This window comes from Pseudochaenichthys georgianus, chromosome 14 (genome assembly GCF_902827115.2).
Source record: "Pseudochaenichthys georgianus chromosome 14, fPseGeo1.2, whole genome shotgun sequence".
Classification (NCBI taxonomy): Eukaryota; Metazoa; Chordata; class Actinopteri; order Perciformes; family Channichthyidae; genus Pseudochaenichthys; species Pseudochaenichthys georgianus.
This window is the reverse complement of record NC_047516.1, coordinates 4,944,853-5,016,941: the sequence shown is the minus strand read 5'-3', so window position 1 is coordinate 5,016,941 and position 72,089 is coordinate 4,944,853. Positions and strand designations below refer to the sequence as shown.

General features: G+C 41.3%; 3 protein-coding genes and 1 long non-coding RNA gene across 6 annotated transcripts in view; all 4 read right to left on the bottom strand.

Annotated features, from left to right (window-relative positions):
* Window positions 1-786, bottom strand: part of doc2b (double C2-like domains, beta) — a 190,928-nt gene extending 190,142 nt beyond the window's left edge. The window contains exon 1 of the mRNA XM_071205513.1: window positions 189-786. Coding sequence (XP_071061614.1) covers window positions 189-786 — 598 coding nt within the window. The remainder of the gene's footprint in view (window positions 1-188) is intronic.
* Window positions 787-31,022: 30,236 nt separating this feature from the next.
* LOC139435083 (uncharacterized) lies at window positions 31,023-32,146 on the bottom strand. The gene is made up of 2 exons (XR_011644357.1): window positions 31,620-32,146; window positions 31,023-31,335 (listed from the first exon to the last, which is right to left on the bottom strand). It is a non-coding gene; the product is annotated as an uncharacterized lncRNA (long non-coding RNA).
* Window positions 32,147-33,276: 1,130 nt separating this feature from the next.
* On the bottom strand, window positions 33,277-54,328 carry tmem248 (transmembrane protein 248). 2 transcript variants are annotated; one of them, XM_034098854.1, is made up of 7 exons: window positions 53,918-54,328; window positions 46,847-47,005; window positions 43,968-44,256; window positions 41,156-41,306; window positions 39,462-39,645; window positions 38,098-38,279; window positions 33,277-35,935 (listed from the first exon to the last, which is right to left on the bottom strand). In XM_034098854.1, the coding sequence occupies exons 1-7, from the start codon at window positions 53,918-53,920 to the stop codon at window positions 35,878-35,880; spliced, it is 1,026 nt and encodes a 341-aa protein (XP_033954745.1). In that variant the 5' UTR covers window positions 53,921-54,328; the 3' UTR covers window positions 33,277-35,877. The 2 variants fall into 2 exon arrangements, with proteins under 2 accessions (XP_033954745.1, XP_033954746.1); XM_034098855.1 differs by having other exon boundaries at window positions 38,136-38,279.
* Window positions 54,329-59,465: 5,137 nt separating this feature from the next.
* Window positions 59,466-61,136, bottom strand: LOC117457982 (tripartite motif-containing protein 16-like). 2 transcript variants are annotated; one of them, XM_034098212.2, is made up of 2 exons: window positions 60,167-61,130; window positions 59,466-60,031 (listed from the first exon to the last, which is right to left on the bottom strand). In XM_034098212.2, the coding sequence occupies exons 1-2, from the start codon at window positions 61,128-61,130 to the stop codon at window positions 59,466-59,468; spliced, it is 1,530 nt and encodes a 509-aa protein (XP_033954103.1). The 2 variants fall into 2 exon arrangements, with proteins under 2 accessions (XP_033954103.1, XP_033954104.1); XM_034098213.2 differs by having other exon boundaries at window positions 59,466-61,136.
* Window positions 61,137-72,089: the final 10,953 nt, after the last annotated feature.

Genomic DNA, 72,089 nt, shown 5'->3' with positions numbered 1-72,089 from the left:
AAAAACTAACCAATTTAATAAAAATCACAGTTGCATTACACACAATGCACTGTTTTTTGAGAACACAAATTCGTAACTAATGTAATTTTTACATTCTGACCAAAAATAAAAATAATAATGAATACAAATAAAATAAAAGAAGCCTCCCGTGAGTTACTACAAGCTATAAAGTAGATTGGTGGAGTCACGCATTCTGGTGAGATCAGGTTGAGTCCACTGTATCTTCGGGCTCTGCCTCTTCATCTGGGAGCTTGGTGAGGAACGTCTCAGCTGTTCAACTTCTCGCTGAAGAGCTGCGCTCTTGTCTTTCTCAAACTGCAGCTCTTTTGAGAGCTTAGCTTGAGTGATAATATGCGCCACTTTGAGCTCCTCAAAATCCTCCTGAAGAACCGTCTTCTTCTTCTCCCGGAGACATTTGCTCTCGATAGCTGCAATCCTGGAGCTGCTGACGTCGTCTTGGTTACAGCTCCTCTTCAGCCTCTCCAGCTCTTTATGCATAGACCTAGTTCTCTTGGCGTGCATCAGCTTGAGGGATTTCTCCTGACCTAACTGCAATGTAGTCTGGCCCAGTTCTTCCTGTGCCTCCTTCTCCCTTTTGAGGATCTCTTGGTTGAAGCACTTCTGACAAGCCAGCTCTCGTTTAGCCTCCTCCAGTGCTCTGCTGAGCCGGGAGTTAGCATCAGAACTGTTAGCAGGCTTGTGCTCGAGCATATTGCTCTGCTCTCTTTGTGAGTCCTGCACGGTGTGGGGGTCCAGGGCCATCTTATGGGCTCTCCCTCGCTCCATCTTTAGCAGGTAGAATATTTCCTAGCTTTCTGTGTCGAGGAAGTCTGTCACTGGTGTGTCTCTGCTCAAGATGTGTCAGGTCGCTCTGAAGGAAAGTTGTTTGTGCTGGCTCAGAGCCTGGGTCCTATTTGCTAACTATTTTGGAATGACCTGTGACCTCATGGTGATGTCACGAGCAGATAAAAGCACTTGGAGCACCTGATGTCATCGGAGCTCTGCCAACATCCTACAATGACATGATGGCATGTTTGGAACTCACCATGACAACCGAGCCATGGGACTCAATTCCCAGAATCCTCCATGGGTATCCGCTATCACCTCCTGAAAAAGGAGAATCAACCGCAACCAAAATTAATTAACAGTTTTAAGAGTAAATTAAGAAATGTTTCCAATATTCTGGGTCTAAAAGAAACTGGTTAATTCAGGTTTCTAACTCTATGTTTTCAAGACATACAACTGCGTTTTGGACGTTATACACACTGCACTGATGTAGTACTTTATATGTATTATTCTTTATGTGTTATGTACTGCATTCAATTTAAATTTTCTCATGATATAAATAGGTTATGTGTCATGTTATATTTCTCGTATATATGGTACATGGAAAAAAGTCACATTTAAAACATGGCACAAAATGTCAACTAAAAACTACAGCTACTTTTGACCAAGAGGTAGTCATTCAGTGTTCTTTGGTGGACCAGTGCAATATAGACACTGTATCTAAATCAAAGATGTTTTATTTATAGGTTATTTTGTGGTACATTTTAAATTATATTTGCAAGATGTGACGACTCCTCCACACCACGTGGGGAGCTGTTTCTGTGTGTTCTTTGTTTGTGTGCTTAGGTTCGCAGGTTCAGGGGTTGATGAGCTACACCTGGAATTGAACAGGATATAGGAGGAGCCCAGCCGGTTCTTAGGAGGACTCCTCTGGTCCAGGGCTGAAGTCGAATAGTCCATTTAGCTTAGGAACCTTCCTAAAGGAGTGAAATGACCCGGAAGTCCCTCAGTGGCAGCCATGATAAGTGCCGTTCGAATTCTCTAGAATGATGAGAATGATAGGAAAGGAGGTTTCAAACTTCCTTTATAACCTCCTTTAGCTTAGGAACCACTGGACCTCCCTAACCGACAGGAGAAGCGAAAATGCTGCCCCACAATGCCTTGCAGCCGCAGCATTTGCCGTCACTCAACAGTGGGCCGTTCACGGAAACAACCGATTATGACCGAGAAATTATATCATGAAAGTTACGGTGCTTATTAAGCATTTTAAAACATAGGTGGTAAGTTGCCAAAGTGCTTTGTTTTGAACGTTCATCAGTATTATAATCAAAGAGAGAAATATGAACGTTAGTTTTCACTGAAATTATCAAATAAAGTCAACATTTCAGTCTTCACTGAGCTGTGTGGGGTTTGTTCAACTTTTAAAAGATGTTTGAATGGTGATATACACAGTGATAGATGGTAAGGACTAACGTTTATAATAAATACATCTGTATTGATTTTAAGATCTTTAGTTCATACAATCATACGTATTGGGATCATTTGTATTAATGTGGACCGGAGGGAGAGGGTGACGAGCAGAAGTTTCACTTTCCTTTTTTATTTCAATTCCAACTTTGGTCATGAAGAATATGTTTCTCTGTTGTCCACGTTCATAAAGCAAAGCAGCAGCATCAGAGCCCGGAGCAGAGTCTCTAGATGAGTTTACAGTAGTCCCTCGTTCTTAATAAACATCCATGTTGTAGTCCGCTGTATAGAAAACTGTGGTTTCCATGGTTTCCCCACAGCAGCAGACGCACACAATGACGTCCGCTGGCGCATCATAAACACGTCAGATAGTGAAAGTGCATTCGGATTTTCTAAAGTACCGCAGTCTCTTCTCCTAAGTCCTTTTGAATTCTCCTATCCACTATCCCTTAACCCCGTGACGTTTCACTCAGAGGTCAAGGAATAGGAGATAGGGTTAGAACTTAGGAGCTGATTTTTAAACTATCCGACTTCAGCCCAGAGCTATTTAATAGAAGAGTTATGACACCGGAAGTCCAAAAACGGTTATCGTCACGTGGTTCATGGAGACGAGGATCGTTCCCCGGAAGTTCATGGCGGGCAATGTGAATGCATTGATAACAGGAGATAGAACTACGATTTTTGGCAATTATTAGTGAATAAAGGTTTTGATTTGCAATATGTATACAACAAATCGATATGTGTATGTATTTACATCAATATGTTTTCAAAAATAAAATCGAATTTGCTAATATTAAGTGATAATATTAGGATTAGTGTGAACAACTAGTTTACATGTTACTAACAGTGCCTTGGTTAAAGAGCCTGTTGCTGTTTATTTATAGCTTTGAATTCTTTAAAACCAATATTATCTTCTTAAACTTGTATGGTAGTCAGGAGGATCACTTTCTAATGTTTATTGATACATTTAGAGGGAGGGGATCTAAAATAATGCTTTAAAATTCAGATTAGATTAATTTCTACCATTTTCTTAAATTCATGGTAGTTTCAGTAATCCCCTGGTAACTGAGGACACAAGTTATCTAAATGACTAATGTCGTCTTTATGGCTTTCAGAAAGGACAGGAGACCGATATGATGATGATGATGATGATGATGATGATGATGATGATGATGATGATGATGATGATGATGATGATGATGATGATGATGATGATGATGATGATGATGTTAAATGTGTTGCTTTAGGAACATCCATTGCAAATACATGGAATTCAATAAACACTGAATAGCATATCATGCAGTTTGTCTGTGCCTTTTCCTCCGTGTTGTCCTGGTTTGCTGTGCTGCCTCCTAGTCGCCACCATGGTTTGCTGTACTGCCTGGGGATGCTCAAATCACTCAGAGAAAGGAGTACGAATGTACGGCTTCCCCACTGACACAGAGCGGAGGAAAAAATGGCTGGCTCAAGTCAGCAGGAGCAATTTCACGACCAACAGCAAAACAATATGTGATTTATATACAAACACTGTATTTGCACTTTTTCACAAAACGAAAACCACACCATTGGGAAAGCTTAATGTTTTGTTTAATACAAAAAAACAGGGAAAGGCTTGAAAAACACAGAGTTGAGACTCAGGGTGCAGGGTGAGGGTCTCAGTGCAGGTATTCAGGCTCCATTGAATCCCCCTCTGGTTCTTGTGCTGAAAGAGGGAGAGACAGACAGGAGAAAGTGTTATTCACACCTATATAGCACACCTATTGCCTTGGGGAGATAACGTGCTTACTTATATAAAACAGTAGTATTAAACGTACCTTGTGTTTTCACTCTCCCTTAAGTCCCTCTCCCTTTGCCATCAATCCAGAATCAGCTGAGCTGCAACATTATACAGACGGGTAATAATCAACAGAATCACAAGGACACAATATGGCTCTGCTAAAAACACTCACTCTTACACGCACCAAAGTTATATTTATCTAATATTTAACTGGAACGGAATTTACAATTAAAAGGCTGTTCAACGTGTGTTGCTAACTTGCTTCGGTATGCTAGCTTGATCTGTTATCTGTAAACGTTCCCTAAATCTACTAATTTAGGGATAATCCACTGACATCCTTTAATACACATGATAATTTGAATCAGATGTACTGATAATACCCGCAATATAAATCTTTAAACTTCTTCTTACCTTTAAAAGTCCGTCACGAACGGTGTATTATGCTACAACTCCACAGCTCTGCCAGCCTTGGCGCTAACTTCCGGGGAACGATTGAGAGGCTCCACGATCCGCCATTGCTGTAAAAAAGTGGTCCATTGGAGTGAACGGAGATGTCGTAACTCTTCTATTAAATAGCTCTGCTCTGGTCACTCTCTCCGTGCCAGCTTCGGGGACCTGAGGATGGTCCTGCGTCTTCATTTGTTTATATCATTTGTTTATAAGAAAATAAACAAATTGTTATTTCCTTACCTTTCGTCTCGCCTCCCTGCTTTTTGTTTGCAGCCCAGGAGCGGGTTGTAACAAAGAACATTCAGTTCAGTTTGCTGCCATGAATTGTGTGCTTGCTTGGATTTCAAGTGTACATGTGTGTTTGGTAGAACGTGTGTGCTACATGTGTATGTGTGGGACATTACATTACATTACATGTCAGACGCTTTTCTCCAAAGCGACTTACATACTCAATACAGTGGACAATCCCCACAGGAGCAATTTGGGGGGAAGAGTCTCAGGGACGCAACGACATGCTGACTGCAGTGGGGTTTGAACCTGTGACCCCCTGATCCAAACACCAAGCCACTGCGCCACACGCCTCATGCTGGTGTTGAAGGGTTTTTGTCGCCGCATGACCGTAATGGATGTAGAAAGAGACTTCCCAGATGGCAGAGGAGGGGATGACCAACACCAGAGAAAATATAGCCTTTGTTCCTTTTGACCTTGTCTCTGGTGTCGTGCATTGTCCTCTCCCTTTAGTGCAGTGTTAGAACGCTTGGTAACCAGGTAGTTTATTGATACTCAAAGAGTAGTTAAGGTACATGCTCTTCTACACAGGATTTTCAATTATAAATACATTATTGATATCTTGAGTAGTCAAGTTGAACAACAACAAAATCAAACGTAGCAACGGTCTGGTTTTTAAAAAGCTCTAGCATGAAATGTAAGACTTTAGAAAACGTATGTACTGTAAACTTCAATGTACCCACGTTGCAGAGGTCTGTGGGCCCTCCAACAAAGCTGAGCACAAAAACCATAGGACATAGCATTTATTATTTTCTTGCTTATGCCTGAGACGCAGAATATTCACTCCGCACTCGCCTCCCACAGCGGGGAACAGGCCTGGCTCTGAGGTTGTAAATAAAACGCTTGGCTGATGTTTCCAAAGAAGCAAACAAAGGGAGACAGGGAGACCCAGAGCGAGTCATGTCCATAAAACAGTGAAAGACTGTAAGAGGTGATGGCAGCCGTTTCGAGACGAGACGCTCTGAGATTCCTAACCATCTCCCGGCTGGAACACCCACCATACTTTGCAAAGAAGGGAGGGCAGGAGGACTTTCAGGTATTCACTAACACTGTAAAGCCCCGGACACACCAAGCCGATGTTGGCCGTCGATGGATGTCAGGCCGACGATGAGAGTCCTGTCGCCCTACTCAGATTGGTGTGTCTCGCACCGTCGTGTCTTTTCGGCCGTGCCGACACCTTTATGGCCGAAGACCTACCGATTCGACAAGCCGAAGGCTGTCGGTCAAATAAATCACTCTGATTGGCTGTTCAGCTAGCGAATCAGTGCATGAGAAGCGAAACGGAAGTGAGGGACCCAAACAAACGATTAAGAAGGCAAATGTGAGATTTCATTTAACTCCAGCTCTCGACTCAGGTTCGGGAAAGCCCCGTGAGCTTCTCGCTGTAGAGAGAAAATGGAACGCACATGCTATTTGTTGTTTGTTTATATCGCACAGTCTGTTCTTCTTCTCTCGGTTATCACGCAGTCTGTGGCTGTTTCTCAATCTCGAAGATTCTGGCTTCCAAGCCAATATTTCAAGGATACTACGTCATCGAGTGCCGCCGAAGGACTGTTCCAATCTCCAGCATGCTTGGAATTCCACCGAGGCCGCGTCCTTGGTTTGGGGGAAATTTCGAGGCTGCACATGGGTAGACTTCGCGTCCTTAAAATCCCCACAATGCTTTGCGCACGGACCAATTTCAAAAACCCTTGCGGAGAATGGCTGAACCGACGCAGCACACATTTAAATGTAAGTATGTAGTGGCGTAGAACATGTGTTGGTAAATATGTTACTTTGTTATTTGTTTGTCACCAAAAATGTGTTCCGTGAAAGTAAAGCAAGTTCATAATTAGATAGACATCGTGAGGTATTTATTTTCGGTACAGTTTATGTTGAAACCGTTAGAGAGAGTGGCCCACTTGTTAGCCTGTTCCATTCTTCTTCGTTTACCGAAGCCGTGGCTTGGAAGTATACTTGCTTCATTTCTGAAGGAAGTGACTTGGAAGTACGCGACTACCAAGCCAGCATCCTCGCGATTGAGAAACACCCCTTCTTCCGGTTGTTGCCTCTTTTGAATGACGAATACACACTACCGCCACCTGCTGGTAAGGAGAGTTATTGCCACTCATGCATGTGCAGTTCGTACGTGCTACTTGGCTGAAGTCTTTGCGGTGTGTTCCAGCGCGACTGTTGGCCAAGACGTATGTTAGGAGGTCTGATCAGTGATACTGCCTAATATTGCCAATGCTACGTGTAAGGGCTAACATATAAAACCGTATACATTGATTTGGAGCATATTCGATAAAAGTGTTAAGATGAAACGGACAAGAAATAGTTAATAAACTATCCCATACAAATTCAAAGGCTTTATTGTCAAATGCACAGCTACGGCGTAGTTATGGCAATGAACATCTTGAGTCACAGGCTCCTCCAAGAATGCAACATAGATATACACAAGACATCAAACTAATTAAAATAGTGCAAGAAGAAACAGAGTAGAACATAACTTAATGCAAGAGAATGTTGCAAGACTAATGCAAGAGAGGTTAACTATATACAAGTAAAACAGAATGAGATGAATGGATGAATGGTATGAAGTGGAGAACTAGAAGGTGCTTAATTAAAAGTTGATTAAAAACTATAACGAGACACATAACTACCATACAATGTGGCGTGTGCTGATATTAAAAATGTACATAATGGAGTTAAATGAAGCGTACAAATTCAGAGTAAAGCCTCGGACTGCAAATCAACCACTTAGCAGAGTGTGTGTGTGTGTGTGTGTGTGTGTGTGTGTGTGTGTGTGTGTGTGTGTGTGTGTGTGTGTGTGTGTGTGTGTGTGTGTGTGTGTGTGTGTGTGTGTGTGTGTGTGTGTGTGTGTGTGTGTGTGTGTGTGTGTGTGTGTGTGTGTGTGTGTGTGTGTGTGTGTGTGTGTGTGTGTGTGTGTGTGTGTGTGTGTGTGTGTGTGTGTGTGTGTGTGTGTGTGTGTGTGTGTGTGTGTGTGTGTGTGTGTGTGTGTGTGTGTGTGTGTGTGAGTTAGACTCTGACGTCACTGTCGAGCCGTTAGTGGCCGACTCCGCCTACTAAGGGCTTCACGGCAACTCTGCAGAATCCTATGGGTGACTTCACGGACCCTACGTCCATTTATATATACAGTCTATGGTCCTACCCCCTCCCCCCCCCCCTTAGGTCACAGCTCCTCCAACAGTGCTACGCAATAAAACAGATACACAGAAAAAATAGTGAAATAGTGCAATAAGAGTCTATATACAAGTGATTGGAATATGATATATTAGATAAATAATTTCTAAGTAGCAGCCAGATGAATGTTATTTCTATATTCAGGTGTTTAATAATCGTATAGCCTGTGGGATGAAGCTGTCTCTGTGTCTGGTGGTTTTAGTCCGGATGCTGCGGTACCGCCTGCCAGACTGCAGCAGACAGAACAGTTTGTGGCTGGGGTGATGGGGTCTTTTATAATCCTGAGGGCTTTCTTTAAGGTTAACCTGGTATTTTTACTCCACTACATTTATTTTAGTTACTTTACAGATTTGGATTAATGATGTGAAATAAAAACAACCTTAAATCAGACTTTAGTTACACCTGAATGAAATTCAGTGAAGGTGATTGTCAAGTGCCAACAATCAGGAGAGATATTTGATAGTTGGTGCTTGAGAAGACTACATATTTATCTGCAGATCCGTTTAAAGCATATTCATTACTCGTTATTCTCTAATAGTTCATTAAAGACTGTATATAATTGCTATTTTGCACATCCCTTTCAAGATTTCAAGATTGTCTAAGGTTTATTGACATATCATATACACAACAGTGTAGTTATGCAATGAATGAAAAACTTGGGTCACAGGTTCCTCAACAGTGCATTACAAGACATCTATCAATGTGTGTATACTTCCACCATTACACTGTCGTATTCTGCACATTTCTTTAAATAAAGCCTTATTAGTTAGCACATCATCCTATCAGGCACTAAACTGTTTTACTCTAGATATCATTTGAGTATCTTCTTGATATTTTCTATTCTATATTTATATAATTGACCTTCTACTTTCCCACTATTTTGTATGTACTCTTAATATTTAAATGTTTTCATAAAATATAACACATTCAAAAGTGCGTTACAAAAATGAAAGACATTAAGAAAAAGGCATTTTAAACAGTCATTAAAAAGCAACACAATCTTCCTGCATTGCAATTACTCTAAACGTGTAATAACGTGCTTTAACCAGTAGGTGGTTTGGGTTAAAAAGCATAGGTTAAAAGGCTGTCAAGTTTACAGTGTTAACAAAATAAAATATACTGCTGTTTCCGGTTTAGTTTACGACGAATATTATTTTGTTATGGTTTTGATATTTGTAACACAAAAGCGATGGAAAAAACCCATAGCAACCAAAAAAAGATGGTCTTAACATGACCCAGTCGTCTAGTAGTTAATAAAAAACAATAATATCAAAACAAAATATTACTACTAACTTTATTGTGAAATTAAAACAGAAAGGAATTGATATAACAGAATTAAAAACTAACTAATGTAATAAAAATCACAGTTGCATTACACACAATGCACTGTTTTTTGAGAACACAAATTCGTAACTAATGTAATTTTTACATTCTGACCAAAAATAAAAATAATTATGAATACAAATAAAATAAAAGAAGCCTCCCGTGAGTTACTACAAGCTATAAAGTAGATTGGTGGAGTCACGCATTCTGGTGAGATCAGGTTGAGTCCACTGTATCTTCGGGCTCTGCCTCTTCATCTGGGAGCTTGGTGAGGAACGTCTCAGCTGTTCAACTTCTCGCTGAAGAGCTGCGCTCTTGTCTTTCTCAAACTGCAGCTCTTTTGAGAGCTTAGCTTGAGTGATAATATGCGCCACTTTGAGCTCCTCAAAATCCTCCTGAAGAACCGTCTTCTTCTTCTCCCGGAGACATTTGCTCTCGATAGCTGCAATCCTGGAGCTGCTGACGTCGTCTTGGTTACAGCTCCTCTTCAGCCTCTCCAGCTCTTTATGCATAGACCTAGTTCTCTTGGCGTGCATCAGCTTGAGGGATTTCTCCTGACCTAACTGCAATGTAGTCCTGGCCCAGTTCTTCCTGTGCCTCCTTCTCCCTTTTGAGGATCTCTTGGTTGAAGCACTTCTGACAAGCCAGCTCTCGTTTAGGCCTCCTCCAGTGCTCTGCTGAGCCGGTAGTTAGCATCAGAACTGTTAGCAGGCTTGTGCTCGAGCATATTGCTCTGCTCTCTTTGTGAGTCCTGCACGGTGTGGGGGTCCAGGGCCATCTTATGGGCTCTCCCTCGCTCCATCTTTAGCAGGTTAGAATATTTCCTAGCTTTCTGTGTCGAGGAAGTCTGTCACTGGTGTGTCTCTGCTCAAGATGTGTCAGGTCGCTCTGAAGGAAAGTTGTTTGTGCTGGCTCAGAGCCTGGGTCCTATTTGCTAACTATTTTGGAATGACCTGTGACCTCATGGTGATGTCACGAGCAGATAAAAGCACTTGGAGCACCTGATGTCATCGGAGCACTGCCAACATCCTACAATGACATGATGGCATGTTTGGAACTCACCATGACAACCGAGCCATGGGACTCAATTCCCAGAATCCTCCATGGGTATCCGCTATCACCTCCTGAAAAAGGAGAATCAACCGCAACCAAAATTAATTAACAGTTTTAAGAGTAAATTAAGAAATGTTTCCAATATTCTGGGTCTAAAAGAAACTGGTTAATTCAGGTTTCTAACTCTATGTTTCAAGACATACAACTGTGTTTTGGACGTTATACACACTGCACTGATGTAGTACTTTATATGTATTATTCTTTATGCGTTATGTACTGCATTCAATTTAAATGTTCTCATGATATAAATAGGTTATGTGTCATGTTATATTTCTCGTATATATGGTACATGAAAAAAAGTCACATTTAAAACATGGCACAAAATGTCAACTAAAAACTACAGCTACTTTTGAACAAGAGGTAGTCATTCAGTGTTCTTTGGTGGACCAGTGCAATATAGACACTGTATCTAAATCAAAGATGTTTTATTTATAGGTTATTTTGTGGTACATTTTAAATTATATTTGCAAGAACATTCAGTTCAGTTTGCTGCCATGAATTGTGTGTTTGCTTGGATTTCAAGTGTACATGTGTGTTTGGTAGAACGTGTGTGCTACATGTGTATGTGTGGGATATTACATTACATTACATGTCACTTGTTAGATGCTTTTCTCCAAAGCGACTTACATACTCAATACAGTGGGCAATCCCCACAGGAGCAATTTGGGGGGAAGAGTCTCAGGGCAACACACTCTCACTCCCTAAGCGTCCAATAGCGACGTTTGGTCAGTGTCCGTGGCGTCCAATTGTGACGATCCTAGGCTCCTTCAGCGTCATAAAGGGACGCAAATAGCTTTCAACTGATTGCAATGTATTCCCATCTGCGTCGGGATTTGACGCTCATGGAAGCACGGCATTCGTTTATGTCGGCTGCCCTTAAAGGTAATGTGAGCGTCCATTCCCAGGAGTAAAGGATGGCAGAAGACACTACACTACCCAGAATCCCCAGCTATCGTTTGGACTACACCATGTGCTCTTGACAAACCCTGTGATAGTCCTCAAGCTCTGTGATTGGAGAGTGTGCTCCGAGGGTTAAGCCGATTCTCGAACAGCACTTGAAATGGGATGGAACCACGGCAGACTGTCCAAAACTGGATTTGAACGGGTCCACCGCGTCCCCCTCCCCCACCCCGTCCCCAGAACTACACATGCTGGCTATTCTGTTTCGCAACATGTTCTCTCTGGCACGTCTCTACTGGGGAGTTGTAGTTTTAAAAGACGTTTTCGTATTTCCCATAATAAGAAGTTGCCAGTATTAAACTGTGTACATCCCTGGAGGTTTAGGGGACAGGAAACACTCACATTTAAAACATATAATTAATAAATGGGTGAAAATTGCTTGTGCCCAATATGGGCAGTATTAATATATATATACCCACATGCCAGCTAAGGTCAGAAGAGCTTTATTTAACAGCTGGTCTTATGTGTGTGACCCCTGTGATAACATTACATTACATTAATTGATAAGCCTGAAACATGCACTTGTCAAGGTTCAGAGGCACATTTTGCAAATATGGCAGTAGCCATCGATCAGCTTAAGATAAGATATACTTTATTGATCCCAAGTTGGAACATTTGCGTTACATCAGCATGTGTAACAGTTAAATATGCAGTTGTGTTTATTTGAAAATCATTTAGTATAATCACATAAATTCTGTGTTTTATATTCAACAATTCTGTGTTCTTTATTTATTGATTGTTCAATACCTGACAAGGCCGGAGATGAAATATCTACATCTTATAAGATAATACATTATGTATAATATCAGTTAAAATAAGTGCTTCAACATAGTTAACATTGCTGGAGGTATGCACACATATTGATAGATGTCTTGTAATGCACTGTTGAGGAACCTGCAACCCAAGTTTTTCATTCAGTGCAGAACTACACCACAGTTGTGTAGGCCTATATGATGTCAATAAACCTTAGAAAATCATGAAATCTTGAAAGGGATGTGCAAACTAGTCATTACATACAGTCTTTAATTAACAATTAGTAGAGAATAACGAGTAATGAATATACTTTATAGGGATCGTATGGAAGCCCATTTCCGCCACTTGAAAAAAATAAAATCCCCATGAAAAGTCATAATTATGAGATAAAAAAGTCGAAATAATGAGATAAAAAGTCATAATTATGAGATAAGAAAGTCGAATAATGAGATAGAAAGTCATAATTATGAGATAAGAAGTCGAAATAATGAGATAAAAAGTCATAATTATGAGATAAGAAGTGCGCATGCGCTGCAGTGGCGCTGTCTTTAAAGGTCCCTTCATCACCCTGCTGCTCTCCACCATGCAAACAGCATCTATCTAGTCCTAAATAAGGTAACTATTACAGGTGACTTTTGTAAATGTTAGATGTTACATATAGCCTATATTGCAGCTAAACTACAACAATGCAGTTCATAGCTTTGACATTACCCGTTATGAACTATAATATATATGCCTATAGTTTTGTGGTAACGCGCCACTAATGACAATAGTGTAGGCATACTGCTGCTGTGAGTTGCTCTAACTCTAACCCGTGAACGTTACCACACAACTATAGGCATATATATTATATATATATTATATTCATAACAGGTAATGTCAAAGCTATAAACTGCATTGTTGTAGTTTAGCTGCAATATAGGCTATATGTAACATCTAACATTTACAAAAGTCACCTGTAATAGTTACCTTATTTAGGACTAGATGCCGTTTGCATGGTGGAGAGCAGCAAGGTGATGAAGGGACCTTTAAAGACAGCGCCACTGCAGCGCATGCGCACTTCTTATCTCATAATTATGACTTTTTAGCTCATAATTATGACTTTTTATCTCATAATTTCGACTTTCTTATCTCATTATTATGACTTTTTATCTCATTATTTCGACTTTTTTATCTCATAATTATGACTTTTTATCTCATTATTTCGACTTTTTTATCTCATAATTATGACTTTTTATCTCATTATTTCGACTTTTTTATCTCATAATTATGACTTTTTATCTCATAATTTCGACTTTCTTATCTCATAATTATGACTTTTTATCTCATTATTTCGACTTTCTTATCTCATTATTATGACTTTTTATCTCATTATAATGACTTTTTATCTCATTATTTCGACTTTTTTATCTCATTATTATGACTTTTTATCTCATTATTTCGACTTTTTTATCTCATTATTATGACTTTTTATCTCATTATAATGACTTTTTATCTCATTATTTCGACTTTTTTATCTCATTATTATGACTTTTTATCTCATTATTTCGACTTTTTTATCTCATAATTATGACTTTTTATCTCATTATTTCGACTTTTTTATCTCATAATTATGACTTTTTATCTCATAATTTCGACTTTCTTATCTCATAATTATGACTTTTTATCTCATTATTTCGACTTTTTTATCTCATAATTATGACTTTTTATCTCATTATTTCGACTTTTTTATCTCATAATTATGACTTTTTATCTCATAATTTCGACTTTCTTATCTCATAATTATGACTTTTTATCTCATTATTTCGACTTTCTTATCTCATTATTATGACTTTTTATCTCATTATAATGACTTTTTATCTCATTATTTCGACTTTTTTATCTCATAATTATGACTTTTTATCTCATTATTTCGACTTTTTTATCTCATAATTATGACTTTTTAGCTCATTATAATGACTTTCTTATCTCATTATTATGACTTTTTATCTCATTATAATGACTTTTTATCTCATTATTTCGACTTTCTTATCTCATAATTATGACTTTTTATCTCATTATTTCGACTTTTTTATCTCATAATTATGACTTTTCATGGGGATTTTATTTTTTTCAAGTGGCGGAAATGGGCTTCCATAGGATCGTATTAATATCTAATAATAAAAATATTGAAATTCAATAACATGCTTTAACCACCAGGTGTCCCTTGATATCAGCTGTGCACCTTTATGGTGTAAATACAGCCTATCTACCAATTGGATCAAATATAAAAGTGAGCCGAATTAGTGTTGATACTGCAAGGAGACGTATTGTGTGAAAAGAAATGTAAGATGTTGTTTAATGGCTGATATATTTATGATCCACGTCACGTTTTCAGTTCCTCATGTTTGTCTTCTCATCAGGGCTCTATAAATACAGAACTACGGCAGATATGTAATATGTAATGCAGCCGAACCGTGTATTACAATGCCGTTATGTGATGACTTTCAAAGAGAAAAGCAAGCACACTCGGAATAAGGTATTATTATTATTTTGGTCTGTTTCCGGTATTTATTAATGACGATGTGCTCTGAGATGTGAGACTGGAATTGCACAGGGGGGAAATAACGTAGGCTATCTTTAGATGCGGATTTTGTTAAACTAATATGTTTAGGCTGTGGACCAACACTATACATTGACGGGGAAGGGGGTAGCAATAAAGATAACACCATTAAACAGTTACACAACATAACAGAAATAATATCGATAGCAGCGTCCCTAGCAACCACCTTGGTAACAATGAAAACGTTGCGATTTCCTGAAGTAATCTTCGTAATAACGAGCAAACTAAAGATCATGTACATCCACTGCACACATAATCTGAAATAACAACTCATATTTCTCGCATCAAATGACATCAAAACGCATTTTAATGGCCAAACTAATTTTAAACTAGGCATTTTCCACGAGAATAAAACGAATTTCGGCCATGTTTTCTTTTTCTGCAGGGAGAAATTTGAAGATCATGTGACATAGACGCCAGCCATCGGAATGAATGGTGAAAAAAACGGGGTTTGTCAAACAGAGCACATGGTGTAGGCCAAACGATAGCTGGGGATTCTGGGTAGTGTAGTGTCTTCTGCCATCCTTTACTCAGAAAACATATTTGTTTCTCCGAATCGAAGGGGAAAAATACAAAAGCATTGCACACAATTTAAACCAATCAATGTTGTGTAATTAACAAGGATAATCTGGTGTTTTTTAGTCGATGAGTAGTGCAGATATCACTGTAAAATCAATCGACAGTAAGAGGAGTACTTACTTCCGGGTGTAAAATTCTCCGTTATCCAATGGGAATGGATGCTCACAAGGAGAAATAGTGCAATAAGAGTCTATATACAAGTGATTGGAATATGATATATTAGATAAATAATTTCTAAGTAGCAGCCAGATGAATGTTATTTCTATATTCAGGTGTTTAATAATCGTATAGCCTGTGGGATGAAGCTGTCTCTGTGTCTGGTGGTTTTAGTCCGGATGCTGCGGTACCGCCTGCCAGACTGCAGCAGACAGAACAGTTTGTGGCTGGGGTGATGGGGTCTTTTATAATCCTGAGGGCTTTCTTTAAGGTTAACCTGGTATTTTTACTCCACTACATTTATTTTAGTTACTTTACAGATTTGGATTAATGATGTGAAATATAAACAACCTTAAATCAGACTTTAGTTACACCTGAATGAAATTCAGTGAAGGTGATTGTCAAGTGCCAACAATCAGGCGAGATATTTGATAGTTGGTGCTTGAGAAGACTACATATTTATCTGCAGATCCGTTTAAAGCATATTCATTACTCGTTATTCTCTAATAGTTCATTAAAGACTGTATATAATTGCTATTTTGCACATCCCTTTCAAGATTTCAAGATTGTCTAAGGTTTATTGACATATCATATACACAACAGTGTAGTTATGCAATGAATGAAAAACGTGGGTCACAGGTTCCTCAACAGTGCATTACAAGACATCTATCAATGTGTGTATACTTCCACCATTACACTGTCGTATTCTGCACATTTCTTTAATTAAAGCCTTATTAGTTAGCACATCATCCTATCAGGCACTAAACTGTTTTACTCTAGATATCATTTGAGTATCTTCTTGATATTTTCTATTCTATATTTATATAATTGACCTTCTACTTTCCCACTATTTTGTATGTACTCTTAATATTTAAATGTTTTCATAAAATATAACACATTCAAAAGTGCGTTACAAAAATGAAAGACATTAAGAAAAAGGCATTTTAAACAGTCATTAAAAAGCAACACAATCTTCCTGCATTGCAATTACTCTAAACGTGTAATAACGTGCTTTAACCAGTAGGTGGTTTGGGTTAAAAGCATAGGTTAAAAGGCTGTCAAGTTTACAGTGTTAACAAAATAAAATATACTGCTGTTTCCGGTTTAGTTTACGACGAATATTATTTTGTTATGGTTTTGATATTTGTAACACAAAAGCGATGGAAAAAACCCATAGCAACAAAAAAAAGATGGTCTTAACATGACCCAGCGGTCTAGAAGTTAATAAAAAACAATAATATCAAAACAAAATATTACTACTAACTTTATTGTGAAATTAAAACAGAAAGGAATTGATATAACAGAATTAAAAACTAACTAATGTAATAAAAATCACAGTTGCATTACACACAATGCACTGTTTTTTGAGAACACAAATTCGTAACTAATGTAATTTTTACATTCTGACCAAAAATAAAAATAATTATGAATACAAATAAAATAAAAGAAGCCTCCCGTGAGTTACTACAAGCTATAAAGTAGATTGGTGGAGTCACGCATTCTGGTGAGATCAGGTTGAGTCCACTGTATCTTCGGGCTCTGCCTCTTCATCTGGGAGCTTGGTGAGGAACGTCTCAGCTGTTCAACTTCTCGCTGAAGAGCTGCGCTCTTGTCTTTCTCAAACTGCAGCTCTTTTGAGAGCTTAGCTTGAGTGATAATATGCGCCACTTTGAGCTCCTCAAAATCCTCCTGAAGAACCGTCTTCTTCTTCTCCCGGAGACATTTGCTCTCGATAGCTGCAATCCTGGAGCTGCTGACGTCGTCTTGGTTACAGCTCCTCTTCAGCCTCTCCAGCTCTTTATGCATAGACCTACTTCTCTTGGCGTGCATCAGCTTGAGGGATTTCTCCTGACCTAACTGCAATGTAGTCTGGCCCAGTTCTTCCTGTGCCTCCTTCTCCCTTTTGAGGATCTCTTGGTTGAAGCACTTCTGACAAGCCAGCTCTCGTTTAGCCTCCTCCAGTGCTCTGCTGAGCCGGGAGTTAGCATCAGAACTGTTAGCAGGCTTGTGCTCGAGCATATTGCTCTGCTCTCTTTGTGAGTCCTGCACGGTGTGGGGGTCCAGGGCCATCTTATGGGCTCTCCCTCGCTCCATCTTTAGCAGGTAGAATATTTCCTAGCTTTCTGTGTCGAGGAAGTCTGTCACTGGTGTGTCTCTGCTCAAGATGTGTCAGGTCGCTCTGAAGGAAAGTTGTTTGTGCTGGCTCAGAGCCTGGGTCCTATTTGCTAACTATTTTGGAATGACCTGTGACCTCATGGTGATGTCACGAGCAGATAAAAGCACTTGGAGCACCTGATGTCATCGGAGCTCTGCCAACATCCTACAATGACATGATGGCATGTTTGGAACTCACCATGACAACCGAGCCATGGGACTCAATTCCCAGAATCCTCCATGGGTATCCGCTATCACCTCCTGAAAAAGGAGAATCAACCGCAACCAAAATTAATTAACAGTTTTAAGAGTAAATTAAGAAATGTTTCCAATATTCTGGGTCTAAAAGAAACTGGTTAATTCAGGTTTCTAACTCTATGTTTTCAAGACATACAACTGTGTTTTGGACGTTATACACACTGCACTGATGTAGTACTTTATATGTATTATTCTTTATGTGTTATGTACTGCATTCAATTTAAATTTTCTCATGATATAAATAGGTTATGTGTCATGTTATATTTCTCGTATATATGGTACATGAAAAAAAGTCACATTTAAAACATGGCACAAAATGTCAACTAAAAACTACAGCTACTTTTGAACAAGAGGTAGTCATTCAGTGTTCTTTGGTGGACCAGTGCAATATAGACACTGTATCTAAATCAAAGATGTTTTATTTATAGGTTATTTTGTGGTACATTTTAAATTATATTTGCAAGAACATTCAGTTCAGTTTGCTGCCATGAATTGTGTGTTTGCTTGGATTTCAAGTGTACATGTGTGTTTGGTAGAACGTGTGTGCTACATGTGTATGTGTGGGATATTACATTACATTACATGTCACTTGTTAGACGCTTTTCTCCAAAGCGACTTACATACTCGATACAGTGGACAATCCCCACAGGAGCAATTTGGGGGGAAGAGTCTCAGGGACGCAACGACATGCTGACTGCAGTGGGGTTTGAACCTGTGACCCCCTGATCCAAACACCAAGCCACTGCGCCACACGCCTCATGCTGGTGTTGAAGGGTTTTTATCGCCGCATGACCGTAATGGATGTAGAAAGAGACTTCCCAGATGGCAGAGGAGGGGATGACCAACACCAGAGAAAATATAGCCTTTGTTCCTTTTGACCTTGTCTCTGGTGTCGTGCATTGTCCTCTCCCTTTAGTGCAGTGTTAGAACGCTTGGTAACCAGGTAGTTTATTGATACTCAAAGAGTAGTTAAGGTACATGCTCTTCTACACAGGATTTTCAATTATAAATACATTATTGATACCTTGAGTAGTCAAGTTGAACAACAACAAAATCAAACGTAGCAACGGTCTGGTTTTTAAAAAGCTCTAGCATGAAATGTAAGACTTTAGAAAACGTATGTACTGTAAACTTCAATGTACCCACGTTGCAGAGGTCTGTGGGCCCTCCAACAAAGCTGAGCACAAAAACCATAGGACATAGCATTTATTATTTTCTTGAAATCTGCGAGCTTATGCCTGAGACGCAGAATATTCCTTTAATACACCTTTATGGCCGAAGACCTACCGATTCGACAAGCCGAAGGCTGTCGGTCAAATAAATCACTCTGATTGGCTGTTCAGCTAGCGAATCAGTGCATGAGAAGCGAAACGGAAGTGAGGGACACAAACAAACGATTAAGAAGGCAAATGTGAGATTTCATTTAACTCCAGCTCTCGACTCAGGTTCGGGAAAGCCCCGTGAGCTTCTCGCTGTAGAGAGAAAATGGAACGCACACGCTATTTGTTGTTTGTTTATATCACACAGTCTGTTCTTCTTCTCTCGGTTATCACGCAGTCTGTGGCTGTTTCTCAATCTCGAAGATTCTGGCTTCCAAGCCAATATTTCAAGGATACTACGTCATCGAGTGCCGCCGAAGGACTGTTCCAATCTCCAGCATGCTTGGAATTCCACCAAGGCCGCGTCCTTGGTTTGGGGGAAATTTCGAGGCTGCACATGGGTAGACTTCGCGTCCTTAAAATCCCCACAATGCTTTGCGCACGGACCAATATCATAAACCCTTGCGGAGAATGGCTGAACCGACGCAGCACACATTTAAATGTAAGTATGTAGTGGCGTAGACAACACATCCTCACTCCCAGGTCGGCCTATGTTGACGTTATGTCAAGTCCCCTGCCGGCTTTTTCCAACGCAAGGGGGGGGGCCTTAGCGTCCATTTTCAACGCGAGGGGGGGGGGCCTTAGCGTCCATTTTCAACGCAAGGGGGGGGCCCTTAGCGTCCATTTTCAGCTTTCCGGGATGTCCATGTGCTTCTATGGACGCTCATGGAAGCACGGCATTCGTTTGTGTCAACTGCCCTTAAAGGCAATGAAGACACTACACTACCCAGAATCCCCAGCTATCGTTTGGACTACACCATGTGCTCTGTTTGACAAACCCCGTGATAGTCCTCAAGCTCTGTGATTGGAGAGTGTGCTCCGAGGGTTACCGAGCCTCGAACAGCACTTGAAATGGGATGGAACCACGGCAGACTGTTCAAAACTGGATTTGAACGGGTCCACCGCGTCCCCCCCCCTCCCCCACCCCGTCCCCAGAACTACACATGCTGGCTATTCTGTTTCGCAACATCTACTGGGAGTTGTAGTTTTAAAAGACGTTTTCGTATTTCCCATAATAAGAAGTTGCCAGTATTAAACTGTGTACATCCCTGGAGGTTTAGGGGACAGGAAACACTCACATTTAAAACATATAATTAATAAATGGGTGAAAATTGCTGGTGCCCATAATGGGCAGTATTAATATATATACCCACACGCCAGCTAAGGTCAGAAGAGCTTTATTTAACAGCTGGACTTATGTTTGTGACCCCTCCTGTTGTTAATTGATAACATTACATTACATTACATTAATTGATAAGCCTGAAACATGCACTTGTCAAGGTTCATAGGCACATTTTGCAAATATGGCAGTAGCCATCGATCAGCTTAAGATAAGATATACTTTATTGATCCCAAGTTGGAACATTTGCGTTACATCAGCATGTGTAACAGTTAAATCTGCAGTGGTGTTTATTTGAAAATCATTTAGTATAATCACACAAATTCTGTGTTTTATATTTAACAATTCTGTGTTCTTTATTTATTGATTGTTCAATACCTGACAAGGCCGGAGATGAAATATCTACATACATCTTATAAGAGCATAATACATTATGTATAATATCAGTTAAAATAAGTGCTTCAACATAGTTAACATTGCTGGAGGTATGCACAAATATTGATAGATGTCTTGTAATGCACTGTTGAGGAACCTGCGACCCAAGTTTTTCATTCAGTGCAGAACTACACCATAGTTGTGTAGGCCTATATGATCTGTCAATAAACCTTAGAAAATCTTGAAATCTTGAACGGGATGTGCAAAATAGTCATTATATACAGTCTTTAATTAACTATTAGTAGAGAATAACGAGTAATGAATATACTTTATAGGGATCCTATTAATATCTAATAATAAAAATAATGAAATTCAATAACATGCTTTAACCACCAGGTGTCTCTTTATATCATCTGTGCACCTTTATGGTGTAAATACAGCCTATCTACCAATTGGATCAAATATAAAAGTGAGCCGAATTAGTGTTGATACGGCAAAGAGACGTATTGTGTGAAAAGAAATGTAAGATGTTGTTTAATGGCTGATATATTTATGATCCACGTCACGTTTTCAGTTCCTCATGTTTGTCTTCTCATCAGGGCTCTATAAATACAGAACTACGGCAGATATGTAATATTTAATGCAGCCGAACCGTGTATTACAATGCCGTTATGTGATGACTTTCAAAGAGAAAAGCAAGCACACTCGGAATAAGGTATTATTTTATTTTCTTTAAACGTTTTCGATCTGTTTCCGGTATTTGTTAATGACGATGTGCTGTGAGATGTGAGACTGGAATTGCACAGGGGGAAATAACGTATCTTTAGATGCGGATTTTGTTAACTAATATGTTTGCGCTGTGGACCAACACTATACATTGACGGGGAAGGGGGTAGCAATAAAGATAACACCATTAAACAGTTACACAACATAACAGAAATAATATCGATAGCAGCGTCCCTAGCAACCACCTTGGTAACAATGAAAACGTTGGACGCAATTTCCTGAAGTAATCTTCGTAATAACTAGCAAACTAAAGATCATGTACATCCACTGCACACATAATCTGAAATAACAACTCATATTTCTCGCATCAAATGACATCAAAACGCATTTTAATAGCCAAACTAACTTTAAAATAGGCATTTTACACCCAGAATAAAACGAAGTTCGGCCATGTTTTCTTTTTCTGCAGGGAGAAATGATAGCTGGGGATTCTGGGTAGTGTAGTGTCTTCTGCCATCATTTACTCCGAAAAAAGATTTGTTTCTCCGAATCGAAGGGAAAAAATACAAAAGCATTGCACACAATTTAAACCAATCAATGTTGTGTAATTAACAAGGATAATCTGGTGTTTTTTAGTCGATGAGTAGTGCAGATATCACTGTAAAATCAATCGACAGTAAGGAGAATAGACTACTTACTTCCGGGTGTAAGATTCTCCGTTATCCAATGGGAATGGACGCTCGTAATACAATACAGGGGACATGATCAATATCTTTTAAATAACGTTAACTAAAGGGAACAATCTATTGGACACAGCTGAAGCTCTGGCCTTCCTTAAAAACTAACCAATTTAATAAAAATCACAGTTGCATTACACACAATGCACTGTTTTTTGAGAACACAAATTCGTAACTAATGTAATTTTTACATTCGGACAAAAAATAATAATAATTATGAATACAAATAAAATAAAAGAAGCCTCCCGTGAGTTACTACAAGCTATAAAGTAGATTTAAAAAACGTTGTATAGAATAAAAGCTCACTGCGGGACGTTGTAGAAATGCGTGTGTGCACCACGACAAGGGAGCCTCATTCACTTTACATTGGGGTTGTTTGCGTGGTGCCGACACGCAAATGTAACAAAGTTCGTGACTCCACCACGCATTGTGGTGTTAAGAAGTCGTGGTGGAGTCACGCATTCTGGTGAGATCAGGTTGAGTGGACTGCTACTACAATCCTGGACGATATGGAAGAAGACATGTTTTTCTGAAGAATGACTCAAAAATAAAGAGTCAATAAAGCATACATAAAAAGAACATGTTTTTCTGTAGTTAAATTGTCCTTGACAACAAATCCACATTGTTGAGGTCTACTAAATAGATTTATATTGTTCAATGTTCCAAACTCACATTGGTTTCTCAAACAGCATCTCTGATAGTAGGCCTACTGTATGTGTATTCACTCTCTGTCCTAAACGGTTTGTTGGAGCTCCTGCCCCTCCCTGTGAGCCCACTGTGCTCTGATTGGTCAGCTCGCCCACTCTGTTCTGATGAGTCCACCGCCATTACAGCAGAACATCAGTGATTATGTGTTAACTTACAATGGCGTTTGTTAGCAACCAGGAAATGACACCAGTAATGACAAACAGATGAGAATGCTGCGTGGGGTCTGGGTGCCGTGTTGGCGGGACGTTGCGCGGCACGCTGCTCCGCCCTTTGAGGCTCGAGGAGCGGACAGTGTGAGCTGGGTTACTGGTGTTGTTTCCTGGTTGCTGCGTGGGGTCTGCGAGACAGCGAGACACAGAGGAACTCAGCCTGAGCACACACACACAGTACACTTACGGCCCGTCTACACTACAGCGTCGACAGCGTCGAAAGCTCCAATCTGCCCATTCACTTTCAATGGGGTGACGTCACGTAGCCGCGCTTTTTCGCCGAACTGAATTGTGGGTAGCAGAGCGGTCCGTCTCAGGCGTCTCAGGCGACAGAAGTTGAATGTTCAACTTCTGTCGCCTGAGACGCCGGAGTAGCCAGCGCCAGCCAATCAAATCCCGTTTCCCAAAATCTGACAGCTGAAGCCGTAGCCAATCAAACCGCGTCTAAGCTGGGAGAGATATCCCGCCGTTCATTTCTATATTTCAAAAAAAGATGGAGGAGAAACTAACTATCGCCGTAGCGAATCACCCGGTTTTGTATGACCAGACCCTCTTCACCTACCGGGATACAAACCGGAGGAACCAGGCATGGAGGGAGGTGGCAGAGACAGTGGGTGAAACTGGTAGGTTTTCGCCTGTTTGGGGAGTTTATATATATATTGCTCGCATACAATCCCCGGGGTTTTTTGCTCTGTATGTCGGGGGCGGGAGATTCATGTGATTGGTTGTTGGTCGTGTTGCTTGAATAAAATCCCCAAGCTCCAGACACGCCCAGCTCCAAGCTATTTTTGAAGCTGTAGTGTGGACGCTCCGTCACAGCCTGAGAAAAGATAAGGCTGATTGAGTGTGTGTGTGTGTGTATGAGGAGCTCCACTGATTGGTACATTTGGTCGTCGTTACGTCACAGTGAGCAGGAAGAAACAAATGGAAAAAGAGAAATGTCCAACGAGGCGTTCTGGGGCAGCATATTGTTTGTAGATGTATGTGCATTAATTAATAAGGCAACTCAGGCTGTGTCTCAACGCCGTGTATTCACATTAAGCAGGCAATCATACAACTGAGGTATATTCACGTGAGGCCGATATATATATAACACAGGCACAATACGTCCACAGGGTGGAGCTGCAACCTAGCCTAAACCACCCTGTAACATCTCCCTTCCTTTTGTTAAGTAACAACACAGGATCAATACTGCCATTAAACTGTTGACCTTCAATCAGAACATTAATCAAATGATTTCAACAACAAATAGTGCACATAGCAGAGACACTTCAATAATAGCCGGATCCGAACACATCAGCAATAAACTCAGAACAATCAATCACATTTGTTTTACAATCTCTTTTACAATCTCTCTACTTTTTTTCAATCTTTATCTTCCATGTGTGTTGGAGTGCGCACAGTCCAAGTGTGTGTGTGTGTGTGTGTGTGTGTGTGTGTGTGTGTGTGTGTGTGTGTGTGTGTGTGTGTGTGTGTGTGTGTGTGTGTGTGTGTGTGTGTGTGTGTGTGTGTGTGTGTGTGTGTGTGTGTGTGTGTGTGTGTGTGTGTGTGTGTGTGTGTGTGTGTGTGTGTGCGTGACCTAGAGGTCAAGTCTGTCAGGAGGTCTAATCAGCCGTCCGCTCCGGGAGATGGCCCGGCCCTGTAACTCACGGCCGATACGTGGTCCCCTCCACACTGACCAGATAGGACCGGAGTCCCAACTGCTGAAGGCACACACCTCTCCTCCATCTGCCCGTCCTGTCTCCTGGGAGTGGCTTCATCCGTATGGGCTGGCCGACGTTCAGCTCCGGCAGATCCTTGGCTGATCTGTCATATGTCAGCTTTGCTGCTTGATGTTTCATTTTCAGCTTGTCAGAAACACCCATGACGACCTGAGGCACCAGTAGCTGGTCGGCCACAGGGAGAAGGGTTCTCAGTCTCCGCGACATAAGCCGCTGTGCTGGGCTGCAATGCATACCCTCAGTGGGCGTATTTCTCCAATGCAATATGGCCCTCCAGGGGTCCTCTTTGGCACGGTCTGCCCTTCTGCACAGGCTCTTTACAATTTTCACTGCTGACTCCGCTTTGCCGTTAGCTTTTGGGTGCCTCGGTGAGGACATGACATGCTCAAAACCCCACTCTCTCGCAAACGCCCGGAACTCTCCACCGGCAAACTGGCCTCCACCATCCGAAATGGCCCTGTCTGGGACACCATAGCGTTCAAACTGTGCCTTGCATCTACGGATCGTGGTGTCCGCTGATAGGTCAGGGAGGAGGTCGATCTCCCAAAAGTCAGAATAATGGTCCACCACGAGCAAGAAGTTCTGTGCTGCGTAGCTGTACAGATCCATGCTTACTAGCTGCCAGGGACGTGTGGGGAGCGGGTGTGACATCATAGTCTCTTTCTGTTGTTCGTGTGCATACTCATTGCACACAGAGCACTTTTGCACATAATCCTTGACTTCCCCTTGCATACCGGGCCAGTAAAGTGTATCACGGGCCTGCCTGTAGCACGCCTCGCCCCCCACGTGGTTGTAGTGGATCCGTCTCAGCATTTCCGGGCGCATAGCTTTTGGAATGATGACGCGCTGACTCCTGAACAGCACGCCATCCTGGGCACTTATCTCATCTCTGATGGCCCAGTAGTCCCTGACGGCTACAGGGGTCTCCTCTTTGTGTCCTGGCCATCCCTCCAGCACGACAGACTTAAGTGTTTGAAGACACACATCCTCCTCAGTGTGTGTCCGAATCTGTGCCAGGCGTTGGCTGCTGACATTTAAATAGTCTGCCTGCTGAATGGCCGCCGTGTCACCCTGCTCCTGCTGCATGCTGCAGACCATCTCACGTTGGTACAGTGTGTCTGTTCTCTGTGGCGGGGTGGTGGCTCTGCTGAGCGTGTCACTTATGTACATCTCAGGGCCTGGCTTGTATACCACCGCAAGGCAGTAGTTCTGAAGTGTGAGGAGCATGCTCTGAAGGCGCTTTGGCGCACTGAGGAGGGGCTTGGTGAAGATGGACACCAGCGGGCGGTGGTCGGTCTCTGCAGTCACATCACCCCTCCCATATAGGTAGTAGTGGAAGCGTTGGCAGGCGAATACGATGCTCAGGCACTCCTTTTCAATCTGTGCGTAATTTTGCTCTGTTTGGGTCAATGCCCGGGAGGCGAATGCGACAGGCTGTCCCCCTTGAAGCAAGCAGCAGCCCAGACCCGCCTGACTGGAGTCGCTCTGTACGGTGACTGGCTTGCGGACGTCATAGTACCTTAGGACTGGCACCGCCGTGACCAGTGCCTTGATTTCCTTCATGGCGGCATCATGTTTGGGCAGCCAGTGCCACATCACATCCTTGTCCAGCAGTCTCCTCAGCGGCTCACATACCGCTGACAAGCGTGGCATGAATCTGGACAGATAGTTCACAAATCCGACACACCGCTGGACCCCTTTTGCATCTGTGGGGTTTGGCATGTCCAGAACCGCCCTGACTTTTTCAGGGTCAGCCTTGAGGCCCTCCGCGGACAGTATGTGGCCGTGGAAGCGGACCTCCTTCACTCGGAACTGCAGCTTTTTCAGGCCCAGTCTCAGTTTTACTTCCCTGCATCTGTCCATCAGAGCGATGAGGTTTGTGTCATGGTCGCGATTGGCCTGATCCTCTGTGTCCCCACAGCCGACTATAAGGATGTCATCGGCTATGGGCTCAATCCCTGTCAAGCCGGCCAGCAGCTCATGCTGCTTCCTTTGATACAGCTCTGGGGCAACTGACACACCGAAAGGGAGTTTCAGCCAGCGTTTCCTACCCCACGGTGTCCAGAATGTTGTCATCAGGCTGCTTTCTTCATCCAAGCGGCACTGCAGGAATGCATCACGTGCATCCACCAGGGTGAATATACGTGCCTTTGGCAGCTTATACAACACGTCATCTAAAGTGGGCATAAGGTAGTGGGACCGTTTCAGAGCACGGTTGAGAGCCTTCGGGTCAATGCATAGTCTCAATTTGTCTGGCTTTTTCACTATGACTAGTTTGCTAATCCAGTCCGTAGGTTGAGTGACTGTGGTCAAGTGTCCCTCCTCTTCATATCGATCAAGCTGAGCCTTAACAGCTGCCTTGAGGGCCACTGGAACATTCCTGGGAGCACACTGCACCGGTGCCACAGTGCTGTCCAGCTCAAAGTGAATATCACCGGGCAGAGACTCAACAGGGCTGGTGAACACGTCGTGGTAGGTGCTGACCAGACACTCCTTGGTCAGGTCTCCCTTCCTGCAGTGCTCCACCTTATTCAGCTCCTCAGGAATGGTGAAGCGTATCAGACCAAGTCTCTCACATGTCTCACCCGAAAGCAAGGGCCTCTGGCCAGTATGCACAATCTCAAAGTCCAGTCTGTGCGTCTTACCCCTAATGACGCATTGTGTGCTGTACACCCCTAGTGAGCTCATCCACTCACTGTTGTATAGTTTTAATCTGGTGAGACTCTTCAGAAGAGGCGTTCTAGGCGCCAGTGTTGTCTTGTCCTTGATGCTCATCACATTGCAAGTGGCTCCAGAGTCGAGCTGGCACCTCTGAACCCCACTTTGCAGTGGCAGGTTGACAAACCACTTTTTACCTCGAGTGTTCACAGCCCCCACGCTCTCTGCTGTGTACACGTCTCTCTCATCGCTGTCCTCCAGTTCCCCTGGCAACGGGTCATCCACAGCATTCAACTGACGTGCCTGCTGGCCTCTTTTCATGCATACTTTTGCAAAATGGTTAGCAGCGCCACACGAGCGGCACGATTTACCAAAAGCAGGGCACAGGTCCCGCCCACGCTTGTGCCGTGTGCCACAGTACTTGCATTCACCAGCGTCTCTCATGCTCTGTGGTTGTGCAGATGTGTTGGTGGACTCGGATGGCCTGCTGCCAGACCTCCGTCCATATCGCTGTCCTTGTGTGGCATTAATGCTGTCCCCAGGTCCAGAGCTGCCCAGTGACATGGTTTTTAACTTGCTGTCCATGACCTCGGCTGCACGGCAAATTTTAATGGCCTCGTCCAATTTAAGGTCATTTTCCCTTAGTAAGCGACGTCTAGCACCCTCGTCAGTTATCCCGAGAACAAGCCTGTCCCTTATGAGTTCATCTTTTATAGCTCCATATTCACAAGAGGCAGCCTTTTCCCTCAGCCTGGTAGCAAACGCATCCAAGAGCTCTCCATCCTCTTGTTTAAGGTTGCCAAAAACGTACCTCTCAAAGATTACGTTCTTTGCGAGTGTGAAGTATTGCTCCAGTGCCACCAGTATAGCACCCGCATCTTTTTGTTGGTCCGCGGTGAGTCCCAGGTTGTGTTTGTAAACATGTCGGCAGTCGTTCCCCATAGAGAGGCGAAGTCACGCCCATCTACTTCCGGCCCATGGGACCCCGGAAGCGAAAAATTAACATTGAATTCAATGGAGAGAGAACACGTATCTTTTGATCCCGTTTGAATTGTGCCACGAACTACACATATGATGTTTCTCAATCTTAAACAATAAGTTCCATGTCAAAAAAGTCACATTTTGTCGTAAAACTGTTGAAATATAAGACTATGAAAAATACGCGACTACAAAGACTACAAATCCCAAATCCCATTCTGGCTCGCGTAAGTGATGTCACAGGCGATAATTCTCCAAGTGGTTGCGACTCGTAATTAAAGCGAAGAAGAAGATCTCATAACCGATTTATTCCCTCCAATAAATAAGAGATTGCTAAAAATAAATGCACTTTTACAAGATGCATGTGTGCTTTGTACCAGGTTGTAATCACATAAGTGATCAAACCACTTGCTCGTTCTATCGATTGCCGTCTGATGAAAGGACCAGGAGTCGCCGGATTCAGACATATCAGGTAATACACATGTTGTGCATGGAACATATAGTCAAGTTAGCTACCTAGCTAGTAGCGACGAGTAGCGAGCACGTTAGTTAGCATTACATTACTTAGCCTTGTCATTTTTAGTAGCCTTACCATGAAGTTATTATTTTATTACATGAAGTAAGAGAAAGAGTAGATGGTAAGTATTTCGTGAAACATTTGAAGAGTAGCCTATACTGCGCCATCCACCGGGTGCTAGGGAAGCAGTCAGGGAGAGTCGAAGGCAGGCAGGGAGCTTTGCATGACATTCTTCTGGACGTGTTTCATTGTGATGACAGTAAGGGTGAGTCAATCTGTTTGTTGGAAAGACAGTAGTTGAGTGATTACTGAGAGAACATTATTAAAAGAGATAATTATTCAAAGTGTTGTTACTTTAAAGTGTTGTTACTGACCTTTTTCTCTTTTATTTCCTTTCCCTCACCTGTAACTGCTGAGACCCTGAGGAACATGCACACTGACCTGCCCTGGCAACCTGATTTCCACTGTACGTAATAGTATTTGGTTATGGTATATTATTTATATACATCAAAGGCACAATGCACCCCCCAGAGACACACATGTATTGAGTGTGATATTTTGCATAGGTCAAGTGAAATCATCTTTACACACTAGGAAACTGTAGGAGCGGCAACTTGTTTTGAAATTGTATTTTTAATATCCGAAAATGAAGTTGATCTGTTTTCTTTATTCTTCTCTCTTCCCAGCTCCATCCATCACCGTGCTCTGTTCCTGCAGGTCCTGCTTGCTAATCAATGCTCATATGTTTTCACACAATTACAAATAAAGTCAATGCATTGTATGACATGAAGTTGTGCTTCATTCGGAGTCAATAATACATCCATTCTGCCTTCAACTGCACAATGACTGTGGACTGCACCGACATCCATGTAGCTGCCCCCCCAGTAAGATGAACCAAGCAAAGAGGGTCACCATCATGCCCAAGGACATCCAGCTGCATCCGCGGAGAGAGGGCTTAGACTGACCTGAGACCAGCACACCCAAACACAACGGCTCTTTTAAGAGCCACCTACAGTTTCAAAGAGTTGCAATCCTACGTTATTATAATGATTAAACTGGTTCATGTGTCACTTAGTTTACTGAACCGTGATGAATGAAAGAAATGAGTGAGGTAGTGGTTTACTGAAGTTACAAAGACATTAATATATGAGTGACAGGTCAGTGTAAACACAAGCTTCTGTCAATTATGGATCATTCAAACTATATACAAATAATATGTAATAAAGTTCTAAAACAAGTATTCGGTATATTCCTTGATAGCTTTTGGAGAAGGTTGTTTTTAAGTTTACTAAAAATCTATCGTTTCAACTGTTTCACTTTATAAAAAGGAACAGGTGAGTAGAGCATTATTGAGTTTCTTATTCTGTCAGTAAATTATCCAAATGAAATGTTTATCATTATTTTAGTCAACCCTAAACAAATTGATTGTACCTTTTTAATAATGACCTTACATGGTCGGCAAAGTTAAATTAACTTCAATCAAATCTGTTCTGAGAAAAAACTAATAAATGTTTAAAGATAGGAACTTGCCATCCCACTGAAGAACAGTCCGTAGAGATTTAAAGGCGTAGTTGTAGTTCAGTCCAACGTTTCATTTGGATTCATTTCTCCAACAGTCAACTATTTTCATAAAGAATATATATATTTTTCAAAGTCAACTTTATTGTCAATCTTACTCAGTTTGTGTTTATAGACAGAGAGATCAAAAAGACGTTTCCAACAATCCCAAATACGAAAAATTAAATTATACAATTTACAGATATGTAATGTATACAAATATATATATATCCTATATACACCATCATGTATAATGATGGTGTATGATGTAGAAGGAAGTGTGGTAGATAACAAGTAAATATAGAGTTACATACAGATCCATGTTACAGCAAAAGATGGAATAACTAAGAAGCACGCAGTATAATAATAATTACATGCAACAATGAAATAACTGCTCAGCGTCTCCACCACAATCCCAATCTGCTGTGTCCTGTTTTCCTCCCCTCTGCATAACACCCCATCACACATACGGAACACAACGCAGAGTCTGAGGGTGTTAAGAGTATGTTTATTTAAATGTCCTCCTCTCTACTGGCCAACACAGGGAGCATATGCTGGGTGTAGAATTGTTCCAGGAGGAGGAGATTTCCATGCCATGCAGGGTCTTTGGGGATGGGGATGATGATCGCCTCCTTCGTGGTCCACACAACAAAGTAGCAGACTCCGGTCTGTGATGTGCAGCTGCCCTTGGACCTGGTGCCAGTATGGGTGATATATGACCCACCCTCCTCACGGAGACAGAAGGATGGTAACTGGGCTGCCTCCGCGATGGTCATGTTCATGTCACCAAAATCCTTGAATCTACACACAGCAAATAAACTCAAATGACACAACGAGATGTAAAAGGAGATCACACATACAGTATAGACTATATAAAACTGTCCGCTTCAATCTGAAGAGCAACTAAAACAAAACACGGGAGTGTACCTTGTTCTTGTGAACACTAATGTTATCCACAGCATACACAGAGACCACGAAGTTCTTAAGGAGAAAACTAGTTACTAAAACAAAACACGTTAGTGTACCTTGTTAGCTAATGTTAGCTAGCTGACATTAACGTTACACATTGCACTCATATTACTCACCGAAACCTTGTAAAGCCGGTCCCGCTGCTCTTACAGAACCGACTAACTCCCCTTTCGTGTATGTACAGCTCTCAACGTGTCCAGACTTGTAGTCACCTCGTTTTATACTTTTATTCTCATTCTGAAAGAAACAGGTGAAACGTGCTAACGTGACGGCCGTCTTTGTGATGGTGACGCGTATTGTGCGAGACGAGAGACCTGTAGTTCACTCAGCGGTTTCACACAAAAAAATGTGTAACTTCACAGTTTTACGACACATTTTAATTTTTTTGACTTGCAAAATATTCTTTTAAATTGACAAACATCATATGTGTCATTCGTGGCACAATTCAAACGGGATCAAAAGATAACCTTTCTCTCTCCATTGACTTCAATGTATAATTTTACGCTTCCGGGGTCCCATGGAGGCTCCCGGAAAGGGAGGGACTTCGCCTCTCTATTAGCCTCCTGAGCGCAGCTGCTTGTACCGGATTTACTTTCTCGCTGAGCCCAGTCGCAAGCAGATAATCCTCAAATTCTGCTCGAAAGCTCACCCAGTTGCCGTGGATGTCCCCCGCCATCTTCATAGGCTCCGGAGGTGGGATGCTGGATGCCATTGTTCCAACGTGACGCTAATGCTAACAGGCTAACTGAAACTGCTAAACCTCACCAAAACAAATAAACGCACTCTGTTTCAGCGACGGACAGTAGCATGCAATCCACAGCTGGGTCCTATTTGAGCTTCTGACACCATGTTTGTAGATGTATGTGCATTAATGAATAAGGCAACTCAGGCTGTGTCTCAACGCCGTGTATTCACATTAAGCAGGCAATCATACAACTGAGGTATATTCACGTGAGGCAGATACATATATAACACAGGCACAATACGTCCACAGGGTGGAGCTGCAACCTAGCCTAAACCACCCTGTAACACATATAGGCCTACGGGTCTTTTCTGTGTTAGAGTTTTACTCGCTACAGGGTGTACTTTGAGGGTCTGTGACTCTGCATAAAAACCTTCATAACACACAAGGGGACGGGTGATAACCGGAAAAGCATGTCATGGGACCTTTAAGTACATTTCCCCCCCCCCCCATTTTATTGACATTTTTACACCTTTTTGCCTCCTTGTTGTGTCTCATTTTGGTAACTTATGACTGTTTGCGGTTATTACAAGTATCATTATGGTAATTGAATTACTCTTTCGTCTTACTTTGAGGTCATTTTGAATCTCATCCTCGTGGTTCGTGTCTCTTGGAGTGACATTCTTGTATAACAAAGCCCCTGGCCTGTTCCGTGTATTAATACTTACTTTACTCACCAAATGATTCACACATATCATATTTAATCAACTCTTAATGGTTGACTGTGTGCGATTCTTCGTACTTGCTGGCAAGATAAGGTCCCTTGTCTGTATATGTGTTGAAGCAGTGTTAAAAAAGTGTGCCATGTTTAATAAAGGCGTGTGTAGTGCATTAATAAACAGTATTTTACCACCAGTGTTGCTCAGTAACTCCTACATTAACAGCTCGTCCACGAAACGTCCAGCTTTTTAATATTTCCACTACCTTTTACTCCCGGCTAAATGACATCAATTAATTTCCTCTGGCAGGTCATTAATCTCGCTGTCGAGACACCGGTGTGCGCTGGAGAAAAAGGAGGGTCGGGGACAAAGTGATGTTGAACTTTAGAGACAGTTTATTTAAACTTTAATTTACAGCAGTTCCACTGGAGAGGAAAAAGGGGGTTTGATGAGTTCTACGGGTTGTACAGGGATGCAGCTCGGAGTGCAGAAGGCACACAGTCGGCTTGATACTCGCCTGTAAGCGCTGCAAAAACATTACAAAAAAGATGGAATGACGGCGTTAAAATTGTGTTTTTTGCTGAGATGATGCCTCCCGTTTGTACTCCAGTGAACTTGATGATATCGTGGTTTAAAAACGACAAGCTCCTTCTCCGTTAATGTGCACTTAACAAGCGTGTGTTTGGATTTATTTCCCGTAAAGCTGGTGTGTTTTACAATATGTGAAACTTAAATTAAACTTTACAATGTTAAGGCATTTTAGCAATTATTGAGATGCAAGTCTAAACAAAAACCAAACAAGAAAAAAGAATAGGAAGCAATATTAGTTGTGATGGTTTGGCAATAATATGGCATTCTTCATTTTCTCACCGCACACACATTTCACACATCTTCCGAACGTCCAATAAACTGCCAGATCTTCCCAAAAAAACCATGGAAACGGGAGACTCAAAATATCATCAGGATTAAGGAAGACTTGTGCTAGCATCAATCGATATGGAAAAAAACCCACACTCATTCTGAATAAAGATCAAACGGTAAATGTACAAAGTGTCGATAACATGTGACAAGAGATTAATTTCTGCCACAAAGAAATTGAAAACACAATTCAAGTAAAGCCTTATAAACTGAAATCAAATACAAATCATTGCTTTTAAATCACTTGGAATTGTTGCATCTTAGATTATAAAAAAGTACATTCAACAGGTACCAATTATGGAACAAAGTGATAACAGAGGTAAGTGACAAGAATCAGTCTTTGATATTGAAGAAAAATCAAACAAAACCAATATTAAAGGCGGATTTAGACGATTTCAAATTATCTGGATTTACTTTTTGACTTTAGGAAGTAAGGGATTTCACGTCTTTTCTAACCAATTATTAATATCTGTGTCCACAGCACAGTTTAGTGCTTCTTACTGATAAATAGTGTGTTTTTGTTGCAAATCTAACGTTATTATTAGAATAATGATTGTTAAAGTCACTAACACTCTTAAAAATAGAATAAATGTAAGTAAATTAATTTAATCCTTAACGCTAAAGTCAATTTAACAACAATTTTAGCTGGAAATAAAAAAGGGGCTAAATATACACTTAAAACAATAATAATATTACACTTTAAAGTTTTTTTTAATACCAGATCACAATCTACATCCGCCTTTATCTGTCTTAACATTTCCCAAACTCACTTCCACTCATTCACACCCCATAGCGGGTGATTTTATTTATTTATTTTTTAATCATAAATATATTATCATAGTAACACAAATGTAATTATATTCTAATATATTATCAAACTGAACTCAAACAAGGTTTATATAGTTCAATATCCGACTGTTTACATGTGACCTTGGACAAAAAACAAGTGGCGCAAAATGTGCAAGAAATCATGAACAATGAATGATGATTTGCTTAAAAATAAAAGCACCAGTAACTCCATCATAACGTAGAATAACTCGATTGATTTGACATTTAAAACGACAATAATCACAAGTCTGATTTCCACCCACAGGCTCATCGAACTGGAGGAAGAAGCAAAGAGAGGAGGAAGAAAGCCGGAGAGTGTCCGCTGCGGGTAAGGCGAGAAAATGTATCCGAGACTTTGTTTAACATCGAATCCAGGCGGCAAATTAAAGACGAGAGGCAGGTGGGCGATGAAGCCGCAGAGGAGAGGAAGGAAAAGGCAGAAAATCATACTTTAAGAGACAATATCTACTTGTCTCCAAAACAGTTTCACAACACAGACCACAGGAAGTGCCAGAACTCATTGACTGCCTTTAAAATGGACTAAACTGGGAGAATGGGACTCATTACCTGTACTTTAAGTGTTGCATTTAAACACTTAAATCCACTCGTATTGACGTAGCAGACACACAGGGACACACGTGGTTCATTTGGGGAGGAAATGTAACGATTTAGAGTTCAATAAAGTAAACGAATTGGTTCTTTTGAACTGACTGTATGCACTCTTATGCTAAATTGACTGTTTCTTGTTGAAGCTGAACACTTGAGATGTAATTATCAATATGTCACAAGCATCTCCTCCTCCATTAATTATCTTTTCAATTAAGTTTAGCGCACTTTTAAGTATTTCAAGTGACTAAATATCATGTTTTTGAAGCATCCAAACATTTACAGCGAAAAACAAATCTGTGATAAATTCTGATTTATTTTCTATCTTGCTTGGGAAATAAGTGCTATAAAAATGGCGTGTTTCTGGTGTGTGGCGTTCTGCTTTCTTACTGCATGTTTCCGACATGACACAAGGGGACTTAATGATAGTAAAAGAAAAAAGGTTTTGCACAGAATATCAGAGATCCTACAAATATTTACACGACAGATACAGGCACTTGTATATCTTTGGTTGGAAAAACCCAACATTGCATTCACAGAGCTGTTGTGTCCCTAATAGGATCTCCAGGGTTCACTAGGCAACTGGTATGTTTATTTATGTCTTCTGTTTCTTTGTCCGTGTTACAGGTAAGTTCTGAAATAGCTCTCTGTTGTCTTTTTAACCCTCTGAGAGCGCCACCTGCAACACAAGAAAAACGGCTTTTAGTGCAGCGGACTCGAAACAGGAAGTAATGCAGAAAGCCCCCGTCACACTGTCCCGAAATGTACACCAGATGGACACACGAATATGGAATTGTGAATTTCGCACCGAAGATGGCCCCGAAGTTGGTCAACAGCCGAAGCAAGTACGAGGCCTACAGAAGGCCACACGATGGCACCCGGACCACACACGAAAATATGGTCGTAGACTCAACGTAAGAGCTTGTGCCTCTTCGGGGGGTGCTAACATTTAAACATACACGTTATTCTTTACTTTCTCCGTCTTTATATCTAGATTAGAAGATATTACTTATCTCCGTCATGTTGTTTCCATAGCAACAACAACTTCCTGTCAACAGAGTGAACTCGCCTTCAAAATAAAAGCATCTAAATAAGACAGGAAGTTAACCTAAATTACATTTCCGACAAAAACAATGTAATATCCTTTTCAGTTTCACAGAACACAAATTGGGTTATTTACATAATCTGTTTACATGATTTTGTTGTGCAATAAATAGAATCTCGATGTCATCGTACTATAATACGATGGCTACACGACGGCATTGCGAGGGCTTCACGTAGTCGTAGTCTTGCCTTCCTAAGACAATCGGGCAGCTTCTTGTTTCCTTCGTATTGTCTTCGTGAGGCGAAAAATGCCCGATGGCACCGATGATCAGACGAAGATGACACGATTTGACAAGATGCCCTCACGAGTGCCTTACGAAGGGCAAAATGGACACACGAATTCAACACGAAAATGAACCTTCGCAAGGTCCTTCGGCAATTTTTGGGCAAAGATTTTGCCATCGCTCACGAAGTTGCTGACGGAGCCTGAGAAACTCCACCGGCGGTCATACGAAGGCTTAAGATGCCCTCACGAATGGCATGTCAATGTTGTTACGATCAGAGCCGAATTTGAACACTTCCTTTATCGTGTGTCCATCTGGTGACAATTTCGGGACAGTGTGACGCGGGCTTAAAGGAACACATTATTAAAATCATACCACCAGAAAAATAAGGAATAAGGAAAGAATCGACAGCATTCAAATGTATTATTATTTTCATTATCAGATCCTTTTGACTAAAGTAAATAGTGTGTATATAGCCAGGGCTGCCGCTTGCGGACAGGCAACTGCTTGGGGCCCCGGACCAGAAGGGGGCCCCCCAAAGAAGGTAGATTAAGAATGTCCACAGCAACGACACCATGATACACCCTTTAATTTACTGCAACGACATGTCGGGAAACCCCCTCAAGGCGGCCCCATGCATAGCGCGCCGTACAATGCTGCTTCTTATCTTAAGTTTCGTTGCTCTGTGTAGCTGATATCAGAATTATGTAAACTACTAAACAACTACTAAACAACAACAAACATTTCCTGCTGCTTTATTTATGTTAAAGTCTAACCGGACAGCAAACCACAGGAAAGATTTTATTGTGAAGTAGCTTCAGAAAGTGAGACACGTTTACCACTAAGGGAATCTTAAAATGCTCAATTCTTGGAGCTCTGACAAGATCTTACCTCAGTTTTGCTCTCAAAGTGCATTTTTGTGCAATTAAGAGTAAACATGTTTTTCACGTGAGAAAACAATCATGATGTCTATATTGACCACATTAGGTGTGAATATAATTTTAAATTCTTTTTTGTATACCTTCATTTATTTTAATTAATCTTTTATTGCACATTTTTACTTTAAATTCCTATTTTTATTTAAATATATTTATTTTTTTAAATGTCTATTTAGTGCAAACTCTTACTCTAACATATATTTATATTATTTTATTTGTATTCTATTTTATTTAATATTTAATTGGACATCTCTTTAAAAAATAAATGTATATATAACTATTTTTTTACTTTTTATATTTCTTGGAGATTACCTTAAGTTTTTTAATATATCTTCTTACAAATTATTACTTCCATGTCTAATGGTATTAAACTATTTATAAAAGGGGGATATAATTAAATATATCTTTATAGCAAAGACAGCATTAATATGTATTTAGCTTCTTAAGCAAGAAGGAAAACGTGAGAAAAGCACACATTACATCCAGAAGCCCATTGGACAGTGATCAGAGAGTCAGCAGTGTGATTGGATGAAGAGTTTAACCAATCACTGGTGGGTTGTAGTTGCTGGAGCTACCTGTTCTCGTCACATAGCACTGCAGCTGTGTGCTGTACCTTCTCTGGGCACAGGTCGGCGCTGCTCTGCCGCACTTTGCCCGGCCGCCCTTTAATCACCGCGTAACAGAACATAGTGATGACCATGACAAACAGGAAGTAGCTGGTGTGCATCAGGTGCAGGTTGATGAGGGAGCGGTCATCCTGGGAGGAAGGGAGGAAGAATGAAATATCACAGGAGCTGTAGGATCTCATCATCATCATCATCATCATCATCATCATCATCAACTAAAATCAATTATTTTCCTTAACTCCCAAACATGTTATGGTCCTTTTGTACTGTCTTAAACCTTTCCTTAGAATATTTTATGAATTGTAAGGTGTCCTTGGGTGCTTTGAAAGGTGCCTCTAAATGGAATGAATTATTATTATTATTAATTGATCATGAGTTTGTATTTCTTTAATTAAGTGCTGATTTCCACTCCTACAACTTACCTGCACATTATTATCATAGGGTACATCCATATAATACACATTCATAATCATAATATGTGATTACTCAGAGACTTTAGAGAATAATGGGAGCTTTTTATGACTTAATGCCAGCTGATAGCGACTTGTAAAGATAGTTAATTTTGAGTGAGAACCAATGTGTTGTGTGTTTCTGATTTAGGAACAGGTGAAATTCTGAATTTTCTAACTCTCTTAAAATCAAACATCTGTTGAACAGGTGGGGGAAAACATTCTCAAGGGATGATTTGACTTATTGAAAACAAGTGGGAAAAAGTTTCTGTACAGTATGTGAAAGTTTCTTTAGGTTAGGATCCTTTGTTGTTGTAATGCTCATTTCAGCCACAAGGGGCAAAGTGCACCACCAACCCATCTTCCAAGTATGCCTACAATAATTGTAATGTTTTGATCTATACACACTGCAAAAATGGTGTGTTATTCATTAATATTATATATCACTTATCCGATCAAATAAATATATCTTTATATGCCATTATTATTTTTGCCTCGATGGTAAAAACATTTTTTTTAAAAACCATCCTGGAACATTTCTGTATTCCCTTTTCTTAAGTCATTACCACGGCATAGGGAACTATTTAGATCAGATGGATCACCAGATTTATTTTCCTCCCTTGCCATTTGTTTATTTTAAATCCTGATTAAAGCACTGAAGATTTGAGCAGATTTGTTCCACATAGAAAACAAAGATTGTTAGTTTAAATGAACACTGCCAGATCAGAGATAGGCGTACTTCAGTGTCAGATAATACAATATTTACAGTGATCTGTACAAGTGGCGTGAAAGTGCCTGACAGGAAGGGAAGAGAGGAAGATGTAAGTAGAGTAGTACTATGAGAATAAAGCCTTGGTGACTCACGTCCGGCACGATGACGGTGAGCTTTGGGTTGAGCGCGTGGTACAGCTTCCCCACGGCTCCCTTGTAGCACCAGAAGGGGTTGTAGTCCTGGCTGTACTTGGTGTCCGAGTCGCGGACCGTAGTGAACACTTTGTACCAGGAGGTGGCGTTGGTGAACGTCTCCGGGACGCAGTGAGGCGGCTGCCTGCACGACAACAGCAAGGACAGGGTTAAAAAACTGTTTACATTGCGCTGGTTTATAGGACATAAATGCTTGGTGGCAGCAGCTCCAGATTATTAGATTGTTGTTATTTGTCGCTCTTCATTTTCTTAATTGTGTGTGATATTTGTGTTGTTACTTTTCTGTTAGTTGTTCATTTTTAATTGTATGTTTTGAGCCGTTTATTTTATTATTTGTGCACCTTTTATTTCGGCAATTTCTTTTCTTATGACATTTTTAATAATTGTTATTATACTCATGCAATTCCTGTTAACATGCTGCTGTGGAACGTATCTAATCTAATCTATTGTTATAACATCGACTTCATTTTGGATATTGAATCTCACACTACTGTACACCTCACACTGCCTCTTACTTTAATGGGAAGTTTTATGTGGTATCGGTTATTTTAAATACTGCTATTAAATCCTCTGTGAGCTTAAATGGGAAAAATGTAACTATAAAAGTAGAAATAAGTAACTGTAATATCCAGCTGTTTTGATTTTTCATTTGTTATTATACACATTCTACAGTAGCCATGTTCATTTTTAACAGTTTTAGTCTTTTGTTTTCCTACCCGTGGCTATATCCAAATGGCATTTTTTGTTTTGTTTTATTCATCAAAAAGGATTCCTGATCGTAATATCCACAATATAAATGTATTTTCCTGGTTTTAAAGGCTTACATTATTTTGGAAAGAGCTAATAGTCAACCCTAAAACTTCGATATCAGGGTATTTGATTTAGTATAACACATACGTAATATAGTTCAGAACACTGTTTTTAGTCAGCTGTTTATTTTATGCAATTTGAACATTTGTAGATTCTCAGAGACCATATCACCGTCTACTTGTCACTGTATGAAAGCAGTAACACCCAGAAATGATATAACAGTATTGAGTCACACACTACAGCAGCGGTTCCCAACCTGTGGGCCCCCCCTAGTGGGCCGCAAAGGCATTGCAAGTGAGCCGCCAAATAATTTGCAAAACATTATGATTTGTGTGGAAATATTTAATTATTAAGATTTTATTTTTTTTGATCCTCCTTAGCAACAGTCCTTGACAGCGGTCTGTATTACTGGATTTACAACATGGCATGTTCTGAATTGACCAATCAGAACTTTATTTAGCCTCCATATTGTTGATGGTTGAATGTGAGCCGTGACATTTTTATTTTTTTATTCTTAAGTGGACCCCGAGTTGAAAAAGGTTGGGAACCGCTGCTCTGTGCATGGAGATAAAGTGTGTGTGTGTGACGGGGAAGATGTTGCTGGCTGCAGAGAGTGTGTGTGGTGTGTGTGTGAGGGGTCAGCGGACTCACACTGTGACGGGGAAGATGTTGCTGGCTGCAGAGAGTGTGTGTGTGTGTGTGTGTGTGTGTGTGTGTGTGTGTGTGTGTGTGTGTGTGTGTGTGTGTGTGTGTGTGTGTGTGTGTGTGTGTGTGTGTGTGTGTGTGTGTGTGTGTGTGTGTGTGTGTGTGGTCAGCAGACTCACACTGTGACGGGGAAGATGTTGCTGGCTGCAGTGATGGTCATGCACGTGCTGAACACCACCTGCTCACAGTGTCCGTGCAGCACACACTCGTCTGAGCTCCAGGAGACCGGCAGCGTGAACGTGATGTTTATCTCCTCGTGGGCTTCCCGACCTACACACACAAACATCAAAACACGATGTGAGCATCTCCGATTATTAGGAAATTAACGTGATATAAAATAAGTTTTACAGTCAGTTTGTTATTCAACATTTTTACTTAAAATTCTTATTTTATTTAAATATGTATTTTTTAAATCTCTATTTATTACAAACTCTTACTCAACCTTAGATATTTATAATATGACATTTTATTGAATCTTTACTTTTATTTGTATTAATATCCATTTATTGTTATTTTACTTGTATGGTTTTATTGGACATTCTTATATTAAAAGGTCCCCTATTATACTGTCATCAATATATCACAGGTCTCAGATATATACAGAGCCTGTCTCTGATTGGCTGAAACACCAAACAGGTCATTGCAGCATTACCCATAATCCCCTCTGTTTCTAAAGCATTTATACAAAAAGCAATCATTTCAAATCGACATTAAATGTTCCAAAGATGGGTATACGCATGAATACACAATACTTTAAAATACAATTAATATATTATTGTATCACCAGTGTGTACTATAATTGAAAAGAGAACAGCAAGTCTATTATGATGATGACGTTTCCTAGATCTTCTCTCGTCGACACCGGGGATGTTTGCTCAGTGAGCTTAAACATTCGCTCAGCTCCTTGTTGACTTTGCGTATCCAGCCTGGTGACGTAATCATTCATTTTAAGTGAAGGGTACATGCCGTGAGCAAACAGCTAATCCTGAAGCAGCGAAAGCGCTCCGTCCACAAAGGAAGGGTAAAAACAAAGATGAAGCTAATCTGGAGAGGATTAATGAAGCTCAGCGCACGTTCCTTCAGGAAGACTGGTACATTCACTCCGCAGGTGCTTATAATCAGCTCATCACGGGTTAACCTATTACATTCACCTCATTCTCAGCAGCCAATCATCGTGCAGCAGCCACACTTTAAAATGGTTCTCCTCTCTCCTGCTGTGATTTCAGGTGTTCATGCTGCCGCCCGCCTCCTCCCCATCCACCTCCTTTCATCACATCCAGTGCCAGGAGAGCGAATCCAAGACCTCATCACATCCCCCTCTTCATCCCATCTCCTCATCAAATCCAGATCTTCAGCATCATCACCAGAGTCTAGACCCCGGGGGCCGAGCTCCCTATATGCTCACGGCTGCATTTCCCCCTGTAGATATACGATTTCAGGATCTGGGTCTAATCGCCAAAGACTTAAAGGTAGGGTAGGTAAGAATGGAGAAAGCAGCTTGAGTGCGCTAGAATTTGAAAGTACGCAGCCGAAAATAATCTGCCACTTCCTTCAGACTTCCTTACAGAGCCCCTCCTCCAACACACACGAACGCGCACATGACCAATGAGGGCACGAGATAAGTTTGTGCCCAGATGGAAGGCTGACAGGCAGGTAGGCCATCCAGTTACTTTAGCCGGCTCAGATGATTGGTCGAGCTTTTTACAGCGCCACGGCTTCCACAGATGACATTTTTTACATATAAGCACTCAGTAGCTTTTACAGCAAACATGGTTAAGAGGTTGTTTTGACTTTTCAATTAGGCGGTCTTTTGAAACCTCTCAGTGTATAGTATGTACGTATAGCCGGACTGATGGGATCAGCTTTATGTTACACGACGCCGCCACTGTTTCACTGTTTGTTTTCAATGTCTAATAACCCCCCCCACTCAGAGAGGTACGGTAAAACCCATCAGAGGACACACTCACACACTCCTCAGAGGGAGGACATCACCTCCGTACAGTAACCACAGCAAATACACACACTATAGTCTAAATACTATTATCTTGTTACAATAGCGGTGTTTCTGTGACCTTCATGTAAATCAAACCGCAGAAGGTGAATCAGTTTGTAGGATTCCTCCTTGTGAGATTTTGTGACGTCTAAAGAAATCTGAGAAGTATAAATTTGCTAACATTAACTCACCTAGGATGAAGCTATATTCAATTCTGATCCTGTTTTTTTTTAGCCTGCTGCACCCTGTCTAGTAGAGTGAGACAAATAAATCAGATTGACAGACAGGTGTGACGCTGTTAGCGCAAAACATTGAACACTTATTAAACAAATTAGCCAGATTAATAGATACATTTGACACATTACATGATGGACTCAATTGCTCATATTCATTAATGTGCATTGTCACGTCTCAACTAAAGAAATACAACGACAGAATGAATACACTAGTATACTGCTCCTAACACTGGATTGGTTGAATGCAGAGGCTACATTTTACTGTGTGTGCTGCATGTATATTGATTGAATACATTTACAAACTGGCAGCAATGCGTGATATAAACTACAGCCGTTCTGTTGAGTTTTCCGTCTTAGTTTTCGATGGTAGAGTTGGGACGTGTTCTTACTTTAGTGTAACGGTGTTGAAGAGGGATGTGATTGGGAAATGTAAGCTTTAGAGGGATGTATGACAAAGAGTTCTCATGAACTAAGTTCTGATGAACCTTTGTGGGAAAAGTACGGTGTGAATGCAGTACTTTCACACCGCAGTGTGAAAGTACTGCATTCACAGTATTTTCCTTGTGCTCTGCAAGGGTGTAAGGACAGAGTGTTTTGTTCTTTGTATAATCTGTAAAGTCCCCGTTGATATTAGGCTTTATAAATCAAATGTGTCTGACTGATAACAAAAACAAATGAGCGATGGAGAGAAGGAGAACCTACCAGAAAGGCCGACCTGCTGGCCCAGCACTGTGGCGTACAGGTGGGTGATGTTTCGGGAGTACCCTCCAAACGGGCGCTGGGGGTCCAGAGTGAGGGTGATGGGGACGGAGATGTTGATGGGTCCCGAGTCCTCCAGCAGCTGGGGCACCTGGGTACTGGACCGGGCCTGGCCGCTGGTCACCACCAGGCTGTCGGGGGTGGTGGACTCGTTCAGGCCGTGCTTTATCGTCTCGTTCTCCGACACACAGAAGTCCAGCTCGTTGAAGCGCAGCAGGAAGGTGTTCCAGTCCTGGAGGAAGTAAGTGTAAGTGTAAGTGTAAGTGTAAGTGTAAGTGTAAGTGTGTGTGTGTGTGTGTGTGTGTGTGTGTGTGTGTGTGTGTGTGTGTGTGTGTGTGTGTGTGTGTGTGTTAATGTTTTTGGCAGAAGTGTGATTTACCAAACATCTATTACCTGATTTACTTCCCTGATTTGGTCAGTGGCAGCCTGTTAAGCAGCTCTCCTTTAGTTTTTTCCCACTACTCTTACTTTTTATTGGATTTAGTTTAATTAATCTCTAATCTTTGTGAATCTGTGCCGTCCTGTTTTTCATTCTTATCCTGTTGCTGTTAAACTACTGGATTTCCCCACGGGGATCAGACCCCATTTACACGCAAACCGAATGCATACGAAATAAAAAAAGTCTTCCGTCCACACGAGACCGCTCTGGAGCGCTGGAGACGCTGTAGTACATATAACGGGCCTGTAAGCGGCGTAGTAACTTCCGCCACAAAATACACCAAAAGCAGCGAAGAAGACCCCCGAGCATGGTTGCCATGGTTGCCCTTCTGTTTATGCCCCGCGGTGGATTTAGCAACATGTAGTTCATGTAGCTCTCCATGTCCACTTGTTGCTGATGGTCGTGGTAGAGGAGCTGTAGATTGTGCACTAACATCTGTAGCATGGTCAGTAGCAGCAGCTACTGACCATGCTACAGCAGTGAGCAGCAGAGGTGGGGAGAGGCGGGGCTATGGCTTCATCGTTATCAGGAAATTATCGTATAGGGCGTACACACTGAGCCGTTTGCAGATCTATCCACCTTGGGGCCCGTTATCGTTTTGAGGGGTCCGTTTCCGCGTTAACGTTACGGCCTCGTGTGAACGAACAGGCTATACGAAAGAGAAAAGTAGCAGATACAACCGTTTGCGTTCTTGTGTAAACAGCACCTTAGTAAAGGCCCATCTTATCTTATCTTATTATATTACATTACATTATCCAAAGCGACTTACATACATTCAGTACTGTGGGCAATCCCCACAGGAGCAATTTGGGGTGAAGTGTCTGTAGAGACACAACGACATGCTGACTGCAGTGGGACTCAAACTTGTTACCCCCTGATTCGAAGTCCAGCACCCTATCTACTGAGCCACAGCCGCCTCTTATCTTATCAATGTGTCACTGAAATCATATTGAAGTCTTGGGAAATGTAATCTTTAGAGCAGGGGTGTCCAAACTTTTTTCACAGAGGGCCACATACAGAAAAATATACAAAGGGCTGGGCCGCTCACTAGAGGTATATCGTTGGTACATTACGGTTGGAAAAAACACACAGCTCTCCGTAGGGTTTCATTTATTGTGTTGACAGCTCATTCCTTAAAACAGGAGGCTCAGATTGCTGATAATAAGAGGAAATATGAAGGGTGTATTTCAAGGTTGTTAATGTTAATAAGTTATTGGGCTTTTTTCTTATCAACTAAGATTTGTTAGAACATTTTTCAACTTGAATTGACTGAATTTATTTGAAGATTGAGCCTATTAACACACGAATACTGTGTGATATATTTAAGAAGTACAATAGCAGATGTTTAATTGAAGAAATCGCTGCATGTCTTCGGATTACATCTCTGGACTGGAGGGGTGTGCTCTAGGTCGTTACCAGCGTGAACTAGAGCTGTGTGGGTTGTCGGGTCGCCCTTACAGACTGCCTGCAGATGTATGGAAAAACGACTCTCGAAAGTGGCCTTCGTCGATTTTGGCTGCATCTACGTCTATATTCTGGAAACACCAGGTGAATACCCCACTTGTCACAATAATATTATCATGCCATTGCATATATGTGGTATTTTAGAGTTGACTAGATATTGATTAAGGCAATAGACTATGATATTCTGTACAGGAAGCTTAGCAACACCTAGACTGTGTACGGCTGCTTGCACCTCGCGTAAAACGGCGGATACCGGAAGTACGGTGTCGCCCTCGGCCCAATACCCGTATGTGTGTGTGAAAGAATAAGGCCTAACCAAACCGAGCAAGGCCGAGCGAGGCCTGCAGTGGAAACGCGCCATATGACTGCATTTCAAATGGCATTATGTGTCTTATATATACATACTCAAGCTTTCCCTTACAAAGTGCATAATGTGTAGTATTGCATGCAGTACGCAAACAAAAGGGAGACACTTGAAGCTGAAGCTCGTTAAGCAAACTGTATTACCTTCTATATCCTTTTTTTTTTCCGCATACTAATTATATTAAATACAACACTTGATTTGACTTCTTGTCTTGTCTGAATGCACTGTCATTTAAGTTAGAAGCTGGTGGACATAAGGGTTGTATGTACTGCGTAGCTTGCACAGTATATCAAGAAAACATGAATCCCTAATTGTAATAGTGAGACCAGCTTATTTTAGCCTCCTAAAAATGAACTGGATTAAACTAGAAAAGGCTGACGAGGTCATAGTGTAAGTCCAACATGGTGCAACATTTGCTTCCTTGTGGGGAAAAAGCAAGTCACAAAGATCTCAAAGAGACATTTAGCATCTGCAGCGACCTCGTATGAGAGCTTCTTAATGAAGGAGCAGACCATATCATTATTAATCTTTTTAAGAGCTTTGTTTACGACTCACCTCCGTCAACTCTGGAGACTTGATCTCTTTAATCTTGAAGAAATAACCCATGGTGAGGAAGCCGATGGCCACCGCACTGACGCTGATCATAAAGATGACCAGCGGTGGACGGGTGTTGATGTAGCTCCTCAGGTTCTCTATAGGATTTAACAGGTACACCTGCATATGGACAAATAAGATAAGACTTTATTGTTGTGCCAGAGTTACAAAAATACAATAAAACACAGCAGCATAATAGTAAAACTGTACACTAAAAGTGCAGTAAAAACAGAAATGAAATATCTACAGGAAACATGAAGCCTAGACGGTGACATCATTAATGTAAATATGACCAGTATTTAGTAGTGCAAACAAAATACACAATGTCTTAACGATCAAGCATTAATCTCATGAACCTCAAGATCTCTTTAACACTGGCGGTAAACGACAGGCCTTGACACAAGATGCACTATCTGTAACGTATCAATAAGGAAGTCTCAAAGCCACTTATCTCTCCTAAACAAAGGACATAACTGCCTGTGCAATAACTTTAAAGAAATGTCACTGTATTAATAAAAAAATATCTTAAAAGTGATTCATTAAAAAGATTGGGCCGGGATGTGGATAAAGGTGTGTTTAGCAGTCCTGGATATAACATATTTAGGGTTATCGTTATGTGAATGGAAAGTTTATTTTGAATCTAATTGAGCATTTCCACTACAGCGCGGTTTAAGCGTGCTGTGCCCGGCCCGGCCCGTTTTTGGTTGCATTTCCACTTGGCTTTTTCACAGTTTTCTGGCTCTCCAAAATCGAGGTTCTTTCCGGGCCAACAACCGGGCTGAGTATGCCAAACTAGTGAGAGAATCACTGGCAACTACAACAAGATGAACATATTTGACCGTGATTTAATTGTAATACACGTTTCAAAATGATGCCGAAGTAACAACACACTGATACCGGTTAGTAAAAACCATGATTAATGCTTTGACAAGTCTGCAGACAGACGGCAGAGAAACACCTTTTAAAATGCGTGTTTTCTAAATGGAGATCGGCTAAGCTAACGCAGTATATGCTCCGACCGTCCACACTCACAACAACGGCCTACAGACATAAATAAAGCAGCGACTGTATTCTCCATGACACAGGCAGTCTGTGGTTTGGACTTGTTTAACTTGTGTCTAGTTTCTGAACAGATATGAGTAGCTGTGAGCTCTGAGGGCTAACAGCTAACGGCTGATGTTGGTTTTGTGGTTCGCATTGAAGATGACGTCACGGCTCCGCCTACACTGCGTTACTATAGTTACTGCCCCAGCTACTAAACTGTAATGGAAACGCAGCAGAAAGTGAGCCTGGCCTAACGAGGCCTAGCCATACCGTACGAAGCCGAGCGAGGCCCTGCAGTGGAAAAGGGCCATTAGTCAGTATCTGATGACTGCTTACAGATTTGATATGGTTATGAGCGAAATGCAAATGGTGTTTTATGCATTGTTGTGGTTAAGTTGATTAAATGTAGCATCTGATGCTCTGAATTGAGGAAGGATGTAATCTAATTTAAACAATATCATAATTCAGGGTTAACGGTAATGATGTGCACAGGTTCCATGTCAGTTAAAGTTAAAGCCTTTTATTGTCATTATACACACAGTATAACGAGATTCAGAGTGCTCCATGGGGAAGTTCTGTTTTATTGGATAGTAGAGATCTACTGGAACCTAACACCAGAGAGAGAGAGGGAGGAGATGATATGCAGCAAAAGGCCGTGCCGGATGGTTGCTGCTCCGTGTGGAGCGTGTTCTATCAGGTAAAGCACTTTGGTACCCAGTTATTTATGGTATTGAGTTTGAATTTAGCCTTTGGAAGGTCATTTCCAACAGTGCATTGCAAAGACTGAAAGAACATTTATTTTTCTCAACATTCCTGTAATAATTTGTTTTTTTATTGTTGATATTGTTTTGTTCTTTATTTTTGTTGTGAGAATCACTTTGCAATTGTGTAAGTGCTATATACATAATTATACTAATATTATTGTTGTTACCATCATTACCATTATTTAAAAAAAAATCTTTATTTTCTTTATTTATCGCTGCAGAAAGGATCATGCCCACATCAAACACCTGATCAAGAACTTGTGAATCTTCAGGCAGAAAAGATGAAAACACCTGTTCCAGTTTCCTGTACATGGAACCATGCCTGTCCTCTGTTCCACATGTCTTCAGTCAGTCCTGAGGCCTGTACTACGAAGCTGGATGTTCTCTTAGCGGCTAACTTCAGGGAAAACTCCGGCTTTCCGGTCCTACGAAGCTGGTTCTCTTTTTAGCGGGCTAGATCTCCATGGTAACTGATGCTGAGCAGCTAACCTGCCCTGGACCAGGTTAGGTTGCAGGCTAAGAGCTCAACTCAGTGAAAGCACTGCCTGCTGACCAATCAGAGCTCAGTGTGCGGAGTTTAAAGCGATCAAGTCATATTACAGGAGAAAGGAAATACAGAAAAGCTGCCGTCGCAGGAAAGACGGCCGGCAAAAATCACCGACTGTGTGAACGTGAACATTAATAGAATATCACCTCCATCTTCAGAGCAATCTGACTATTATAACATTAGCGTTAAGAAAGCTTACTTAAATATCTGCCACAACATCAGTACCCGGATCAGAGTACCAGTACAGTCCGCGGCATATCACTTCATAATTAGGGATGCACGATATTGTTTTTTTTAAACCGATACCGATAACTTCCTGCTTCTCAAGACCGATACCCGATAATACAATTATTACGCCACTAATTATTTTAACGCATGTGTATTTTTTTTCCTCGGCCGCCCCGTAGTTTCAGAGCGCATCGAGTTTAAAATACCGTCTACAAGCTGATGCTGACAGCCCCGCTCCTGCCGCAGACCACACTTCCACGCTCACCGGCAGGCACCGACTGGCCACCGGGAGGACCGGGAGGGTGTGTGTATGTGTGGTCCGAGCGAGCGAGAGAGAGACCTTAAGGCATTGTTGTTGTTAGCATCTGGTGCTAGCTAGCTGCGTTAACGGATATAAGGAGCTGTTTCAATGAAAACAGAGGAGCGACATTTCGCCACAACTGCGCCGAGCACTTGACTTTATACCGGTTCGAGCATATGCCTTGAGTTGCACATAGCTCCAACGCGCGCGCGCGCAGACACACACACTTTGTATTGTATTATTGTCTTCGTACGCTTTTAACGCCATCGTAGCGATGGCGATGTTTCAGGTGACTGATCAGGTTCGAATTATTAGGGAGCGCTGGATTTGTGAAGAACTCCCCTCTTCCTAAACCACTAATACCACAGTACTGGCAAAACGGGAGGAGCCGAGTGAAAAACAAGCGCCCCTCATCCCAACCCCCCCACACCGCAGGATTTTTTTCTTTTTTTTTTACCCAAAAAATATATTGTATATTATCGGGGCTATTAATACTGGTATCGGGTTTATCGGGATGACGTCATAATTCCTAATATCGGGCCGATAATTATCGTGCATCCCTAATCATAATGTATCACATATCTCCTGATCTGAGTCACTGAGCCGTATCTGGCCGTGCAACACTCTCAGCGTCACAGACTGTATGCAGAAGTATTATTTTAAGCAACACATTAAGTTGAGGAAACACTCGAGTCAAATGTAATGAAAGTCAGATCGTGTTTTAGACGGGCCGTGATATAATGAACCTGTTGATGGACGCATTCAAACACTTGTTCTGTTCCAGCTGTATTCACCTTGCAGGTGCAGCTGTGGCTTTGATCCTGATCAAGTGTTTAAGTCATGGATGTTTAAAGTTTAACTTCTTCATATGTCTAATATTATAGTTCACTTTTCATTCAGGAAGTATGACGCTGCGCTGTCAGTGCGCTTCTCCATGTTTGTGATTGGTCGAATGCTCCAGATACCACCCCTTTCATGTGAACGCGCACCTAACTAGATAGGACACGGCTGGCTTGAGCGATCCACTTGATAACCAGCGTCGTAGGACCGTTTAGCGAGAGCGCGTGTGTTTTGGATTAGGCCAACCGGCTAACTCCAACATATCCAGGTTAGGTTGAACCAGCTTCGTAGTACAGGCCTCTGGACCCTATGACTCGGACACTAGTTCTACCAAGGCTTATTAGAGGTAAGAGTGGTAGGAGAGGAGTGGAGTTATCTTTGTATTCAGGCTGCAAGTCGACAAAGGTGATCAGATGCTAATAATGATCCGATTCATTTGATATTGATTGTCTGCCAATACCGAATCCTGATCCGATTCTTCTATTTCCCAGATAATACAGCTGCACCGTGTACACTCGCTCTATTTGTTTTTGCCATTGTAATTCACCATAAGCAATTGTTGACTGTAACGTCTAGACTCTATGCCAACCAACTGTAATTTGTAATGTATTATACTTTAACGGTTCTGGCAACCACAGCAGCCCAAATGTTAACGTAAATATTAAGTTTTCTTTTTACAGTGTACTTATATCTGTACATTTCTTTTCAGTTTGCTTCAAGAAGTGGCTTCAACAGACAGAAGTGCAGGCCAGATTGGGAAAGGCTGGACGCTACACAACGGGAAACATTATAGACATGAACAAGAAAAAACAAAAAACACTTTCTTTGTTGCCTTGTTCTTATCATACATAGTGTTACGGTTTTTGTTACCATTTAAATATTGAATTCTATGTATTACTTTTATTTTAAATCAAATGCATTGGTTTTAGATAATATATTTATTTTGATGTGTAGGTTGGTTGTTATTTGTATAATTATTGTATTGTTACTGTGTATTTTATTATATTAACTAGCTATTTATTAAATTAAAATACTATTATGAACACTATACAATGTCTTTATTTTGTAGATACCAGAATACATGACACAATGAATCTTTGTAATATATTTATGTTCTCTTGTTTAAATAATCATACCAGTATTTAATGTATGCTGGTCACCTGGAATCCTGGTAAGCTCCCAGCAGGGTATATTTAATACTATTATTAAACATAAGCTGGTGATAGATGGATAAACCAGCCATCCTGGCCAGCTAAAGTGTCCAAAACCCCAGCCAACCATTCCAGCCTAATATCTACTGGCTGGTCAATTTACAACAGTTATATACATCATTATTATTTATTTACTATTTTTGAGAATCTCTATGAATTGTAGTCAAATGTATATACCAGTCTCTGTTCTGTTGCCTGAGCCAAGTTTGCCTGCTACATTACGATGTATTATTATTTATTTACTATTATTGAGAATCTCTATGAATTAAAGTCAAATGTATACCAGTCTGTGTTCTGTTGCCGCATCGGATCTCCGCCAAATGAGTCTTGTCTGTCACTCGATTCTGTCTCCAGAGTCCGACATCAGCCACAGAGGTAGTGTATTATTCAACAGGTGTTCTACTCGTGACGTGCGTGACGTCACTAACCGGCGAAAGCTGTTTTGTTCGGAGCGGTCGTGTAACATCGGAAGTGAGCATGGAAAGTTGTAATAAACCACGGTTTATAAATACAGCGGGCATATTGTCATGAATGACATGATTTCCCATTAATAATAGTATATATATTATCGTAATAAGAACAGTATTGTCCTTCATTTCGTAAGCTCTTTAATGTTCTTTTAGGCTGCAGCAAAGATTGCTTGGATCTTATAATTGTAAACAAATGTATTAATGTGGAATGGGTTGTTAACATAAAGGTCTCTGTAGCACTGTTGCTTTTAATTTAACTACTGTTTCTGCCTGTAATGATTACATTTAAAGTTAGGGTATTATACGGTACATTGACTAGCAAACATGAATAACTCTTAATCAGTCGTACCCTAAAGATCACTTGAAAATGGGGTTATGAGAGGAAAGTAAAGATTGTCAATCTCAATTAAAACGTTTTACAAACCATCAAAAGTCATCCATTTGTTTAAGAATACATCGTTCCCATGCCAACAGTCTTATATAGTTTGACATAAAGTGTTTACAAGAACCAGCTCTGTTAGTGCCGGGTCAACACACTTTATAATCCAGAAGGCTGGTTTATCAAGTTGAATGAGTGACTAAAGTTCAAAAGAATGTAATGTTGACATTGTGTTTGACTTGGAACACAATGTTTTATTTCCTGTGCTAGACACCTTGTTATGAATTGTATATTACAATTATGGTTGCAATTATCAAAGTGGGTCATGTTTGTTTAGGTGAAAGGTGTTTGTCATGTTATAAGTAGGGAGGCGTGTGGCGCAGTGGGCTAGTGCGTTGGTGTTCGGATCAGGGGGTTCAAACCCCACTGCAGTCAGCATGTCGTTGTGTCCCTGAGACACTTCACCCCAAAGTGCTCCTGTGGAGGTTGCCCACAGTATTGAGTATGTTAGTCGCTTTGGATAAAAGCTTCTAACAAGTGACATGTATTAAACTATGTTTGCTTTGCTTTTTTTTACTCTTGAGCTGTACATTTCAATGATGTAATTTGCCTTCACACCATTTGTTTTATATCTTAAGTTACTTTGCACAGTTGGATGAATGGTGTGAAATCTAATCAAGTGTTGAATCAGACTTTAGTTCCACCTGGAGTAAATCCACAAGCAACCCTGCAGTCTACAAAGTAATTACAACTAGCTGCACCTTCACCAGCTTTGAGAACACTTTAATGATCAATCATTATAAAACATATCATATACATTATTCTGAAATGGACCAATCTGCACAATGACTACTTTTACTGCCGCTACTTTAACTATATGTTGATGATAATATTGTTTTACTTTTACTAACATTAACATTTTGATTGCAACCTACACTTTGGTACTTCTACTTTTACTTAAGAATAAGATATGAGTACTTCTTCCACCTCTGTGTCGGATCAATAAAGTCCTTATATAATGTTTGTTATCGAAAGGCAGGCTGCCTAACACGTCAAAGTGAATATATTTTAACCAAAAGCCTATACATTTAAAAGGGTTTGTGTTTGACTTTCTGCATTAAAGAGACTGCATCCAGATGACATCAGCTGTCAACCTTGTAGCACGATAAGCTAGCTGCCAAGCTGTGATATATGTGGGTTTAAACTGTAACAGCGGTGTTAAATGTAATAAAAACAACACATTCTCACCATGTTTTCTTTCTCTACGTCGGATGCTAGCTGGGAGGTTCGTTGTGCGCCACAATAAAACAGCAGTTGGGCTAGCAAGCTAAGCTAAAGCTAGCATGTACTGCTTTTGCTAGCTGCTCCGAAATCTAGTCCCTCCTGCTGCTGAAAGCAAGGCTAAAAAGCAAAAGTCGGTGTTCGGTGGAGACAGCCAGACTTTCAGCGTGAGAAGAACCACGTATACTCCTTCCCATTATTTGCTATAATGGTTCCCTGCTGCTGTGCTGACAAATATCTCCTGAGTACAGTCTGGATAATAACGTCAATACTGTATCTGGGTCCTCCTCCGCACTGCGTAGTAAAAGCGTCGCAGCGCCGCCTTCCCGTTATTCCCGTAGAACGTGCGCTGGAAATTGGTTCTCGAAATTGGTCGAACATACGTTGAGTGCATAGATATATATAAACACTAGATGACTCACCCGCGCTGCTGGCCAATGGAGACCGACGTTGCCACTTGGCCGCCATCTTGCTACAGGGAGTTCTCTCATTCATAACATTATGGTTTACTATTTAAATAACCATAGCTTGCTCAATTTTCAACCAATTTTCAAACGGTTTGGTTTTTTATAAACATCAAAGATGTAGTTATGATACTGCATACTTATAATCATGGACTTTCATATGAAAATAACATTAATCAGATAAAGCAATAGCTATAGGCTACACACACACACAAGGTATTTATATTAAATATTTGCCGGTGTATATATTTCCATTTATTTTATTATATTGTTAATATTTAAAATAAATTATAAAATTAAAATACATTTATATTTTATATATAAAAATCGGTCTCATGTTACCACTCTGTAAGCCAAGAGTTGTTAATTTAGCAATGCCTTAGCTTTAAGAACAGGGACACAACTAATGACAATAGCATATGTTGGTATATTATTTAGATATTCACACCTTTATCAGAAGAACCAAACCAACATCAAATGTGATCACAGACAGGCCAGTTCTGTCTAATTTATCACAATTATTTTTGACATGAGATCTTCATATCATCCTAGTTTTGTATTTAGTTTCTAGATTTGTAAACAAATCCAGAACCTTTGAAATATGTTATTGAAAAAAGACCAAGAATAATATAAACTGTACCATGTGTCCTTTTGTGTCCTTCTGTAGTCCATTTGTGGTTTGTCTTGTCTCACCCCGGCTGATATATCACAAAATCCACTGTTTAAATTGTTCCCTATATTGCTCCTATGCAATATAGGGAACAATTTAAACATAAACTATCCTATGTGTCCTTGGGTGTTATGAAAGGCGGCCCCCCAAAATAAATGTATTATTATTATTAAGAACAACAACATGGGCCCTTTCTCATTTCTCGAACTCCCCTCCTCGTCTCCCCTCCTCGACTCCTATCCTCGATACTTAGTCCCGCCCACAGGAGATGCGAGCCGAGGAGCCGAGGAGGGGAATCGAGGAGAGAGGAGGGGAAGCAGCAGGCGGTTAGACAAATGAGAACTCCTCTCCTCTGAGCGGTCATTTTAAAGAGACGTCCATTAATGATGACAGAAGGCACAGCAGCCCTCTGTCTGATGGACAGATGTGTTCATGATGACTTATATATTTACTTTGATTCATTCACAGTGCGGTATAATGAGACAATAACAGGCTACAGATGCGGACATGCACACACACATATATATGTATATATTTATATAAATATATACAATTTCAGAATCAAACAGAGCACTCATAATAACGTAACACTATCAGAGACTGGATATATCCCCCCCCCCCCCCCCTCTCCCCTCTGGTCGCTACAATGAGGGAAATAAATTACGGGCCAAAAGTTGTATTTACAAGTATTAAAAGTAAGCAGAGGACACCAAACCAACTGAGACCTGTCTGTCCGCTGCATCTATGCACACACTGTACCACACACACCTACACCACACACAGCTCCTAAAACAGGCTACAGCCGTTGTGTATTTTATTGTGAAGCACTAAATGGTTTTAGAAAAATATCGACTCTTTGTTTGTAGATATCTACTAAACTACAGCAAATACAGAGAGTAATGTAGGCCTGTTATACTGAGTGATATATATTATACACACTGCTCTGCTTTCTGCACGGACCTCACAGCTGTTCTCACTGTAAACATCGCGTCGCGATGAAAGCAGTTAATAAAATAATATCCAGGGGATGCATACAGAGCTGTCATTGGCTGAGATAAGTCCGGCCGTGCGTCACGACTCTTTGAAACATCTCTGTTGCCGGAAATGCATCCATGAAGGAGCCGTGGAGGACCGTGGAGGACCCATCAGTGTATCCTCGGTTATAGCTCCCCCAGAGAGCTTCCTCGACGCTCGGTCCTCGGTCTTCGAAGTGCATTTAGAGAAATGAGATGTCCTTCAATATGGCGCGCTAAAATTCATTTCCGGGTCACTACCGGAGGACCGAGGAGTCGAGGAGTCGAGGAGGGGGATTTGATGAAATGAGAAAGGGCCTTGGTGTGGTGTGGAGGGGATGTAGGAAGCAGGAGCAGGTGGGGAGAGATGGGACTTCAAGGTTATTTGTTTTAAATGTGTCTTGGAGATAAGGACCAGCTGCACACAATAAAATACAGTATAACACAAAACCAATAAGACACACGGTGACACATGGCACACCAACAATCAATCATCGTCCAGCCTCAGCTTTGGTATTCTTTCACAACCATGTTATGGGTTTATTAGACTGAGCAAACATAAACATATGTGGGGAACATAGTGCTGCGTCTCATGGAACATGAAGATTTAATAAATACATAGTAGGTGGCGATATATGCTCCTAGTGGTAGCGATTCGCCATTAATATATAAATATCAAAATATACGAATATATAAATAATAGTAATATGGAAATTAATATATTCATAATATCCCTTCTTGTGCACAGCGTCAGTGTTGATCCTCCAGTTCAGCCCATTGTCTAAGTGCACTCCCAGGTATTTGTAGTCCTCCACAACAGCCACATCCTCTCCCAGAATGCACAGGGGAGACGTCCTCACCCTCCTGAAATCAATGACCATCTCTCTGGTCTTGGCCACATTCAGAATACTCACAACATTAGGTTGAGGTTCATCTTCCGCTCTTCTTGAAGTGGTTGTGCTTCTTGTTTCTTCCGGCTAAAATAAACATTAAAGACATGTTGAGTGTTTAAAATGTGCTGTAATACACAACACAGTATTTATTCCTAAACTTGCAGAAAGAAAAACTAAAGTGTGACATTTAATCACATATTTATATATCAATCTTATACACCTTGAATTGTTGTTGGCCAATGATAGACATACCCTTTGAAGATGAGCTGGGAAGTTGAATATTGTTGGCACAACACCATCTTTAAGCCGGACAGTCTGCCCTGTCCGGTCAAATTCCTCACTCTTGAAGTGCTCACTGCAGAGCAGTGTCCTGTCACAGGAAACAAAACCGTCCCTTCTTAGGGCGAGTTCCCACTGCCTCCTCCTCTCTTTGGTTTTGGGAAACCTTAAAAACATGAGAAAGGTAGCCAGATATATAAATTATACACTGGTGTAAAGTTGCTGGGTCAACTCTGTAATACTAGGTCTCACTGACAGCCTCTTGTTATTAGCCAGCTAATAAATACAACCACATACACAAAGAAAAGCTGCAATTTCAACATGTCCAAGCATCCTGTATCATAGCCATGCTAATCATGTTTATAATAAACCAAACCGTTTGTAAATCAGTCAAGATTTCAGTGAGTTAAGAGTATTTTTGTGCAGATCACTCAACTTACAACAGCTACCATAACGCGAATCAGAGTAACTGTTAACTGTAGCAAGATGGCGGCCGGTCAGCTACGCTGGAAAATCTCCCATGAGCCATCTAGTGTTTATATATATCTATGGCTTTAACCCTCAACAAAAATGTAAACACACTGAACGTTCCCTCTTACGTAAATTGCGTATGTCGGGACGTCACTCAACCATAGATATATATAAACACTAGATGGCTCATCATTTCAGACACAGAGGCAATTCAAAGTGCTTTAAATCATCATTAACACTTAAGACAACAGAAAGTAACACAAAATAAACATAATGGAATAACATATTCATAAAAAACATGCATTAACGAGATACAGAATAGTTTAAAAACAACATTGTAAATACGGTAGGTGCTAAAAAAAGTTAAAAGGCTTCTGGGTAAGCAGCTGAAAAAAATAGTGTTTTTAGCCTCGACTTAAAAGAACTCAGCGTTGGTGAAGACCTCAGGGTTTCTGGAAGTTTAGTCCATTTTTGGGGAGCATAACAACTAAAAGGTATGCATACACTACCCAACACAGACCCCACAACACCTGTAACAACAATGTTACATAAAACTGAGCAATATATACTTTTATACTAGAGAATATTGTCATTCTGCAGCTACTTCATTACTTTCTACTTGTTTCACTTATTATTTTGTAATGCTCCTTTTTTACACTTAATTGAAATGTCTCATTTGTCTGCTCACTTAAATACTGTCCCTTTACTAAATACTGTTTGTATTTGTGTCTTGATCAGTACTTTCTCTTTGCTGTAACTATGCAATAAAGGAATTCAGATTCTGATTAACACACGATGAAGACGGCTCATGATTTCTGCTTGTTTCATGTTTCTCACTCAGTGTTTTGGATTCCTGTGTGATTCAGCATCACCTTCCTCATTCTGTTTCAGAGTACTGTTTAACTCTCAAAGCTCATCCTCTTCTAGGTTAACAGAGGACGATTACATTTCTTGAATGAGATGGAAATAATGTTATCAATGACTGAAGGAGATACACTGGATGTCATTATTAATTGAGTTCAGCTAAACCTACTTATTGCAAAAATACATGACATGTTGTTTTGACCAAGAGTCTCAATGTGTGGTGACTGAGAAGACTGAAAAGACTGAGATTTTCTCTTTTGTATTTTATTTTATTAACAAGAAAAACCCCAACATTTTATTTTGTACTGACATGTTAATGTGGCACTCATCTCACATGTTGAAAATAGAAACACAATTTATTACAAACTCAACCTGTTAGCTTTTCTTTTTTTTATCACTTTTCTTTGAATGTGTTTTATTTCCTTCTTCAAACTTTCATTTATGCATTCAACACTTTGAGACTAAGTCAAACATAAAAGACCTTTAGAATAAAATATCTACAATGAAAGAAGCTCTGGTGCTTTCTCTCTTAAGAACAACATACAAATACATCAATATCGATATTCAACACATATTTAGACCAAAGTTTACATTTCCATGCAGAGAAATATCAGTTGAGGTTAACAGAAATCCTCCTGAGCAGTGACAGCCTCCATGGCTACACAGACACAGGAAGGAGCGCCGCCTAAAGAAACTCCAACATCTACAGAACAACTCACGAGAAGATGTTAAAGCACATCCCATCATGTTTGATTGACAGCTGATCTCTGTGCAATGAAGACATGAACACTCAGCTCTCAGCAACAAGGATGGACACACAGTGAGTTTAAGAAGTAGAAGAGTTCCTCAAATGACTTCAGGCTATTTCAGTTTACACAACTCAGCTGTGTCTCCATAATAAAGCCAAAGTCCAGCATGTAGCGGCCGAGTGAACGTGGTCTGCACTCTGTGGAGGAGAGTCATGGTTTCAGAGACGCTGTAGAAGGACAGAACACCTGCTCTGTGATCCAGGTACACTCCTACTCTGGAGGACAGAGGACCTGAGACGGGAGTGTTGATTTTGTTGTAACGAAATGTATATCTGTTTTGGTTACAATCTAAGGACCAAGATTTGTCATTGAACCCGAATGCACATTCATTCCCCCCCCCTGCTCTGCTGATATTCTTGTATGCGACTGCTACTTCAACTCCTCTCCCTCTCCGCTCCACCTCCCAGTAACAACGTCCAGTCAGACTCTCTCTACTCAGGACCTGAGAATAATAAGTGAACCTGTCTGGGTGACTGGAATAACACTGATCTTGTTCCATGAATGTTGCTTTTCTGCTCCCCTCAGATAATAACAGCTGTGTGTGTGCTGTGTTTGGATCCAGAGTGATCTCCTGTGAGTATTGTAAGAACCCAGCTCTGGAGGCGGGCTCTGCTGCTGCTGACGGTAAAACATCCACTTCAGTCGGTGAGACATGTGTCCATTCCTTTCTCAGGACGTCCTGTAGTTTGTCTCTGACTGCTGACAGGGCCGCCGTCACGTCCTCAAAGTAGCTCAGAGGACGGATGTTGATGCTGGAGGAGTGTGTAGCTTCACTGAGGGGGGCTGGCAGTGAGGAGGGGTAGCTGAGCAGAAGCTGGTTGTGGTCCTCTGTGTGAGACAGCAGCTCCAGCTCAGCGTCTCTCCTCTTCAGCTCAGAGATCTCCTGCTCCAGCTTCTCCTGGAGCTCTCTGACTCGACTCACTTCTCTCTCCTGCTGGGATCTGAGCTGCTGCTTCACGTCAGAGCTTCTCTCCTCCACGAGACGGATCAGCTCAGTGAACGTCTTCTCGCTGTCCTCCAATGCTTTATCAGCAGAGCCGTTGACGGCCTCCACCTCCCGCTGAAGCCGCTTCACCTCCTTCTCTCCGTCCTGGATTCTCTGCTGGATGTTTAGTCGACTCCCCTCCAGCTCTCTCTGCCTCTCAGTCCTCTCTGCTGCCGCTGACACCGTGTCGTGGCCCTCATGGTCGTCCATAGTGCAGATTAAACAGATACTCTGCTGATCAGTGCGGCAGAACATATTCATTACATCATCGTGACGAGAGCAGATGTTCTCCTGGAGCTTCTTGGAGGGCTCCACCAGCTTGTGTTTTTGAAAGACAGGTAATTCATAATGAGGCTGGAGGTGTTCGTCACAGTAAGAGGCCAAACACACGAGGCAGGACTTACAGGCTCTCAGCTTCCTCCCAGTGCAGACATCACAGGCCACGTCTCCAGCTCCAGCATAGCAGTGATCAGCAGGAGCTGCTTGGAGTCCAGTCTTCTTCAGCTCCTCCACTAAAGCTGCTAACATGGTGCTTTTCAGCAGCACAGGCCTCGGTGTGAAGCTCTGCCTGCACTGAGGGCAGCTGTGGATTAGCTCTCCATCCCAGTGCTGTGTAATACACTTCATGCAGTAGCTGTGTCCACAGGGAATAGTCACCGGATCCTTCAGTAGATCCAGACAGATCGGACAAGAGAAGGTTTCCCTGTCCAACCGAACTCCTTTCTGCGCCATTTCACCTCTGAGTAGCAGCGAGTGTGTGAGTTTAACTTCCTGAGAGCTGAAATTAGTGTAACAGGTTATCTGAACAGCGTGTGTGTGTGTGTGCAGTGAATTTGGCCTGTCAGCTCTTGTACTTTACCTACATGTTGGTACACCCATCTTCCTCAGTGTGGATCTAAAGGGGAGGAACCAGGAAATACAGAGTGGAGCTGGCTTTGTCTGAGCGCAGGCAGAAGAGGGAGGGCTTATCTGAGTTATTCCAGGCGTTTCAAGGCTTTTATTAGTCATACGTGCATAGCTACAGCGTAGTTATGACGATGGAAATCTTAGATCACAGGCTCCTCCAACAGAGCAACCCAATAAAAACTGAAAAACTGAAAAAACAGTAAATAGCGCAATAAGACTCTACAGTATATACAAGTGATTGGAATATGATATATTAGATAAATAATGTCTAAGTTGCAGCCAAATGAATGATGTTGTTTCAAAAGTTCATATCTTATGGCCTGTGGGATGAAACTGTCCCTGAGTCAGGTGGAGGAGCAGCGCTGACACTCTGAACTGTTTCCTCATTTACAAACGGAGCCTCGCTGACAACCTACTCTACAATTGAAAACAGTCTTCTTGTCCCCACTCATGGTGGCAGTGGTGTAAGAAGTACTCAGATATTCTACTAAAGCAAAAGTAGAAATACTAAGGTGTAAAAAATACTGTGTTACGAGTACAAGTACAAAAGCTTTGGTATCAAAATATTAGAGTATCAAAAGTAAAAGTACTCCTTTTGTATAATGTCCTTTTTCAGAAAGGTATATAAATATATTGAGTTACTGGGCTACTATAATGATTATTGATGTGTTTTATCACAGTTAGTAAATGTAGAGCTAATTTGAATAACTTGATGTCCTGCTGCTGGCTATCTTAACCTAGATAGCCAGACAAAGTGTAATTAATTAATAATTTATTTATGTTTTGAATGATCTAATAATCTATATCTAACTAGTAACTATCCATCCACTGTTTATTCATATTTTGTTTAAGCTAATCATTTGTATTTGTAAAGTAACTAGTAACTCATTTTGTCAAATAAATGCAATGCTTTCTGTGGTCATGACTACTTCACTTTGACTGTGGTCTTTTTTTTTTAGCTCTTTAATGAATAAGAACACCCCCTGCAATCGTATATTTTCCAGTCCTGAGGTGGTTTACAAATATCTCCTGAAAATGTATTCACAAGACAGTAAAAACTGAAAATCATGAATTATTTTCAGTGAGGTAATAACAGTATATCTGTGATGCATTTTCTTCAAACTGTTAACTCTGTCAGGGCGTGTGGAAAATGGGACCCAAGTGCAGTTTAAAAAAGGACTAAAAAAGGTAGACAAAAAGCGAGCTTTATTAACAAAAGCCAAAGGCAGGAAAAAACAAGAAACGAATTACCAGAAACAAAACCGGGGAGCACGACAGACAGGAACAAAGTTACGACGGGAACAGGCAGGAGACACGGACAAGCATAGGTGACAGGGACATGAAATGATGACGAACAGACATGGGCCCTTTCTCATTTCATCAAATCCCCCTCCTCGACTCCTCGACTCCTCGGTCCTCCGGTAGTGACCCGGAAATGAATTTCAGCGCGCCATGTTGAAGGACATCTCATTTCTCTAAATACACTTCGAGGACCGAGGATCGAGCGTCGAGGCAACACATCCTCACTCCCAGGTCGGCCTATGTTGACGTTATGTCAAGTCCCCTGCCGGCTTTTTCCAACGCAAGGGGGGGGGCCTTAGCGTCCATTTTCAACGCAAGGGGGGGGGCCTTAGCGTTAAGATGTTGTTTAATGGCTGATATATTTATGATCCACGTCACGTTTTCAGTTCCTCATGTTTGTCTTCTCATCAGGGCTCTATAAATACAGAACTACGGCAGATATGTAATATGTAATGTAGCCGAACCGTGTATTACAATGCCGTTATGTGATGACTTTCAACGAGAAAAGCAAGCACACTCGGAATAAGGTATTATTATTATTATTATTATTATTATTTTGGTCTGTTTCCGGTATTTGTTAATGACGATGTGCTCTGAGATGTGAGACTGGAATTGCACAGGGGGGAAATAACGTAGGCTATCTTTAGATGCGGATTTTGTTAAACTAATATGTTTAGGCTGTGGACCAACACTATACATTGACGGGGAAGGGGGTAGCAATAAAGATAACACCATGAAACAGTTACACAACATAACAGAAATAATATCGATAGCAGCGTCCCTAGCAACCACCTTGGTAACAATGAAAACGTCGCGATTTCCTGAAGTAATCTTTGTAATAACTAGCAAACTAAAGATCATGTACATCCACTGCACACATAATCTGAAATAACAACTCATATTTCTCGCATCAAATGACATCAAAACGCATTTTAATGGCCAAACTAACTTTAAAATAGGCATTTTACACCCAGAATAAAACGAATTTCGGCCATGTTTTCTTTTTCTGCAGGGAGAAATTTGAAGATCACGTGACATAGACGCCAGCCATCGGAATGAATGGTGAAAAAAAGAGATGGGTCTGTCTGCAGACCGCAGCAAGGAGGCGTTTCCTATAGGGGCGTTTCCTAACTTTTTTTATCCAGCAGCTTTTATAAATCCTCGCAGAAGAAGTCATTGTTCTAGTGATGGGAATTCCGGCTCTTCTTGCTGAGCCGGATCATTTGGCTCACCAAGAAGAGCCGGCTCTTTCGGCTCCCAAAGGGCTCTTCAGTTTACCACATATTATACCTTTTAATTAAATCAAATGTAGCGCTGTTTTGACTAATTATGTATATGTGTACACATATATCACTTAAATTATTCAAGACATCCTTTGTACTAAAGTATTCAAAAGTAAAAATTACATGTTTAATATAAATGATTTGCTGTGGCCAATTGTTTTCATTGCATTTACAGACCCGTGTAACTCTCTGATACCACCCAATTCATGCATTGACTTGCTTGTAGAACCACGCTACACAAAACAGATGGCAACACCTATAAAAACTATTTAAAAAAGGGGCTACTGTATCAACCTATATAAAGTATATAAATATAGTTTTTCTCCCTGCAGGAGAGGGGAGCGTGCTTTGAGATCAACTGCTAGGCTGCAGCGGGGAGAAGAGGGGGACAAAAAGTAGGAAGAGAAGTAATGGGTCAGAAACCCTCCTTTTTACGCAGCGGTCCAGACATAGACATCATAGCTACGGCGACATAGTTGCCAGTTACTTTTGGCATTAGGGCAGGGATATCTTTCAAGGTTTGACATAATGAATTGTGCTACTTTTAAAGCAAGCAACGATGTTTTCAAATCTGTAATCAAAAAGCTCCTCAAAAACACTATAGAAGCAGTTCCTGCCTTTGTTACGTTAGTTCAAACAGTAACAACGGACTACTTTTCTTAGTGGATGCATGTCAATTTAAATCAATACAAAAAACTATTTTTTAAATCAATAAAATCTTTTTCTAAATCCATAAAAGCATTTCAATTATTATTGGGAGTCATGTCGTTACTTTGTTGAGAATGTGGCCGTGTGTAATAAGCGGGATAATGTCCACATTGCACATTGCATAATGTGCCTTCATGCCGATCTAGATCCCTCCGCAAAAACAAAACAAAAAACGTCTGGTTCGCAGGCGAGAGCCGGCTCCCGTCGTTCACTATAGGAAACGCCCCTATAGGAAACGCCTCCTTGCTGCGGTCTGCAGACAGACTCTATTGGAAAAAAACGGGGTTTGTCAAACAGAGCACATGGTGTAGGCCAAACGATAGCTGGGGATTCTGGGTAGTGTAGTGTCTTCTGCCATCCTTTACTCAGAAAACATATGTGTTTCTCCGAATCGAAGGGGAAAAATACAAAAGCATTGCACACAATTTAAACCAATCAATGTTGTGTAATTAACAAGGATAATCTGGTGTTTTTTAGTCGATGAGTAGTGCAGATATCACTGTAAAATCAATCGACAGTAAGAGGAGTACTTACTTCCAGGTGTACAATTCTCCGTTATCCAATGGGAATGGATGCTCACATTGCCTTTAAGGGCAGCCGGCATAAACGAATGCCGTGCTTCCATGAGCGTCAAATCCCGACGCAGATGGGAATACATTGCAATCAGTTGAAAGCTATTTGCGTCCCTTTATGACGCTGAAGGAGACTAGGAGCGTCAAAATTGGACGCCACGGACACTGACCAAACGTCGCTATTGGACGCTTAGGGAGTGAGAGTGTGTTGGTTTTAGGAGCTGTATATGCGTGTTTGTGGTGTAGGTGTGTGTGGTAAAGTGTGTGCGTAGATGCAGCGGACAGACAGGTGTCAGTTGGTTTGGTGTCCTCTGCTTACTTGTAATACTTGTAAATAAAACTTTTGTCCCGTAATTTATTTTCCACATTGTAGCGACCAGAGAGGGGGGGGGGGATATATCCAGTCTCTGATAGTGTTACGTTATTATGAGAGTGCTCTGCTTGATTCTGAAATTGTATATAATATACATATATATGTGTGTGTGTGTGTGTGTGTGTGTGTGTGTGTGTGTGTGTGTGTGTGTGTGTGTGTGTGTGTGTGTGTGTGTGTGTGTGTGTGTGTGTGTCCGCATCTGTAGCCATTATTGTCTCATTATACCGCACTGTGAATGAATCAAAGTAAATATATAAGTCGTCATGAACACATCTGTCCATCAGACAGAGGGCTGCTGTGCCTCCTGTCATCATTAATGGACGTCTCTTTAAAATGACCACTCAGAGGAGAAGAGTTCTCATTTCTCTAACCGCCTGCTGCTTCCCCTCCTCTCTCCTCGGTTCCCCTCCTCGGCTCCTCCGCTCGCATCTCCTGTGGGCGGGACTAAGTATCGAGGATAGGAGTCGAGGAGGGGAGTTCGAGAAATGAGAAAGGGCCATGGAGCACAGGGGAAGACAAGACTAAATACACAAGAAGGGTAATCACAGGACAAGACACAGCTGGCAGGGGAGGCAGAAACACAAGGGCAACAGGTGAACACAATGAGGCACAATCAGACACAGGAGGGAAACTAACGACAGGAAGTCAAACACAGGAAGTAGGATCAGACAGATACAAGGATGAAAACATGTCAAAACAAAAAGGTGGAAAATGAAAACAAAAATCCAAAACCATGACAGAACCCCCCCTCAAGGCCCGGGGGCAAGGCAGAGTTCGAGGAGGGGGTCTCGGGCGGACGGCCCGGGGGCAAGGCAGAGTTCGAGGAGTCAGGGGGCCGGGCTCGAGGGCGAAGGCTACGGCACTCAGGGGGCCGGGCTCGAGGGCGAAGACCGCACAGCTCCGGAGGACAGACAGGACCCGGTGTCGGCCGGACAGGCCCCGGAGCCGGTGAGACAGGCGTAGACGGGATCCTGGACATGACCTGGGCTGGTGTCAATGGGACGCCGGATGGAGCAAGGGCTGGTGTAGATTGGACCACCAACGCAACAGAGCAAGGAGTAGGTAGGGCCCCTGGTGGAAGAGGACAAGGAGATGGCAGGACCCCCGGCGAGACAGGTGACGGCGGGGCCTCCAATGGCACAGAACACAGGGTTGGCAGGACCCCTGGCAGGAGAGTAGTCGGCGGGGCCCCCAACGGGACAGGACACAGGTTTGGCAGGACCCCCGGCAGGAGATTAGTCGGCGGGACCTCCAAAGGCACAGGACATAGGGTTGGCAGGACCCCCGGCAGAAGAGTAGTCGGCAGGACCCCCAACGGGACAGGACATGGAGTTGGCAGGACCCCCAGCGGAACTTCCAACGGCACTTAAGTAGGGACTTGAGTAGGGACTAGAGAAGGGACTTGAGATGGAACTTAAGAGGTGACTTGAAAGGAGGCTTGAGAGGGAACTCGAGAGGAGACTTGAGAGGGAACTCAAGAGGGGACTCGAGAGGAGACTCGAGAGGAGACTCGAGAGGGGACTTGAGAGGAGATTTGAGAGGGAACTCGAGAGGTGACTTGAGAGGGAACTCGAGAGGTGACTTGAAAGGACGCTTGAGAGGAAACTGGAGAGGTGACTTGAAAGGAGGCTTGAGAGGAAACTGGAGAGGTGACTTGAAAGGAGGCTTGAGAGGGAACTGGAGAGGTGACTTGAGACGGTCGGTACGCCGACAGGACTCGGGGAGCTGGCGTCGGCTGGAGAGCCAACAGGAGACGAGGTGATGTTAATCGGAACATGAGAGTACACATGTACAAACAGACAGAAAGACGGAGTAAGGTGCCCCCCCACCGAGAGTAAAAAAAGTTTTTGATTTTAACACTTTTTTACTGACACTCGGCAGATTTTTTTTTTTCTCCCGTTGTTTTTCTCTTAACATACTGTGATATTTGCTTTTGTTTATTATATTTTTGAAAAACTACACAGTGATTTGTATCAAAATACAACATGCAACTAATACATTATACAATATTAGGACTTTTTGTGATATTTTCAACACAATATACTTGTACCTTTTTTGCAGGGCTTCAGGATATTTGGCATGTCATGCATAAAACCTGTCATCTTTTCTTGAAACGGACGTGTTGTCCTTTTTACAAGCAAGTTATTTTTCTGCTTCTTCATCCTCTGAATTTTCCTCACACGTCTCTCTCCCTTCAGTCATCACAACAACAATCAAGTCGGATCTGTGAAATGAAACACCTCTTCCCAAAGCGTGACTTCCCTATCGAGGGGGGTGCGTCTAGGGCAGCGTTTCTCAAAGAGATGTGATAGGTGCGTCGCGAATGGACGCGATCAGAGCCGTATAATAGAAGAGTTACGACAACGGAAGTCCAAAAACGGTTATCGTCACGTGGTTCATGTAGACGAGGATCGTTCCCCGGAAGTTCATGGCGGGCAATGTGAATGCATTGATAACAGGAGATAGAACTACGATTTTTGGTAATCATTAGTGAATAAAGGTTTTGATTTGCAATATTTATACAACAAATCGATATGTGTATGTATTTACATCAATATGTTTTCAAAAATAAAATAGAATTTGCTAATATTAAGTGATAATATTAGGATTAGTGTGAACAACTAGTTTACATGTTAGGCTAACGTGCCTTGGTTAAAGAGCCTGTTGCTGTTTATTTATAGCTTTGAATTCTTTAAAACCAATATTATCTTCTTAAACTTGTATGGTAGTCAGGAGCATCACTTTCTAATGTTTATTGATACATTTAGAGGGAGGGGATCTAAAGTAATGCTTTAAAATTCAGATTAGATTAATTTCTACCATTTTCTTAAATTCATGGTAGTTTCAGTAATCCCATGGTAACTGAGGACACAAGTTATCTAAATGACTAATGTCATCTTTATGGCTTTCAGAAAGGACAGGAGACCGACAGGTGACTATCAAAGGACTAGCAGCAGCAGCAGCAGCATGATGATGATGATGATGATGTTAAATGTGTTGTTTTAGGAACATCCATTGCAAATACATGTAATTCAATAAACATTGAATAGCATATCATGCAGTTTGTCGGTGCCTTTTCCTCCGTGTTGTACGAATGTACGGCTTCCCCACTGACACAGAGCGGAGGAAAAAATGGCTGGCTCAAATCAGCAGGAGCAATTTCACGACCAACAGCAACAAAATATGTGATGTAATTATATACAAACACTGCATTTGCACTTTTTCACAAAACGAAAACCACACCATTGGGAGAGCTTAATGTTTTGTTTAATACAAAAAAACAGGGAAAGGCTTGAAAAACACTGAGAGTTGAGACTCAGGGTGCAGGGTGAGGGTCTCAGGGTGCGGGGTGAGGGTCTCAGTGCAGGTATTCAGGCTCCATTGAATCCCCCTCTGGTTCTTGTGCTGAAAGAGGGAGTAACAGACAGGAGAAAGGGTTATACACACAGCACACCTATTGGATGGCAAAATACTGCTGCTGGTTTATAAAGCACTGAATGGTTTAGGCCCAAAACACATTTCTGACCTCCTGCTAAATGATGAACCATCCAGATCTCTCAGGTCTTCAGGGACTGGTCAGCTTTCTGTCCCCAGAGTCAGAACTAAACATGGAGAAGCAGCGTTCAGTTATTATGCTCCAAATATCTGGAACAAACTCCCAGAAACCTGCAGGTCCGCTGCAACTCTGACCACTTTTAAATCCAGGCTGAAGACTTTTCTTTTTGTCGCTGCTTTTAATTGAACTATTCATATCTTAGACTGCACTGTAACTTTTATCCATGTATTTTTTCTTTTAATGTTTATTAGCTTTTTTTTTAATGACTGATTTTAAATGCCATTTTCTTAATGTCTTTCATTTTTTGTAAAGCACTTTGAATTGCCTTGTGTTGAAAAGTGCTATATAAATAAACTTGCCTTGCCTTATTTTCAACCTGATCTCACCAGAATGCGTGACTCCACCACGACTCCTTAACACCACAATGCGTGGTGGAGTCACGAACTTTGTTACATTTGCGTGTCGGCACCACGCAAACAACCCCAATGTAAAGTGAATGAGGCTCCTTTGTCGTGGTGCACACACGCATTTCTACAACGTGCATTGTGTGTAATGCAACTGTTATTTTTATTAAATTAGTTAGTTTTTAAGGAAGGCCAGAGCTTCAGCTGTGTCAAATAGATTGTTCCCTTCAGTTAACGTTATTTAAAAGATAATGATCATGTCCCCTGTATTGTATTACGAGCGTCCATTCCCATTGGATAACGGAGAATTTTACACCCGGAAGTAAGTAGCCTATTCCCCTTACTGTCGATTGATTTTACAGTGATATCTGCACTACTCATCGACTAAAAAACACCAAATTGTCCTTGTTAATTACACAACATTTATTGGTTTGAATTGTGTACAATGCTTTTGTATTTTCCCCCTTCGATTCGGAGAAACAAATATATTTTCGGAGTTTTTGGACGGCAGAAGACACTACACTACCCAGAATCCTCAGCTATCGTTTGGGACTACACCATGTGCTTATCTTGACAAACCCCGTGATCAGTCCTCAACCTCTGTGATTGGATGCGCGACGTTTACACAGAGCGTCCAAAAGGACTTTGAAATGGAATGAAACCCATCTACGGCACACTATTCAAAACAGGAATCGAACGTGTCCTACCCCCCTCCCCCCCTTAGGTCACAGGCTCCTCCAACAGTGCTACGCAATCAAACAGATGCACAGAAAAAATAGTGAAATAGTGCAATAAGAGTCTATATACAAGTGATTGGAATATGATATATTAGATAAATAATTTCTAAGTAGCAGCCAGATGAATGTTATTTCTATATTCAGGTGTTTAATAATCGTATAGCCTGTGGGATGAAGCTGTCTCTGTGTCTGGTGGTTTTAGTCCGAATGCTGTGGTACCGCCTGCCAGACTGCAGCAGACAGAACCGTTTGTGGCTGGGGTGATGGGGTCTTTTATAATCCTGAGGGCTTTCTTTAAGGTTAACCTGGTATTTTTAATCCACTACATTTATTTTAGTTACTTTACAGATTTGGATTAATGATGTGAAATATAAACAACCCTTAAATCAGACTTTAGTTACACCTGAATGAAATGCAGTGAAGGTGATTGTCAAGTGCCAACAATCAGGAGAGATATTTGATAGTTGGTGCTTGAGAAGACTAAATATTTATCTGCAGATCCGTTTAAAGCATATTCATTACTCGTTATTCTCTAATAGTTCATTAAAGACTGTATATAATTGCTATTTTGCACATCCCTTTCAAGATTTCAAGATTTTCTAAGGTTTATTGACATATCATATACACAACAGTGTAGTTATGCAATGAATGAACAACTTGGGTCACAGGTTCCTCAACAGTGCATTACAAGACATCTATCAATGTGCGTATACTTCCACCATTACACTGTCGTATTCTGCACATTTCTTTAAATAAAGCCTTATTAGTTAGCACATCATCCTATCAGGCACTAAACTGTTTTACTCTAGATATCATTTGAGTATCTTCTTGATATTTTCTATTCTATATTTATATAATTGACCTTCTACTTTCCCACTATTTTGTATGTACTCTTAATATTTGAATGTTTTCATAAAATATAACACATTCAAAAGTGCTTTACAAAAATGAAAGACATTAAGAAAAAGGCATTTTAAACAGTCATTAAAAAGCAACACAATCTTCCTGCATTGCAATTACTCTACACCAGGGTTTCCGCTAGGATTTTTTCTCGCAGGTCAAATGTCCGGGCAGAACTTATTTTACCGGACTAATTTGAAACTTACCGGTCATATTTCAATAATAATAATAATAGTTGTGTTGCAGAGTTTCCATTAGCAGGTAATTACCGGACTATGAGCAGATATGCTTCAGTTTAAAACTCAGTTCACGGTCTCATTTTGATATTGCTTCAGTTTATAATCGTAACAGATCGAAAAATTCAGATTCATTTTTCAATAAATGATTCCACAAACAACAAACAACATAATTATTACATTCAAACAAACTACTTGTAGTAGATAACGTACATTATTCAGAAGTTTACATCAACTTTGAATAATAACACGGGAGAAACGGAGCCTCTCTTTTCCCCTCTCTCTCCTGACAACACGTCAGTTTCTCATGCAGCTCCTGCAGCCCGCTAAACAGAGGGCGGGGCTTCAGGTGATCCTGCAGAGCTGCGTGTCTCGGTCAGACTCAGCAGCTGATCTGATCTCTCTCGCGTCCGGTTACACTTCACTCGCGTTTATGTCCATATCGATCAGATCCAGCTCTCCTGATCGGCCTTTATAGAGAGCACCGATCAAACTATTAAGAGTGAATATCGGCAGATAATGACCGGCGGCCGATCGATCGGAGCCTCCCTAATTATTACCAGACATTTTGACCGTCAGGTTTTGAATTTACCGGTTTTTTATAAATTTTACCAGCTAAAAACCGGTAATTACCGGCTAACGGAAACCCTGCTCTACACGTGTAATAACGTGCTTTAACCAGTAGGTGGTTTGGGTTAAAAGCATAGGTTAAAA

What these genes read in the sequence shown, in the direction of transcription:
- LOC117457982 (XM_034098213.2), bottom strand. Translation starts at nt 61,130, where the DNA reads ATGGCGCAGAAAGGAGTTCGGTTGGACAGGGAAACCTTCTCTTGTCCG.
- tmem248 (XM_034098854.1), bottom strand. An exon ending in AGTCTCCAGAGTTGACGGAG is followed by an intron (nt 44,257 to 46,846) that starts GTGAGTCGTAAA and finishes TACTTCCTCCAG; the next exon opens with GACTGGAACACCTTCCTGCT. An exon ending in AACATCTTCCCCGTCACAGT is followed by an intron (nt 39,646 to 41,155) that starts GTGAGTCTGCTG and finishes GTTGTCGTGCAG; the next exon opens with GCAGCCGCCTCACTGCGTCC.